Source organism: Trachypithecus francoisi, unplaced genomic scaffold (assembly GCF_009764315.1).
Source record: "Trachypithecus francoisi isolate TF-2019V2 unplaced genomic scaffold, Tfra_2.0 Lachesis_group11, whole genome shotgun sequence".
In the NCBI taxonomy this organism is placed as follows: domain Eukaryota; kingdom Metazoa; phylum Chordata; class Mammalia; order Primates; family Cercopithecidae; genus Trachypithecus; species Trachypithecus francoisi.
Window position 1 is genome coordinate 86022365 of NW_022681456.1, and position 72089 is coordinate 86094453.

The following is a 72089-nucleotide window of genomic DNA, read 5'->3' on the forward strand; positions in this document are numbered from 1 at the left end:
AATCATGTGGTTCTTGTCCTTGGTTCTGTTTATATGCTGGATTACGTTTATTGATTTGCGAATGTTGAACCAGCCTTGCATCCCAGGGATGAAGCCCACTTGATCATGGTGGATAAGCTTTTTGATGTGCTGCTGAATCCGGTTTGCCAGTATTTTATTGAGGATTTTCGCATCGATGTTCATCAGGGATATTGGTCTAAAATTCTCTTTTTTTGTTGTGTCTCTGCCAGGCTTTGGTATCAGGATGATGTTGGCCTCACAAAATGAGTTAGGGAGGATTCCCTCTTTTTCTATTGATTGGAATAGTTTCAGAAGGAATGGTACCAGCTCCTCCTTGTACCTCTGGTAGAATTCAGCTGTGAATCCATCTGGTCCTGGACTTTTTTTGGTTGGTAGGCTATTAATTATTGCCTCAATTTCAGAGCCTGCTATTGGCCTATTCAGGGATTCAACTTCTTCCTGCTTTAGTCTTGGAAGAGTGTAAGTGTCCAGGAAATTATCCATTTCTTCTAGATTTTCTAGTTGATTTGCGTAGAGGTGTTTATAGTATTCTCTGATGGTAGTTTGTATTTCTGTGGGGTCGGTGGTGATATCCCCTTTATCATTTTTTATTGCATCTATTTGATTCTTCTCTCCTTTCTTCTTTATTAGTCTTGTTAGCGGTCTGTCAATTTTGTTGATCTTTTCAAAAAACCAACTCCTGGATTCACTGATTTTTTGGAGGGTTTTTTGTGTCTCTATCTCCTCCAGTTCTGCTCTGATCTTAGTTATTTCTTGCCTTCTGCTAGCTTTTGAATGTGTTTGCTCTTGCCTCTCTAGTTCCTTTAATTGTGATGTTAGGGTGTCAATTTTAGGTCTTTCCTGCTTTCTCTTGTGGGCATTTAGTGCTATAATTGAAAGAGAAAGCAGGAAAGACCTAAAATTGACACCCTAACATCACAATTAAAGGAACTAGAGAGGCAAGAGCAAACACATTCAAAAGCTAGCAGAAGGCAAGAAATAACTAAGATCAGAGCAGAACTGGAGGAGATAGAGACACAAAAAACCCTCCAAAAAATCAGTGAATCCAGGAGTTGGTTTTTTGAAAAGATCAACAAAATTGACAGACCGCTAACAAGACTAATAAAGAAGAAAGGAGAGAAGAATCAAATAGATGCAATAAAAAATGATAAAGGGGATATCACCACCGACCCCACAGAAATACAAACTACCATCAGAGAATACTATAAACACCTCTACGCAAATCAACTAGAAAATCTAGAAGAAATGGATAAATTCCTGGACACATACACCCTCCCAAGACTAAAGCAGGAAGAAGTTGAATCTCTGAATAGGCCAATAACAGTTTCTGAAATGGAGGCAATAATTAATAGCCTACCAACCAAAAATGTCCAGGACCAGACGGATTCACAGCTGAATTCTACCAGAGGTATGAAGAAGAGCTGGTACCATCCCTTCTTAAACTATTCCAATCAATAGAAAAAGAGAGAATCCTCCCTAACCCATTTTCTGAGGCCAGCATCATCCTGATACCAAAACCTGGCAGAGACACAACAAAAAAAGAAAATTTCAGGCCACTATCCCTGATGAACATCGATGCAAAAATCCTCAATAAAATACTGGCAAACCAAATCCAGCAGCACATCAAAAAGCTTATCCACCACAATCAATTCACCTTCATTCCTGGGAGGCAAGGCTGGTTCAATATATGCAAATCAATAAACATAATCCATCAAATAAACAGAACCAATGACAAAAACCACATGATTATCTCAATAGATGCAGAAAAGGCCTTTGACAAAATTGAACAGCCCTTCATGCTAAAAACTCTCAATAAACTAGGTATTGACAGAACATATCTCAAAATAATAAGATGTATTTATGACATACCCATAGCCAATATCACACTGAATGGGCAAAAACTGGAAGCATTCCCTTTGAAAACCGGCACAAGATACCCTCTCTCACCGCTCCTATTCAACATAGTGTTGGATGTTCTGGGTAGGGCAATCAGGCAAGAGAAAGAAATAAGGGAAAAGAGGAAGTCAAATTGTCTCTGTTGCAGATGACATGATTGCATATTTATAAAACCCCATCATCCCAGCCCAAAATCTCCTTAGGCTGATAAGCAAATTCGGCAAAGTCTCAGAATATAAAAGCAATGTGCAAAAATCAAAAGCATTCCTATACACCAGTTAATAGACAGAGAGCCAATTCATGAGTGAACTCCCATTCACAATTACTACAAAGAGAATAAAGTACCTAGGAATCCAACTTACAAGGGATGTAAAGGACCTCTTGAAGCAGAACTACAAACCACTGATTAATCAAATAAAAGAGGACACAAACAAATGGAAGTACATTCTATGCTCATGGATAGGAAGAATCAATATTGTGAAAATGACCATACTACCCAAGGTAATTTATAGATTCAGTGCTATCCCCATCAAGCTACCAATGACTTTCTTCACAGAATTGGAAAAAACTACTTTAAAGTTCATATGGAACCAAAAAAGAGCCTGCAAAGCCAAGACAATCCTAAGCAAAAAGAATAAAGCTGGAGGCATCACCCTACCTGACTTCAATCTATACTACCAGACTGCAGTAACCAAAACAGCGTGTTACTGGTACCAAAACAGATATATAGACCAATGGAACAGAACAGAGTCCTCAGAAATAACACCACACATCTACAACCATCTGATCTTTGACAAACCTGACAAAAACAAGCAATGGGGAAAAGATTCCCTATTTAATAAATGGTGCTGGGAAAACTGGCTAGCCATATGTAGAAAACTGAAATTGGATCCCTTCCTTATGGCATATACAAAAATTAACTCAAGATGGATTAAAGACTTAAAGGTAAGATTTTACACCATGAAAACACTAGAAGAAAACCTAGGCAATACCATTCAGGACATAGACATGGGCAAAAACTTCATGACTAAAACACCAAAAGTAATGGCAACAAAAGCCAAAATAGAAAAATGGGATCTAATTAAACTAAAGAGCTTCTGCATAACAAGAGAAACTATCATCAGAGTGAAGAGGTAACCTACAGAATACGAAAAAATTTTTGCAATCTACCCATCTGACAAAGGGTTAATATCCAGAATCTACAAAGAACTTAAACAAATTTACAAGAAAAAACAAACAAACAACCCCATCAAAAAGTGGGTAAAGGATATGAACAGACACTTCTCAGTAGATGACATTTATGCAGCCAACAGACATGTGAAAAAATGCTCGTCATCACTGGTCATCAGAGAAATGCAAATCAAAACTACAATGTAATACCATCTCATGCCAATTAGAATGGCGATCATTAAAAAGTCAGGAAACAACAGATGCTGGAGAGGATGTAGAGAAATAGGAATGCTTTTACACTGTTGGTGGGAGTGTAAATTAGTTCAACCATTGTGGAAGACAGTGTGGTGATTCCTCAAGGATCTAGAACTAGAAACACCATTTGACCCAGCGATCTTATTACTGGGTGTATACCCAAAGGATTATAAATCATGCTACTATAAAGACACATGCACCGGTATGTTTATTGCAGCGCTATTCACAATAGCAAAGACTTGGAACCACCCAAATGTCCATCAGTGATAGACTAGATTAAGAAAATGTGGCACATATACACCATGGAGTACTATGCAACCATACAAAAGGATGAGTTCATGTCCTTTGCAGGGACATGGATGAAGCTGAAAAACATCATTCTAAGCAAACTATCACAAGGACAGAAAACCAAACACCGCATGTTCTCACTCATAGGTGGTAGTTGACGAATAAGAACACATGGACACAGGGTGGGGAACATCACACAACGGGCCCTGTTGGGGGTTGTGGGGCTTGGGGAGGGATAGCATTAGGAGAAATACCTAATGTAAATGACAAGTTGATGGGTGCAGCACCAACATGGCACATGTCTACCTATGTAACAAACCTGCACGTTGTGCACGTGTACCCTAGAACTTAAAGTATTAAAAAAAAAGAAAAACAGAAAAAAAGTTAATAAAAATAGATGAAGTTTTAGAGCTTGCATTCCAGTGTACGAGACAATTATAAATACATTATAAAATGTCAGGAAATAAGTGCTGTGGAGCCAAAGCAGGGCAATAAGACAGAGATTGACAGCAGGGGATGGAGACAGGCTGAGGGAGGATGGGAAGACCTTTCTTACATACTCAAAATGTTTTGCTTTGTTTTTGTTTTTACAATTACAATAAACATCATAAAAGAAAAACAAGTATAACAAAATAAAATTATAGTGTGCAGGATATAAAGGATTCCCTGAGGAGAAAATTCCCTGGGCTGAGGCCTGAGGTTTCTTAACAGGATAGGCATAAAAGAGGAACAGGGGGTGGGTCAGTTGGTGAGTGATGGAGCTGGCATGAAGGGTCACGGGGCACTTCCCCTCACTGGGCCTCAGTCTCCCCACCTAGGAAGACAGGGCATTGGGCTTCATGACCTCCAAGGCATCCTTCAGAACAGAATGACTTGGGTTCATGGTTGACATACTGAATCAGTGCAGGGATCCTTTGTGAGCCTCTCTTCCTCTCTTTCCTGTTAAATGCTTCTGTCACATGGAACTCTATCCCAAAGCGTCTTCTTTCTTGAGTGGGTTTTCTCTGAGTAAGCTTGTCAATGACTCTTTAACTCATATATTCAGCTCAAATATCTGTTCTGACTGTCAGGACCCTACATCCAAGTGCCTCCTAGGTATCCCCTCCTTATCCATGGGCTCATCAAAGGCAACATTTTCAAAACAGGTTATCATCTTCCTCACAAACGTGTTCATTTTCCTGGGCCATCTATTTTGGTAAACGGGGCCCCTCCATCACCAAAACCAGAAACCTGAGCATCATTTTTTATTCACTTCTCTTTATTCTAAATATCTAATTGGGGATGAAATCCTTTAGCATCCAATTCAATGACATTTCTCAAATCTGTCTCTTCTAGCTTGCCTTCAGTGCTACAGTCTCTGTTAGCCTACCTCTGACAAGAGTTACTGCTATACTCTCCAAATTCTTCTTCCACAGATGAGATGTTCTCATGGATTGTGACCTCACCTCCTTCAAATCTTGGTTCAAGGGATACTGTCTCATTTGTCCTTTCCTGACCACTCTATTTTACATTGCAAAACTCACTGCCTTCCTCTACCCTGTCCCCATTAACAGTCTCCCTTTTCCTGATCTGTTATTTTCCATAGCACTTTCTAACATATGATATTTATTTATTATATCTATTATTTATTTTCTGTCTTTCTGAATTAGAATGTAAGCTCTGCAAGGACAAACATTTTTGTCTGGTGTGTTCAATGACGTACACTAGGAGTCTAGACCTGTGCCTGGTACATAGTAGGTAGATACTCGACAATTATCTACTGAATGAATGAATGAAACTGCTCTAGCTATGTGCTCCATTGCCTCCAGCTTGTCTTCCACATGTCCAGGGCAAATGTTTCTAAACTACCAATCTTATCATGTGACCCCGTGCTTGGCATCATATGCCAGCTTGCATCACCTTGCATCCATCTATACCAGGCTAATGAAGTTCCTCAGAGAGATACTCTGATTTCATGCCTTCCTATATTTGATCACACTGTTTCCTCTTCCAGGAGTGCTGTCTTACCCAGGGAAAGTAAGTATCAGTCAAAATTAGCCTAAGCATCACCTCCTCTCTAAAGGTTTACCAGGTCATACAGTGATAACTGATTCACATTTGTGCTACCACCATATCCTGTCAGTTTATTATAGCATTTATTTTGTTTCTTTACATGTCTGTCCACCCCAATTAAATTATAAGTTCTTGGGGGGCAAGAATCATGTCTTATTCAATTTTGTATCTTCAGAGCCTGGTAGTGTCTGGCATTTAAATACTTGCTAAATATTTGTTGAATAAATAAATGGGTATCAAGAAAGCAGTCTAGGAGGAGGGACTTTGGAATGCTGAATTCATCCAGGATTGAAGTAATGATGGGGATGACGGGTGTGACCCAGAAACTCCTTGGTTTCATAGTTTGTTTGTATCCTTAAGCTGAAAGTAACATTTTTTACAGAAGAGGCAGTCCTGTGCATCTGGAATGACTCAACTCTGTTATATTTCTTCTTAGGGCTAGTATCTCTAATTATGAAAAGTATCATCATCATTACTGAGTTTGTCCTTATGGAATCATCTAGAAATCCTCAGATCCAGACCATGACCTGTATGCTCCTAGTGATTTATCTATTGTCACTGACGGAGAACCTGATGATGATCCCGGTGATCAGGACCAATTATCACCTTAAACCAACCATGTACTTCTTTCTGGGTCACCTGTTATTACTAGATCTCTGCCTTCCTTCAATCCCTATGCCCAAGATACTGCAGAACTTATTAACTCATAGGTAAACCATCTCTATGTGGTACTGTATAGCCCAGAGTTTCTTTCTCATATTCTCTGGGAGCACAGAAGCCTGCCTACTCCTTGCTGCAGCCTGTGATCACTCTGCTTCCATCTGTCACCCTTGGCTCAACAATGTGATTATGAATCAGCCTCTCTGTGTCAGGATGGTGATTGCAGCATGGGCAGTGGGATTACTAAACTCCTTGACAAAGAATCTTTTCATTTACAACTTACACTTCTGTGGCCCCAGTGTCATCCCTCACTTCTGCTGTGAGCTGCCTTCACTCTTCCCTTTGTCTTGTACTGATCCAGCTGCCAATGAGGTCCTTCTTGCTGGGTCATGTACATTGCTAGGATTTGTGACTTGTCATTGGTCCTCTTATTCTAACACCATCTCTGTCTCCTAGCCATTTGTTTTTTTTGAGGGTCAAGGCAAAGCCTTCTCCACCTGCTACTCCCACCTCACCGTGGTGCTTTTGTACTATGGTAAGGTTTTATTTAGGTACATGACCTCTCTCTTGGGTTCCATCTTGGAGCAAGTGGTCTGCATTCAGTACAGTGGAATGACATCCTCACTGAAGCCACTCATCTGCAGCCTCAAGAACCAGGAGGTGAAGGCAGGTCTGTGTAAAATGCTGAAGCAGTAAACATGCCCCTCCCTGTATGGAGGATTCATGTTACATTTGGTCTGAAGGCAATGAGAAAAAATACTCAAGAGGATGAAGTACATAAATGGTTAATTCCGTCACTTTAGAAAATTGCTGTTTGATGAACATAACCGCTAGTGTCTGGGTTCAAGTGTGAGAACCGCTAGGTTCAAGTGTGAGATGGCTTATTGTATTTGGTAAGAAAATAAACACTGAGAAATAGGCACTGGAATGGTATTGTGTGGGGAGACAGAGTCCAAACCTGCTTGTTTTGCTTAAGAGTTTTGAAAGTATAGAACTCCCAAGGGTTTTAAAAAATAAGAGTGTGAAATACTCCTCAGAGTGTAAACTAGTTACTGATTGAAGATGGTAATGAAGGAAGATTGCTTCATCCACCTGACTTGGGCGCCCCTAAAATGTTGATGTGTCTGATTAGAGTTGACTAACTTTCTGGTTGCCAGAAAGCAAAGACACAGATTGTCAAGAACTTGCCGTAACTTGTTCAAAGGAAAATAACTGTTTCAGGTGTGCTAATAACAACATTGTGAATGTCTTGCATAGAATCTGGTTGCTTGGTGACTAGAATGGGGACTTCCTTATGATCCAAGGTGATGAATGTCTGTGCTGTCTCAGAATGATGTTTCACTCAACCCTGGGGATACCAAGTCTATGAGTACACTCAGCATCTGCCAGGCCCATTTAGCCAAGCCTTTCCTGAACCCCTTGTCCAAGTGGCCTTGACACACACACTGTTTCGAGTGACATCATTGCCCTTTTGTGTGTGGGAACTATGTATTGGCCCCTCTTTCTCAGAGTGATGTGCATATGCATTTAATCAAACACATTTATTTCTTGTCCCAAAAGATATATGGGGTTGAGGGACAATAAGCTCAAAACCCAGTGTGAAGGCTGGCTCACATGTTCCCTTTAATGAAATACTTACCAGGTACCATTGTCTTTCTATCCTTAAGTATTAAACAAAACAAGATTTTCTTTTTATTTGGCATTTTCTTGATTTATTAAAACTTGAAGTAATAATCATTATTGGTTTGTTTTATATTTTTATTATAAACTTTTAATCTTAAATGCATAATAAATTCCATATAATTAGTGTATAATAAATTCTATAGAATTAGTGGGGGAATGGGTAGCAGATGAACAAGAGAAATATTTTACAATTTTTAAAGATGTGAGTATAAAAAACCCATTTTCTCAGAAAAAAGTATACTTCATCTCAAAGTATATTTCTACAATAAGTGTAATGATTATATATCAATAGAAATTACGATTTGGGTCAGTTATTCTAAAAACTGACAAGTCAGTTTTTTTTTTTTCAAGGGAAAGGGGGGTTTTATTCAAGAGAGTGTAGTCAATCATATACCTCAGGTGGAGCATCTGGTTCTCCTCTAAGTGATCCAATTTCAAGATAGAGTGAGGACTAACAGGACTTAGGAACTTTTTTAAATAGAGAAGAGTTAATAACAACATCATTAGGCCGGGCGCAGTGGCTCAAACCTGTAATCCCAGCACTTTGGGAGGCCGAGGTGGGCGGATCACGAGGTCAGGAGATCGAGACCATCTTGGCTAACATGGTGAAACCCCCGTCTCTACTAAAAAATACAAAAAACTAGCCGGGCGAGGTGGTGGGCACCTGTAGTCCCAGCTACTCGGGAGGCTGAGGCAGGAGAATGGCGTGAACCCGGGAGGCGGAGCTTGCAGTGAGCTGAGATCCGGCCACTGCACTCCAGCCCAGGCACAGAGCGAGACTCCGTCTCAAAAAAAAAAAAAAAAAAAAAAAACAACATCATTATACCCTTTCCCCCTTTCTTTGTATTTTTAAGATAAACTCTTAAAGTGGATCTGTTTAAATCCAGATTATGGGCATAGTGGAAAGGGTGGCCTTCCCCACACCAAACTCTAATACAGGATACAAATGAGGTCATATAAATTGTTGTTAACAATATATTGTCTGCATCTTACAAACACTCCCTTCCTCATCTGCATCCTTGAGGGATGGGTCCAACGACCAATCTATACACAATCTGTCCTCCCTTAGGAGACTAGGGAAGTTACTGGCACAAGCTGGCATGCATGCTTGTCACCTACTGCAGACCCTCATGCAGTAATTCTCCGTCGTGGGCCACCCCACCAGCCTTCCACGTATATCCTGGATGTATGAATTTTGTTGGTGAAAGCATGGCTTACATTCAAACTGCAACCCCTCATCTTCTCATTCTCATTGTCTCTTCTGTTGCTCTGTTATCAGTATTTTATGATCTTGATTTATATTGTTCTTGAGTTTGCATAAATATTTGTTTTAAATTACAGTCCAGCCGGGAGAATATTAGAGTCTAGAAATGCTACTTGCTAGGCCTAAAAATTGTTTTAAAATCATTTTTTAATATTTTTCAATTTGATAGGGATTAGATCTAATTCTTTCATTTGTTTGCATTTATTTTTCATCATAAATAACATTTAGTGCTTTCTGAAATGTTTATTAACATTTCCTATTTTATCATCAGCATACCATTTTCTATTTTCCTACTGAAGGCATTCCGTTAATTTTTTATTTGTATGAGGCATTTACTTATTTACCTTTTTTTATTGATACACAATATTTGTACATTTATGGGGTACATGTGATATTTTGTTACATAATGTAGAATGTGCAATGATCAAGTAGGGTATTTAGGATATTCATTACCTTGAGTATTTATCATTTGTATGTAATGGAAACATTTCAAGTCTATTCTACTTCTAGCCATTTTGAAATACATACACTTTGTTGTTAACTTTAGTCACCTTATGCTAGCATAGAACATCAGAACTTATTCCTTCTATCTAAATGAATCTTTGTACCCATTAGCTAACCTCTCTTCACCCTGCCACCCAGCCCTCCCAGCCTCTATTATCCCTCCCAGTAACTATTATTCTGCTATCTCCATGAGATTAACTTTTTAAGCTCCCACATTTGAATGAGAACATGTGATATTTGTCTTTTTGTGCGTGCCTTATTTCACTTAATGTAATGATCTCCAGTTCCATCCATGTTGCTGCAAATGACAGGATTTCATTCTTTCTTGTGGCTGAATAGTATTCCATTGTGTATGCATGCCATATTTTCTTATCTATTCATTCATCGGTGGACACTTAGGTTGATTCCATGTATTCGCTATTGTAAATGGTGCTGCAATAAGCATGGGGGTGCAGGTATCCCTTTGATATATTGATTGCCTCTCCTTTGGATAAATCTCCATTGGCAGGATTGTTGGATTGTATGGTAGTGCTATTTTCAGTTTTTTGAGGTGACCCCATAATGGCTGCGCTAATTGACATTCACATCAAAAAAAAATGTGTAAGAGTTCACTTTACTCTGCATCCTCACCAGCATTTGTTATTTTTTGTCTTTTTAATAATAGTCATTCTAACTGAAGTAAGATGATATCTCATTGTGGTTTTGATTTGTGTTTCCATGATGACTGGTGATGCTGGAAAGCCTCAAAGGATCATTCAAGCCCCTTTCTACATCTTTGCTAAACTAGACAGGACAAGATGGTGAGCTCTATAGTTCTTCACTTTAAGGCCCAAACCTAACTACAAAAGGCTTGGAACTAAATGTCTGAAACAATTTCATCTGAAGTATCCTGTTTGTTCATATATGTGTACTCTTAATGGCCAAATCTTGTCCCAGAGAGCGAGGACAGGCTGAGGCGACGGCAGACACAAGAGTCCACATGAGATGGGACTTCATGTGCAGGTGCTTTCCATTGAAAATTATCTGCTGCCTGACCTGGTGGCCTGCACTGTGCTGTCAGGAGCTCTGGAAGGTGACTTCTTGCTTCTATACATTTTGCCACAAGACTATTTTTCCCCCATTTTTTCTTGAGGACTCCAGTCCCCTCTCAATCTTTATTTTTAACTATAAATGCTATCATGTGTTACAATTTACAAAATTGTGTGTACAGTGCAAAGAATAAAAATACATCAATCAACTGTGTATTCATCCCGACTGAAGCAACAGAATACTTCCAGAGCCTTAGAAGCCCTGTGTGTGACCCCCATTATATTGCTGTCTCCCTCTCCCCAGAGGTGACCATTGTCCCACATTGCACAGTACTCATTTCCTTTCTTTTATTTATAGTTTATCACTTATTTGTTATCCCTAAATAAGATTGTTGAGCTTTTCTTATTTTTGAAATTCATATAACTAGAATCATATCATAAGTTTTCTACTATGATTTGCTTCTTTCACTGAACAGTATTTCTTCTTGTGTTTTGAGATGTCTTTGTAAGCAACATATGGCTGCATTTTGATTATGTTATCCAGTCTTAAAATTATTTTAAGAGGAGAGTTTCATCAATAATCATTATAATAATTATTAATGTATTCATGCTGGACACGGTGGCTCACACCTATAATCCCAGCACTTTGAGAGGCCGAGGAGGGTGGATCATCTGAGGTCAGGGGTTCGAGACCAGCCTGGCCAACATGGTGAAACCCCATCTCTACTAAAAACACAAAAATTAGCCAGGCGTGGTGGCATACACCTGTAATCCCAGCTACTCAGGAGGCTGAGGCAGGAGAATTGCTTGGACCTGGGAGGTGGAGGTTGCAGTGAGCTGAGATTGTACCACTGCACTCCCGCCTGGGTGACAGAGTGAGACTCCATCTCAAATAATAATGATAATAATAATTATTATTATGGGTGTATTCAGATCCATTTCTATTTTTCCCACATCTTCATCTTCCTTTTCTTTCTGGCTCTTTTTCCTATTCCATTTTTCTCTCTGCTTGTCTCTTCTTTTATTGGCTATGCTATCCTTTTTATCATACTAACATCACCTAACAAAGTCTAAAGTTAGCATCTTTATCCTCTTCCAAGCCAATATAAAGGCTGTAAGACACTTTAAATCAAAACGTCAATTTATATGCTATTTCAATCCAGTATTTTAGTTCTTTCCTTTTCCTCCACACATTAGACATTTTTATTAGTATTTTAGTTATACAGTCAGCTTTTGTTTAGGTTTACTCAAATGTTTACCATATCTTTGTTTACCTTTTTTCCTGAAAATAATGATTGTTTTTCTACAGCATTATGCACAGGATGCTTAAGAAATGTAACTTACCAAAAGTTATACATTCCCCTTTTAAATGAAAGGGGAATTTCATCATTTCCTCATGCAATTTTAATATAAAAATATGGATAGTACCTAACAGGTAGTTTTTTAAATCCCCTGCCCCTCTGCCCTCTAGCAGCCTACAGTGTCTGTCATTCCTATATTTATGTCCATATGCTCAATGTTTAGCTCCCACTTAGAAGTGAGAACATGTGACATGTGATTTTCTGTTCCTGCGTTAATTTGCTTAAGATTATGGCCTCCAGCTCCATCCATGTTGCTGCAAAGGACATGATTTCATTCCTTTTTATGGCTGCTTAGTGTTCCATGGTGTATATGCATTATATTTTCCTTATCCAATACCTAGGTGATAGGATCCATACTCCAAACCTCAGCATCATGAAATACTCTTATGTAACAAATCTGTACATTTACCCTCTGTAAGTAAAATAAAAATTGAAACAAAAAAAACTTCCCCATTCTCCTCTCTGTACAGCCCCTGGTAACCACCATTCTACCTCTGTCTCTATGAATTTGACTACTTTAAGAATCTCATATAAAAGGAGTCATGTAATTAAAAAAATACATTCAAACAAAATAAGATATAACTTCCTTGCCTTTATGACTTATAATACACTGTGAAACCAAACCAAACTTACAAATTAAACATACACAATATTACAAAACTCATAAAACTCAAATTAACTACATCAATGGGATGGATACCATCACTTTCTGTTACAAAAGTGTCTATGTTAGCTTTAATAATACAAGGCTGTATCTTCTTGCTTTATATTACATTGGTCAATTTTATTCATTTGATTCTAAGCATAACAGATGAACATTTGAGTCAGTGTCATTATTGTTTTTCTTTTTAACAACTGACTCTTTTTATATGCCATTTGCTGTTTTATAAAACAATTTAATGGCATTTTAGTAAAATACTGAAAATAATATTGTTTAATGAAAAGTCTTTCATTTGCATCTAATAATGCAGTTACTGCTAATTACCTTTATTTTTACACAGCACTTTGAAGTCTTTCAGTCTCCACCTAGCCCAAGAAATAATTAGGCTTCAACATTGGCTCTCATTTGCCATAACAATTAAAATGGCCTATTACTGTGGAAAGGTCTTTTAACTGTAAATATCACTGCAAAAGAGAGCCACTTTCTAACTAGTAACTGGTAACATAATTAAACATGAATAAAACAGTGCGAGAGGATGGCTGTAGTATTTCTACATTTGAACATGCCAAACTCATAGCAGCCAGGTAGCTGAAAACATCACATTTAACTTCCATTGCTATTTCTTCTCCGACCTGTAGGTTATTTGAATGTTTATTACTTATTTTCCAAACATTTAATGTTTTTCTAAGTATCCTTTTAAAACTGATTTCTACTAAAATTAGAGAACATCATGTTCCATATGATTTCAATCTTTTGAAATTTGTTGAGGTTTTTTATGTCCTGGTATATGGTGACTTTAGAAAATGTTTCATGTACATACGAAAAGAGTGAGTAGTTGAGGGGTGCAATGATTTATACAAGGAGGTCAAGATACTCATGCGTTTTTTTTTTTTTTTGAGACAGTTCTCACTCTGTTTATCAACCAAGCTGGAGTGGAGTGGTGGCATCTCGGTTCACTGCAACCTCCACCTCCCGGGTTCAAACGATTCTCATGCCTCAGCGTCCTGAGTAGCTGGGACTACAGGCACGTGGCATTACGCCCAGCTATTTTTTTATTTTTTATTTTTAGTAGAGATGGGGTTCCACCATGTTGGCCAGCTGGTCTCGAACTCCTGGCCTCAAGCAATTCACCCAAAGTGCTGGGATTACAGGCGTGAGCCACCGCGCCCAGCCATTGGTCTACTTTTTCTATCAGCTGGACTCAGTTCTTGATCATGGTCTGCTCCACATGTCTTTCAGGGCCTGGGCTGAAGGTGCAGTGCCTACCTGGGGCATATGCTTTTCGTCATGGAGGCTGGAAATTCTCAGAAAGATAAATGGAAACATGCAACACCTCTTAAAGCCTAGATTCAGAGCAGGCAGTCCATTACTTCTGCGTATATTCCACTAACCATGGTAAGTCACATGGCCAAGCCCAACTGCAATGAGATGGGAAGTGTATTTCTCCTGTGGGTCAGGGGAAGTAGTGGATATTTGCCAAACAATGATCTAATCTGTAACATGTGCTTACAAATTTAGAAGTGCTTATGTTCTTGTTGGATTGACTCTTTTATCATTATTAAATGTATCTTATTATCTATACTAATTTTTGAGTAAATCTATTTTGATATTAATATAGTTATAACAACTTTCTTTTTGTTAGTGTTTGCTTGGAATATATTTTACATTATTTTACTGCCAATATAAGTGTCTTCATTTTTTGGAGATTTATTTTGTCTTTTTTTTTCCTTCAACTTTTATTTTAAGTTCAGGGATACATGTGCAGGATGTGTAGCTGTGTTACATAGTTAAACATGTGCCATGGTGGTTTGCTGCACAAATCATCCTATCACATAGGTATTAAGTCTAGCATGCATTATTCTTCCTGATGCTCTCCCCACCCTACCGACCACTCCAACAGGCCCTAGTGCCCCACAATGTAGTGCCCCACATTGTAGTTCCCCACTATGTGTCCATGTGTTCTCATCATTCAGCTCCCACTTGTAAGTGAGGAAAGGCAGTGTTTGGTTTTCTGTTCCTGTGTTATTTTGCTGAGGATAATGGCTTCCAACTCCATCCATGTCCCTGCAAAGGACATGATCTCATTCTTTTTTATGGCTGCATAGTATTCCATGGTGTATATGTACCACATTTTCTTTATCCAGTCTTTATACAGTCACTAATGGACATTTAGGTTGATTCCATGTCTTTGCTGTTATGAACAGTGCTGCAGTGAACATACATGTACATGTGTCTTTAGAGCAGAATGATTTATATTCCTTTGGGTATATACCCAGTAATGGGATTGCTGGGTCAAATGGTATTTCTGCTTCTAGGTCTTTGAGGAACTGCCACATTGTGTTCCAAAATGATTAACTAATTTACATTCCCACCAACAGCGTAAAAGTGTTCCTTTTTCTCTGCAAACTTACCAGCATCTGTTGATTATTTGACTTTAATAACAGCCATTCTGACTGGCATGAGATGGTATCTCATTGTGGTTTTGATTTGCATTTCTCTAATTATCGGTGATATTGAGCATTTTTTCATACGTTTTTCGGCTGCATGTATGTCTTCTTTTGAGAAGTGTCTGCTCATGTCCTTTGCCTACTTTTTAATAGGGTTGTTTCTTTTTCTCTTGTAAGTTTGTTTAAGTTCCTTGTAGACTCTGGATATTAGACCTTTGTCAAATGGATAGACTGCAAAAATTTTCACCTATATGTAGGTTGTCTGTTCACTCTGATGATAGTTTCTTTTGCTGTGCAGAAGCTCTTTAGTTTAATTAGATTCCATTTGTCAATTTTTGCTTTAGTTGCAATTGCTTTTGCCATTTTTGTCAAGAAATCTTTGCCTGTGTCTATGTCCTGAATGTTACTGTCTAGATTTTCTTCTAGTTTTTATAGTTTTTGGTTTTACTTTTAAGCCTTTAATCTATCTTGAGTTAATTTTTGTACACAGTGTAAGAAATGGGTCCAGTTTCAATTTTCTGTGTACGACTAGCCAGTTGTCCCAGAATCATTTATTAAATAGGAAATCCATTCCTCATTAGTGGTTTTTGTTAGATTTGTCGAAGATCAGATGGTTGTAGATGTGCAGTCTTATTTCTGAGTTCTCTATTCTGTTCCTTTGGCCTATGTGTCCATTCTTGTACCAGTACCATGCTATTCTGGTTACTGTAGCCTTGCAGTATAGTTTGAAGTAAGATAGCATGATGCCTCCAGCTTTGTTCTTCTTGCTTAGGACTGTCTTGGCTATCTGAGCTCTTTTTGTTTCCATGTTAATTTTAAAATAGTTTTTTTCTAATTCTATGAAGAATGTCAATGGCAGTTTAACAGGAGAAGCATTGAACCTATACATTACTATGGGCAGTATAGCCATTTTCACAATATTGACTTTTCCTATTCATGAACATGAAATGTTTTTCCACTTGCTTGGGTCTTCTCTGATTTTCTTGAGCAATGGTTTGTAGTTCTCCTTGAAGAGGTCCTTCACTTCCCTTCCTGGCTGTATTCCTAGGTATTTTATTCTTTTTGTAGCAATTGTGAATGGGAGTTCATTCATGATTTGGCTCTCTGTTTGCCTGTTGTTCGTGTATAGGAATGCTATCAATTTTTGCACATTGATTTTGTATCCTGAGACTTTGTTAAAGTTGCTTATCAGCTTATGAAGCTTTTGGGCTGAGATAACTGGGTTTTCTAGATAAAAGATCATGTCATCTGCAAACAAAGATAGTTTGACTTCCTCTCTTCCTATTTGAGTATCCTTTATTTCTTTCTCTTGCCTGATTGCCCTGGCCAGAACTTCTAATACTATGTTTAATAGGAGTGGTGAGGGAGGGCAACATTGTCTTGTGCTGGTTTGCAAGGAGGGAATGCTTCCTGCTTTTGCCCATTCAGTATGATATTGGCTGTGGGTTTGTCATATATGGCTCTTATTATTTTGAGGTATGTTCCTTTAAAATCTAGGTTATTGAGTTTTCTTTTTAATATGAAGGGATGAATTTTATTAAAGGTTTTTTCTGCATCTATTGAGATAATCATGTGGTTCTTGTCTCTAGTTCTGATTATGTGATAGATCACATTTATTGATTTTTGCATGTTGAACTAACCTTGCATCCTGGGAATGAAGGTGACTTGATCGTGGTAGACAAGCTTTTTGATGTGCTAGTGGATTTGGTTTGCCAGTGTTTTGCTGAGAATTTTTGCATTGATATTCATCAAGAACATTGGCCTGAAGTTTTCATTTTCTTGTTGTATCTCTACCCAGTTTTGGTATCAGGATGATGCTGCCCTCATAGAATGAGTTAGGGAGGAGTCCCTTCTTTTCAATTGTTTGGAATAGTCTCAGTAGAAATGTCACTAGCTCTTCTTTATACCTCTGGTACAATTCAGCTGTAAATCTGTCTGGTACAGGGCTTTTTTTGTTGGTAGGCTATTTATTACTGCCTCAATTTCAGAACTTGTTATTGGTGTATTCACAGATTCAATTTTTTCCTGGTTCACTCTTGGGAGGGTGTATGTCTCCAGGAATTCACCAATTTTTTTCTAGACTTTCTAGTTTATGTGCATAGAGGTGTTTACAGTTTTCTCTGATGGTTGTTTGTACTTCTGTGGGGTCAGTGGGGACATTCCCCTTATCATTTCTGATTGTGTTTCTTTGATTCTTCCCTCTTTTCTTCTTTATTAGTCTAGCTAGAGTCTGTTTTATTAATGTTTTGAAAAAACCAGCTCCTGGATTCGTTGATATTTTGAAGGGCTTTTCTTGTCTCTGTCTCCTTCAGTCCAGCTCTGATCTTGGTTACTTCTTGTTTTCTGCTAGCTTTGGGGTTTGTTTGCTTTTGGTTCTCTAGTTCTTTTAGTTGACATGTTAGGTTGTTAACTTGAGATCTTTCTAGCTTTTTGATGTATTTAGTGCTGTAAATTTCCTTCTTAACACTGCTTTAGCTGTGTCTCAGAGATTCTAGTACATTGTCTCTTTGTTCTCATTAGTTTCAAATAACTTCTTGAATTCTACCTTAGTTTCATTACTTACTCAAGGGTTATTCAGGAGCAGGTTGTTCAATTTCCATGTAGTCGTGCAGTTTTGAGTGAATTTCTTAAGCTTGAGTTCTAATTTGATTGCACTGTGGCATGAGAGAATGTCATGATTTCAATTCTTTTGCATTTGTTAAGGAGCGTTTTACTTCCAATTATGTGATCAATTTTAGAGCAACTGTCATCTGGCAATGATAAGAATGTACATTCTGTTGTTTTGGGTGGAAAGTTCTGTAGCTATCTCTCAGGTTCACTTGACCCAGAGTTGAGTTCAGGTCCTGAATATCTTTGTTAATTTTCTGTTTCAATTATCTATCTACTATTGACAGTGGAGTGTTAAAGTCTGTCACTATTATTGTGTGGCAGTCTAAGTGTCTTTGTAGGTCTTTAAGAGCTTGCTTTATGAATCTGGATGGTCCCGTATTGGGTGCCCGTATATTTAGAATAGTTAGCTCTTCTTGTTGAATTGAACCCTTTACCATTATGTAATACCCTTGTCTTTTTTGATTTTTGTTGGTTAAAATCTGTTTCATCAGAAATTAAGATTCTAACCCTTACTTCTTTCTATTTTCCATTTGCTTGGTAAATTTTCCTCCATCCCTTTATTTTGAGTGTATGCATGTCTTTGCACTTGAGATGGTCTCTTGAAGGCAGCATACCAATGGGTCTTGGATCTTTATCCAGCTTGCCGTTCTGTGTCATTTAATTGGGGCATTTAGTCCATTTATATTTAAGGTTAGTATTATTATATGTAAATTTGATCCTGTCATCATGATGCTTGCTGGTTGTTTTGCAGACTTGTTAATGTAGTTGCTTCACAGCGTCACTGGTCTGTATACTTCAGAGTGTTTTTGTAGTGGCTGCAAATAATTTTTCCTTTCCATATTTAGTGCTTCCTTCAGGAGCTTTTGCAAGGCAGGCCTGGTTGGTGATGAATTCCCTCAGATTTGCTTGCCTGAAAAGGACTTTATTTCTCCTTCACTTATGAAGCTTAGTGTGGCCGGATATGAAATTCTGGGTTGGAAATTCTTTTCTTTAAGAATGTTGAGGCCGGGCACGGTGGCTCAAGCCTGTAATCCCAGCACTTTGGGAGGCCGAGACGGGCAGATCACGAGGTCAGGAGATCGAGACCATCCTGGCTAACACGGTGAAACCCCATCTCTACTAAAAATACAAAAACTAGCCGGGCGAGGTGGCGGGCGCCTGTAGTCCCAGCTACTCGGGAGGCTGAGGCAGGAGAATGGCGTAAACCCAGGAGGCGGAGCTTGCAGTGAGCTGAGATCTGGCCACTGCACTCCAGTCCGGGCGACAGAGTGAGACTCCGCCTCAAAAAAAAAAAAAAAAAAAAAAAGAATGTTGAATATTGGCCACTAATCTTTTCTGGCCTATAGGGTTTTCACTGAAAGGTCCACTGTTAGTCTGATGGGCTTCCCTGTGTAGGTGACCTGGCCTTTCTCTCTGACTGCCCTTAACATTTTTTTCTTTCATTTTGACCTTGGTGAATCTGATAATTATGTGTCTTGGGGTTTATCTTCTCATGGAGTATCTTATTCGGGTTCTCTGGATTTCTTGAATTTGAATGTTGGTCTGTCTTGCTAGGTTGGGGAAGTTCTCCTGGATGATATAGTGAAGTATATTTTCCAACTTGGTTCCATTCTCCTTGTCTCTCTCAGGTACCCTAATCAGTCACAAGCTCGGTCTTTTTACAACATGGTTCTCAAAGGTTTTGTTCACTTCTTTTCATTCTTTTTTCTCTATTCTTGTCTGCCTTATTTCAGCAACATAGTCTTCAAGCTCTGAGATTCTTTCCTCCATTTGATCTATTCTGCTATTAATACTTGCAACTGCATTGTGAATTTCTTGTGTTGTGTTTTTCAGCTCCATCAGGTCTTTTATTTTTTATTTTTTTTGAGATGGAGTTTCATTCCTTCACCCAGGCTGGAGTGCAGTGGCATGATCTCAGCTCACTGCAACTTCTGCCTTCTGGTTTCAAGTGATTCTCCTGCCTCAGCCTCTCGAGTAGTGGGGATTACAGGCACCCACCACCACATCTGGCTAAGTTTTGTATTTTTAGTAGAGATGGGGTTTCACCATGTTGGCCAGGCTGTTCTTGAACTTCTGACCTCATGATCTGCCCACCTTAGCCTCCCAATGTGCTGGGATTACAGGCATGAGCCACTGTGCCCGGCCCATCAGGTAATTTATATTCCCCTCCAAACTGGCTATTCTGGCTATTGTCTCCTGTATTGTTCTATCATGATTCTTAGCTTCTTTGTATTGGGTTAGAACATGCTCCTTTAGTTCAGCAGTTTGTTATTATTCTGAGGCCTACTTCTATCAATCCAACCATTTCTGCCTCAGCCCAGTTCTGTGCCCTTGCTGGAGAAGTGCTGCAATCATTTGGAGGAAAAGAGGCACTAGTTTTCAACTTTTTCCACTGATTCCTTCTTATCTTCATGGGCTTATGGGCTTATCTAACTTTGATCTTTGAGGTTGCTGACCTTTGAATGGGGTTTTTGTTAGGTCTTTTTTGGTGATGTTTTTGTTTTCTGTTCGTTTTTCTTTTACCAGTCAGACTACTTTACCATAGGGCTGCTGCAGTTTGCTGGAGGTCTGCTCCAGGCCCCAGTTGCCTTGTTTTTTCTTATACCTGGAGGTATCACTAGTGAAGTCTGTGAAACTTCAAAGATGGCAGCCTGCTCTTTTCTCTGGAAGCTCTGTTCCACGGTGAGTAGGGACCTGTTGCTGCTGCAGTGTGCCTGTAGGAGGTGTCTGGAGGCCCCTGTTGGGAGGTCTCACCCAGTCAGGAGGAACAGGATCAGGCAGCCGCTTAAAGAAGCAGTCTGGCTGCTTTTTGGTAGACCAGGTGTGCTGCCTTTGAGTGGGATCCCTTCCTCATCTGAACAATTTGTTTTCTCCAAAGCTGGCAGGCTGGAACTGCTGAGTCTACTGAACCACAGAGATCCAAACTCCCTTCCCCACCAGGAACTTGGACCTGTCTCAGGCAGATTCCAGCCCCTGCCATTGGCTGGCTGGAATTTTAACTGCTTTACTTCCTGGGTTCAGTCCCCTTCCTAGGGATATGTAGGGATGGATTTCTCACCTTGCCTGGAATCCTGGGGCTGGAATATGTAAAACTCCTGGGTCTCTGTGTGTGTCTGAGTGGTTGCCCAGCCAAGACTCCACACAGCTCTGTGTATCAGAGTTGAGGCCCTGGTGGCATAGACTCATGAGGGAATCTCCTGATCTGTGGGTTGCAAAGATACATGGGAGAAGCGAGGTTTCTCAGGCAGGGTTGCACTATCACTCAACATTTCCCTTGGCTGGGAGTGGGGGTCCCTTTGGCTCTGTGCTGCTCCTAGGTGGGCTGCCACTGCCCTCCCCTCCACTTTTCTTTGTTCTCCATTTGTTGAGTTGTTTGCCTAGTCAGTCTCAGTGCAAGAACCTGTATACTTCAGTTGAAGGTGCTGAATTCACTCTCCCCTTTTCATTCCTCTCTGTGAGTGCCACGGACCAGAGCTGCTTCTAATCAGCCATCTTAGATCCAGCTAAATATGTTTCCTATAAGTAACTTATAGTTGGGTTTTGTTTTTTAATGCAGTATGACAATATATAACTTTTAACTGAAATGTTTAGTCAATTTACACAATGCAATTATTCATATATTCTGATATAAATTTAGCATCTGACTATAAGTCCCATTTGTGCTATCTAGTTTTTTTCTCTCCTTTCTTGTCTTCTTCTGAATTTACTAAGAAATTTTATTATCCCATTTTTCTTCTACACTTAGTAAATATACTTTTTCCACTGTTTTTACTGGTGGTTCTAGAGCTTACAACACATCTTATTGTAGCCGAATATAAAGTCGTACTCTTGCTAACTTCCAAAGTGCAAGGACCTTACAAACGTTTAACTCCATTTCCCCTTCCAGCCTTTTGTGTTATGGCTGGCATATATTTAAATTATATATTGATATCTATGTATTTAATATATAGAGAGAATATATAATTTCATATATTTTAATAACATATTTAAATATATGTTAAATGCATTTTTAAATTAAAATATTGCATTTTAAAATAAATATTAAAAATATATTTAATTCTATATATATAGAATATATGTATTTAAAAATATATATATATATCTATTTCTGTTTTTTTTTTCAATGTTCAGTTTCCTTTAATGACCCCCATCTCCCTGAAGGGCAGGTGCAGGCAGCTAGGCAATGGCAAGAGATGTTCACTTGAAGATCTTGCCCTGATTGAAGACTTTGCCCACATGCTGGAAGGCCCTCTCCCAGGAAAAGTACTCTTGAACCAGCATCTGGGTCTCTTCACTGCAGGATCCAGTTTCTGCCCTGTGTATGACTCATAGTCCACCTGCCAATCTGGACTCAGCCGAAAGGCAAGCTCCTGGCCTCGGAAGACCCAGACTCCAGAAATGGAGCCGCTATTGTTAGTTCCAAAGAGGATGACACTGGTGAAGGCATTCTTCCTCAGCTTGTCCAGTCGCTGGAACATTCCAGTGATGAGACTGCAGCTCATGAAGGTCTGAGTGAGTTCTTCAGGGAAGCGATACTCTGAGTACCACAGGGACCAGCTGTTCTTATCAAAGTGCTCCTAGAAATATGGCAGTGCCACAGAGAGTGTGTCCTCATCGGAGTACTTGCGTTTAAATTCATCCAACACAAAGGTACTCTTGGGCAAGTGAGCGAAGGGGTTCTTGGCCTTGGGCTCAGCAGCCAGTGCCTGCTCACATTCATCCACTTCCTCCTCAGGAGCAGGAGCAGCCGCCTTTTTCTCCTCCTTCCCCTCAGCCTGGGACTTCTGCTTCTCTTCCTGTGAACCCTTCTCTTTCCGTGGTGTATCTCTTTTAGGCTGGGTCTCTGCAAACTTTTTAGCATCAAACTGGGCCATCTTCTCACACAGCTTCACTTCCCCCAAGACAGCCCGGAATTGGGGCTGATTAATGCAGGTGAGGAACCAGCGGTTGGTATTGGGAAAGGCCTGGCGGAAAGAAGGCTCTAGGACCTGCTTATAGAGACACAGCAGGGTGCAAACAACTGTGATGTCAGCCAATGTCACTCGTTCGCCCACCAGAAAAGTCCTTGTCTTCAAGTGAGCATCCAGCAGCCCCAGAATTCGCCTCACTTCCTCCTTTGCATTCTCAGTGGCCTGTTTGTTGTGGTGCACGATGCCCAAGGTGGGGAATACCCAGATACTGGCTGGGGGCACTATATCGGAATCAGCAAAGCTCACCCACTGCACCACCTCGGCTGCTGCCTCTGGAGTACTTCCCCACAGCTCCTCATTGCTTACATAGTAGGCAATGGCGTTGCTCTCAAACACACAGAATCCATCCTCACCTGGAACCTTGCTGGCAGGAAATTTGCGGAGAAATTCAGGGGTGCGGTTGGTTTGGCCAAAATGGAAGTGGGGTGGTGTGGAGAGCACGCAGACCTGAGCCCCGCTGTACTGAGCAGCGATGAGAGCCTTGAAGGCCCTCCAGTTTTCAGGGTAGGTATACAGGGTCCCAGCCGCCACGGTGATTCTGCAAAGAAAAAGTCAAAATATATATATATATATATTTCAAACATGCATGATGTTATTCCTGTTTAATACAGTTGTATTAGAATATATATCTATATATCTATATATAGATATATCTATATTCTTATATATATCTATATATAGATACCTATATATCTATATTCTTCTATATGTGCAAATGTGTGTGTGAAGATTTATTACAGGAAAGCCAAGAAGCCCCACAGTCTGCTGTCTACAAGGTGGAGAATCAGGAAAGCTGGTCATGTAATTCAGTTCAAGTTCAAAGGCCTGAGAACCAGGGGAGCTGGTATCATGAGTTCCAGTTCAAGTCCAAAGGCCTTGAGGACCACAATCCCTGAGGTCCAGTGGCAGGAGAGACAGATGTCCCTGTTCTAACAGAAACAAATTTGTTCCTCCTCCACCTTTTTGTTCTATTGAGGCCCTCAACAGATTGGATGATGCTCACCCACACTGGTGAGGACGGTTGTCTTTACTCAGTTTACCAATTCCAATACTAATCTCGTCCAGAAACACCCTTATATACACAGTCAGAAATAATGTTTTATCAGCTATCTGGGCGTCCTCTCATCCCACCAAATTGACACATAAAATCAGCCATCACAACAGTCAATATTAGTTTGGATTTACCCACATATTTACAGTTTTCTTATTGATCTTAATTTCTTCTTGTTTTTCTTCTTCCAAACTGAATCATTGTCCTTTTTCCTGAAGGACTCTCATTAAATCTGCTGGTGATAAATTATCTCATTTGTAGTCTAAAAGTTGTCTTGATTTAACCTTTGTTTTTAAAGAATATTTTTACTGGCTATAGAATTCTTGCCAGTTATTTTCTTCCTGAATTTTTGAAGCTCACATACCTTTTCTTTTAATTTCCATTGTTTTCATTGAGAAGTTAGAGGTTTTTAAAAAATTTTATTTCCATCATTTTGGGGAACAGGTGGTTTTTGGTTACATGGATAAGTTCTTTAGTGGTAGTTTACTAGATTTTGGTGGACCCATCACCAGAGCAGTGGACACTGTACCTGGTGTGTAGTCTTTTAAGTCTCACTCCCCCTTCCACCCTTCCTCTCAAGTCCTCAAAATCTATTATTCTTATGCTTTTGTATCCTCATAGTTTAGCTCTGACTTGTAAGTGAGAAAATGCAATATTTGATTTTCCATTCCCGAGTTACTTCTCTTAGAATAATGGTCTCCAGCTTCATCGAGGCTGCTGTGAATGCCATTATTTTTTCCTTTTTATGGCTGAGTAGTAGTCCATGGTGCATATATATATATATCTCACATTTTTTTATCTACTTGTTGGTTAACGGACATTTAGGCGGGTTCCATATTTTTGCAATATTTTGTTCCATACTTTTGCGAATTGTATTGTTATAAACAAACATGCATGTGCAAATGTCTTTTTCATACATGACTTATTTTCCTCTGGATAGTATTACTTTCAATATTACTGCTACCTAAAAGGTAATACATCTTTTCTTTCTTGCTGCTTTTATTATTTTTCTTTGTCACCTCTTTCACTATGATGTATCTTGGTTTGAGATTCTTTGTATATATCCTGTTTGGAACTTGGAGCTTGGAGCTATTCCTGAATCTTAGCTTGATGGTAACTTTTGTCAGTTTGAGAGAATTATCTTGGAATACTGCATCTGCCTAATTCTCTCCTACCTCTCCTTCTGTGGTTGGTTCCAATTATTTGTACATTATATGTTCTCACCATTCCCTCATATATTTTATATTCTTCTCTGTATCTTCTATCCTGTTTTCCTCAGTTCAGTCTAGATATTTTCTTCTAACCCACCCTCGTCGAGCCTCTTTCTTTTATGTTTAATATGCTATTATACACATCCATTACATTCTTTTGTATTGTTTTCTTTGTGAGACAGGGTCTCACTCTGTTGCCCAGGCTGGAGTTCAGTGGCATGAGCAATCCTTTGGCCTGAGCCACTTGAGCAGCTAGGACTACAGGCATGTGACATCACATCCAGCCAATTGTTAACTTTTTTTGAGAGAGATAGGGCGTCACTATGTTGTTCAGGCTGGTCTTGAACTCCTGGCCTCAAGCGATCTTCCCACCTCAGACTCCCAAACTGCTGGAATACACGCATAAGCCACCACGCCCAGCCCATTAAGTTCTTGAGTTATTGTAGTTTTAGTTATAAAACTAATATGTGATTCTTTTATATAGATTCCACTTCTCTGGAATCTATACTGTCATTTAATTTCTTAATATATTAATTATATGGGCCTGAATAGAACAAAATATTTTTAACATAAGCCAATCATTTCATAATCATAGCAAAAGAATGATAGTTTGAATAGGCATCCTTGTTTTGTTCCTGACTTTAATATAAATGCTTCTGGTAATTCACTGTTAGGTATAATATTAGATATAAGTTTATAGACAATTTTTTATTATGTTATAGATATCTATTTTTTAGATTTAAGGAGATACTATCAAAATAGATATTGATTTTTGTAAAGTAGATTTTCAGCATTTACTGAGATTATCACATATGTCTTCTTATTGGACCAGTTATAAATGTTTTTTTTTTTTTTGAGACGGAGTCTCGCTCTGTCGCCCAGGCTGGAGTACAGTGGCCGGATCTTAGCTCACTGCAAGCTCTGCCTCCTGGGTTTACGCCATTCTCCTGCCTCAGCCTTCCGAATAGCTGGGACTACAGGCGCCCGCCACCTCGCCTGGCTAGTTTTTTGTTTTTTAGTAGAGATGGGGTTTCACCGTGTTAGCCAGGATAGTCTTGATCTCCTGACCTCTTGATCCGCCCGTCTCGGCCTCCCAAAGTGCTGGGATTACAGGCTTGAGCTACTGTGCGCGGCCCAGTTATAAAGTTTTTAAATATTAAATGATCATTACATTCATGAGAAAACCCCTCATGGATGCATTTATTTATTTATTTATTTATTTATTTATTTTATTTTTTTTTGAGATGAAGTCTAGCTCTTGTCCCTCAGGCTGGAGTGCAATGGCATGATCTCAGCTTACTGCAACCTCTGCCTCCCAGGTTCAAGCGATTCTCCTGCCTCAGCCTCCCAAGTAGCTGTGATTACAGGTGCCTGCCAGCACATCCAGTTAATTTTTGTATTTTTAGTAGAGATGGGGTTTCACCATGTTGGCCAGGCTGATCTCAAACTCCTGACCTCAGGTAATCTGCTCACCTCAGCCTCCCAAAGTGCTGGGATTACAGGTGTGAGCCACCGCGCCTGACCTATGCATCTTCTTTTTACATACCATTACATTAAGTTTATTTGCATTTGGAGGTGTTCATATATATACACATATACAAACAATTAAAAACAGTGGTATCAATAGCAAAGACTTGGAATCAACCCAAATGTCCATCAGTGACAAACTGGATTAAGAAAATGTGGCACATATACACCATGGAATACTATGCAGCCATAAAAAGGATGAGTTTGTGTCCTTTGTAGGGACATGGATGCAGCTGGAAACCATCATTCTCAGCAAACTATCGCAAGAACAGAAAACCAAACACCGCATGTTCTCACTCATAGGTGGGAACTGAACAATGAGATCACTTGGACTCAGGAAAGGGGAACATCACACACCGGGGCCTATCATGGGGAGGGGGGAGGCGGGGGGGAGGGATTGCACTGGGAGTTATACCTGATGTAAATGACGAGTTGATGGGTGCAGCACACCAACATGGCACAAGTATACATACGTAACAAACCTGCACGTTATGAACATGTACCCTAGAACTTAAAGTATAATAATAATAAAAAAAAAAGCAAAAAAAAAAAAAAGCGGTGGCATTTAGGTTTTGATATTAAGTTTGTGTTATCTTACTATGCACTTAAATCTTAAATATTGTTGATTTTGACCCCATCTATCAAAGACAAAGAGTGGTATGGATAAGCTTGCTACAATTGTGGTTCTGGATATATTTCCTTGTATTTTCATGTTTTTGCTTCATTCATTCTGAAAGTGTGCTAAATAGCATAGAAGATGTATACTAAATAGCATACATCTTCATTGTGGATGATACCACTCCTCATTATAAAATGGAACTATTTTTTGGTTTAATGTTTTCTTCTTAAATTTCACTTGCTGTGATGTTAATATATCCATCTGTTCTTTCTTTTTATATGCTTTCACCTTATATATCTTTGTCCATCATTTTAGTTTTAACATTTCTTTATTATTTTGTTATATGCAGATTATCTTCAAGTGGCATATTATTAGTTTCTTAAAACTGTGCCTTTTAATAAGGAAACCTAAAACTTTGTATTTAATACTACCATGATTTTTATATTTATGGTCATAAATTATGCTTTACTTTATTCCTGTTGCTTTATTCAATAATTTTTTGTTATAAGCTTCCTTTCTCTACTTTTATTTTTTGCCATAAAAATAGACATAAGAGTTACCATTTATTGGCCAGATGTGGCGGCTCACACCTGTAATCCCAGCACTTTGGGAGGATGAGGCGGGTGGATCACGAGGTCAGGAGATCAAGACCACGGTGAAACCCCGTCTCTACCAAAAACACACAAAATCAGCCATGCGCGGTGGCGGGCATCTGTAGTCCCAGCTACTTGGGAGGCTGAGGCAGGAGAATGGCGTGAACCCGGGAGGTGGAATTTGCAGTGAGCTGAGATTGCACCATTGCACTCCAGCCTGGGTAACAGAGCAAGACTCCGTCTCAAAAAAAAAAAAAAAAAAAAAAAGAGAGTTACCATTTATCACATAATCAACCAGCACACTGTTCTATATACATTATCTTTTTAACAGATTTATTGAGACATAATTGATACAAAAAGAACACTTTATACAAATGTGTACAATTTGATGAGTTTGGACATATGCAAACACCCATGATACTATCAACACAATCAGGGTAACAGACATATCCGACACCTCGCAAAGTTTCCGTATGTCTCTTTTGTTTAAATTTTTTGTTTGTGTATGTGTGTAAGAGCACTTAATGTGAGGTCTACCCTCTTAACAAATGTTGAAGTGTGTGATATCATATTGCTGCCTATAGGTACTATGTTGTAGAGTAGATATCTAGAGTTTACTCATCTAGCATAACCAAAACTTTATACCCATTGAACGACAACTCACCACTTCCCCCACCCACTGGCACCCTGTTAACCACTATTGTATTCTCTGCTTCTACGTGTTTGACTATTGCAGATACTTCATATAAGCGGAACTATGCAGTATTTGTCCTTCTGTGACTGGCTTATTTCACTTAGTATAATGTCCTCCAGGTTCATCCATGTTGACACAAATGGTAAGATTTCCTTCTTTTTAGGGCTGAGTAATATTCCATTCTATGCATATTTTCTTTATCCATTCATCAGTCAATTGACACTAAAAGCTTCTGTACAGCTAAGAAAATAATCAACAGAATGAACCTATGCAATGGGAGATAGTATTTGCAAGCTATATATCAAATAAAGGGTTAATTTCCTAAATATATAAGGAATTCCTACAACTCAATAGCAAAGAAACTAATAACCCATTTATAAACTGGGCAAAGCAGTTGAACATACATTTCTACAAAGAAGGCATGCAAATGGGCCAGGTACATGAAAGATTCTCAACATCATTAACTATCAGGGAAATGAAAATAAAAACTACAGTGAGCTACCATCTCACAGCTACTATAGAAAAAAAAGATAAGTTGCTGAGAACGTGGAGAAAAGGAACTCTCATACACTGTTGTTAAAAATGCAAAATGGTACAGCCACTATGGAAAACTGTATGAAAGTTCCTCAAAAGATTAGAAATAGAACTACCATATGACCCAGCAATCCCACTTCTGGGTATACAGCCAAATGACATGAAATTAGGATCTCAAAGAGATATTCACACTTGGCCAGGTGCTGGTGGCTCATGTCTGTAATCCCAGGACTTTGGGAGGCTGAGGTGAGAGGATCGCTTGAGCCAGGAATTTGACACTAGCCTGGGCAACAGAGTGAGACCTCTCTCTCTCTCTATATATATATATACACACACATGCATACATACACACACACACATATACACACATATATACACACATACATATATATGAGATATCAACACTCCTATGTTCATTGCAGCATCATTCACAATAGTTAAGATATGCTCTGTACACTTTAAAATAATCTTAATTATTCATTACAACAATCTTGCAAGGTAGGCAGTATAAATGAAATCTTGAAAGGTAGGCAGTATCCCTTTATATAAATGAAAAACTTAAGGGTTGCAGAGACCATTAATTTGCCTAAGGACACTAACCCAGTAAGTGGCAGAGTTGGGACTAATACCTAGGACTTCTACACTTTACAAAGTCTTTAATGACTATTTTGTTTCTCTCTTGCTCACTCTCACTCTCTCACCCTCAAAGCATTTGTTTTATCATCTGATCATCTGCAGTTACTGGAAAAAATACATTTAGAGTTTCTGATTTTAAAATGGTATACTGGGCCAGGTGTGGTGGCTCACGCCTGTAATCCTAGCACTTTGGGAGGCTGGGGCGGGCGGATCACTTGAGGTCAGGAGTTCGAGACCATCCTGGGCAACATGGTGAAACCCCATGTCTACTAAAACACAAAAAATTTAGCCAGGCATGGTGGTGCATGCCTGTAGTCCCAGATAATCAGGAGGCTGAGGCAGAAGAATTGCTTGAACCATGGACGCAGAGTTTGAGGGAGCCAAGATGACGCCTCTGCACTCCAGTCTGGGCAACAGAGTGAGACTCTGTCTCAAAAAAATAAAATAAATAAAATGGTATACTGAGCACACGATGTAGTGCTTAGATGTACAGAGATAGATTAATTGACAGAAGTAGGCTTCAGAAGGTGGATAATAACAAACTTCGCTGAATTAAAGAAGTATGTTCTAACCCAATGCAAAGAAGCTAACAATGAAAAAACATTAAAGGAGCAGTGAACCAGAATAACCAGTTTAAAGAAGAACATAAATGACTTAATGCAGCTGAAAAATATGACATGAGAACTTCACAATGCACCCACAATTTCAATAGCTGAATAGACCAAGTAGAGGAAAGGATCTTAGAGCCTGAAGACTATCTTTTTTTTCTTTTCTTTCTTTCTTTTTCTTTTTCTTTTTTTTTTTGAGACGGAGTCTTGCTCTGTCGCCCAGGCTGGAGTGCAGTGGCGCAATCTTGGCTCACTGCAGCCTCCTCCTCCTGGGTTCAAGCGATTCTCCTGCCTCAGCCTCCTGAGTAGCTGGGATTATAGGTGTCTGCTACCACACCTGGATAATTTTTGTATTTTTAGTAGAGATGGGGTTTTGCCTTGTTGGCCAGGCTGGTCTTGAACTCCTGACCTCAGGTGATCCTCCTGCCTCAGCTTCCCATAGTGCTGGGACTACAGGCATAAGCCAGTGCACCCAGCTTGAAGACTATCTTGCTGACAGGCAGACAAGAATAGAGAAAAAGAGAATGAAAAGAAATGAACAAAACCTCCGAGAATTATGGAATTATGTAAAAAGACCAAACCTATGACTGATTGGGGTACCTGAAAGAGACAGGGAGAATGAAACCAAGTTGGAAAACACAGTTCACTATATCATCCAGGAGAACTTCCCCAACCTAGCAAGACAGGCCAATGTTCAAACTCAGGAAATCCAGAGAACCCCAGTAAGACACTCCATGAGAAGATCACCCCCAAGACACATAATTTTCAGATTCTCCAAGGTCAAAATTAAGAGAAAAATGTTAAGAGCAGCCAGAAAGAAAGGCCAGATCACCTACAAAGGGAAGCCTATTAGATTAACAGCAGGCCTTTCAGGACAAACCCTACAGGCCAGAAGAGATTGGAGGTCAATAATCAACATTCTTGAAGAATGTCCAACACAGAATTTCATATCTGGCCAAACTAAGCTTCGTAAGTGAAGGAGGAATAAAATCCTCTTCAGACAAGTAAATGCTGAGAGAATTTGTCACCACCAGGTCTGCCTTGCAAGAGCTCCTGAAGGAAGCACTAAATATGGAAAGGAAAAACTGTTACCAGCCACTACAAAAACCCACTGAAGTACACAGACCAAAGACACCATTAAGCAACTACATTAACAAGTCTGCAAAATAACCAGCCAGTATCATGATGACAGGATCAAATTCACACAAAATAATACTAACCTTAAATGTAAATGGGCTAAATGCCCCAATTAAAAGACACAGGATGGCAAGCTGGATAGAAAGACAAGACCCATTTGGTGTGCTGTATTCGAGACTCTTCTTGTATGCAAAGACATACATAGGCTCAAAATGAAGGGATGGAGGAAAATTTACCAAGCAAATGGGAAGTAGAAAAAGCAGGGGTTGCAATCCTAGTTTCTGATGAAACAGACTGTAAACCAACAAAGATCAAAAAAGACAAAGAAGGGCATTACATAATGGCAAAGGGTTCAATTCAATACGAAGAGCTAACTCTCCTAAATATATATGTACCCAATACAGGAGCACCCAGTTTTGTAAAACAAGTTCTTAGATACCTACAAAGAAACTTGGACTCTCACACAATAATAATGGGAAACTTTAACACCCCACTGTCAATATTAGACAGATCACTGAGACAAAAAATTAACAAAGATACTCAGGATGTGAAATCAGCTCTGGATCAAGTGGACCTGATAGATAGCTACAGAACTCTCCACACAAAACCAACAGAGTATACATTCTATTCAGTATCACATGGCACTTACTCTAAAATCAATCACGTAATTGGAAGTAAACCACTCCTCAGCAAATGCAAAAGAACTGAAATTATAACAGACAGTCTCATACCACAATGCAATCAAATTAGAACTCAACATTAAGAGACTTACTCAAAACCACACAACTACATGGAAATTGAACAACCTGCTCCTAAATGACTCCTGGGTAAATAATGAAATTAAGGAAGAAATCAAGAAGTTCTTTGAAACCAGTGAGAACAAAGAGACAATGTACCAGAATCTTGGGATGCAGCTAAAGCAGTGTTAAGAGGAAAAGTTATGGCACTACGTGCCCACATCAAAAAGCTAGAAATATCTCAAATTGACATTCTAACATCACAACTAAAAGAACTAGAGAACCGAGAGCAAACCAAGAGAAAAGCAAAGATAGCAGGAGACAAGAAACAGCCAGCATCACAGTGGAACTAAAGGAGGTAGAGACACAAAAAAAAAACCCTTCAAAAAATCAATGAATCCAGGAGGTGTTTTTTTGAAAAAATCAACAAAATAGATGTACCACTAGCTAGATTAATAAAGAAGAAAAGAGAGAAGAATCAAATAAACACAACAAAAAATGATAAAGGGGCTATCACCACTGACCCCAAAGAAATACAAACAAGTATCAGAGAATACTATGAACACCTCTATGCACATAAACTAGAAAGTCTAGAAGAAATGGATAAATTCCTGAACACATACACCCACCCAAGACTGAACCAGGAAGAAGTTGAATCCCTGAATACACCAATAATGAGTTCTGAAATTCAGGCAGTAATAAATAGCCTACCAAACAAAAAATAGCCCAGGGCCGGAAGGATTTACAGCTGAATTCTACCAGAGGTACAAAGAGGAGCTGGTACCATTTCTTCTGAAACTATTCCAAACAATTGAAAAGGAGGGACTCCTCCCAAACTTATTTTATGAGGTGAGCATCATCCTGATACCAAAACCTGGCAGAGATGCAACAACAACAAGAAACTTCAGGCCAGTATCCCTAATGAATATCAATGCAAAAATCCTCAATAAAATATGGTAAACTGAATTCAGGAGCACTTCAAAAAGCTTACCTACCATGATCAAGTCAGCTTCATCCCAGGAATGCAAGGCTGGTTAAACATATGCAAATCAGTAAACATAATTCATGATGTAAATAGAACTAAAGACCAAAACTGCTATCTCAATAGATGCAGAAAAGGCCTTCAATAAAATTCAACATCCCTTCATGTTAAAAACTCTCAGTAACTGAAACGAGGCATTGAAGGAACATACCTCAAAATAAAGAGAGTCATATATGACAAACCCACAGTCAATATCATACTGAACAGGGAAAAGCTAGAAGCATTCCTTTTGAAACTAGTATAAGACAAGCTTGCCCTTCCTCACCACTCCTATTAAACATAGCATTAGAAATTCTGCCCAGGGCAAAGAGGCAAGAGAAAGAAATAAAGGATACTCAAATAGGAAGAGAGGAAGTCAAATTGACTTTGTTTGCAGATGACATGATCCTATATCTAGAAAGCCCCATCATCTTAGCCCAAAAGCCTCTTAAGCTGATGAGCAACGTCTGCAGTCTCAGGATACAAAATCAGTGTGCAAAAGTCACAAGCATTCCTATACACCAACAACAGACAAGCAGAGAGCCAAATCATGAATGAACTCCCATTCACAATTGCTACAAAGAGAATAAAATACCTAGAAATTCAGCTAACAAGGGAAGTGAAGGACCTCTTCAAGGAGAACTGCAAACCAAATCAGAGAAGACACAAACAAATGGAAAAGCATTCCATGCTCATGGATAGGAAGAATCAGCATCGTGAAAATGGCCATACTGCCCAAAGCAATTTATAGATTCAATGCTATTCCCATTAAACTACCATTGACATTCTTCACAGAACTAGGAAAAACTATTTTAAAATTCACATGGGACCAAAAAAGAGCCTTTATAGCCAAGACAATCCTAAGCAAAAAGAACGAAGCTGGAGGCATCATGCTACCTGACTTCAAACTACATTACAAGGTTACAGTAACCAAAACAGCATGGTACTGGTACAAAAACAGGCACATAGACCAATGGAACAGAAGGAGAACTCAGAAATAAGTTCTACAACCATCTCATCTTCAGTAAACCTGACAAAAACAAGCAATGGGGAAAGAAAATCCTTTAAATGGTGCTGGGAGAACTGGCTAGCCATATGCAGAAAATTGAAACTGGACCCCCTCCTTACACCATATACAAAAATTAACTCAATATAGATTAAAGAGTTAAATGTAAAATCCAAAACTATAAAAACCCTAGAAGAAAATCTAGGTGATACTATACAGGACATAGGCATGGGCAAAGATTACTTGACAAAAATGGCAAAAGCAATTGCAAAAGTGAAAATCGACAAATGGAGTCTAATTAAACTAAAGAGTTTCTGCACAGCAAAAGAAACTATCATCAGAGTAAACAGACAACCTACAGAATGAGAGAAAAAATTTGCAATCTATCCATCTGACAAAGGTCTAGTATCCAGAGTCTACAAGGAACTTAAACAAATTTACAAGAAAAAACAAATCCCATTAAAAAGTGGGCAAAGAAATGAACAGACATTTCTCAAAAGAAGACATTTATGCAGCCAACAAACATACAAAAAAAAGCTCAACATCACTGATAATTAGATAAATGCAAATCAAAACCACAATGAGATATCATTTCATTCCAGTCAGAATGGCAAGTATTACAAAGTCAAGAAACAACAGATGCTGGCGAGGCTGTGGAGAGATAAGAACGCTTTTACATTGTTGGTGGTAATGTAAATTAGTTAAACCATTGTGGAAGACAGTGTGGCCATTCCTCAAAAACCTAGAACTGGAAATACCATTTGACCCAGCAATCCTCTCACTGGGTATATACCCAAAAGAATATAAATCATTCTATTATAAAAATATATGCATATGTATGATTGTTGTAGCACTATTCACAATAGCAAAGGCATGGAATCAACCCAAATGCCCATCAATGATATGAAGAATTTTCTTCTGGGTGAAGGAAATGTGGTACATATACACCATGGGATATTATGCAGCCATTAAAAGGAATGACATTATGTCCTTTGCAGGGACATGGATGGAGCTGGAAGCTGTTATCCTCAGCAAATTAATGCAAGAACAGAAAGTCAAATAATGCATGTTGAACAGTGAGAACACATGGACGCAGGGAGGGGAACAACACACGCTGGGGCCTGTCAGCAGGGGTGGGTGGGGGATGTGGGTGGCAGGGTGAGGGAGAACATCAGGAAAAACAGCTAATGCATGCTGGGCTTAATACTTAGATAATGGGTTGAAGGTGCAGCAAACCACCATGGGCACATATTTTCGTATTAAACAAACCTGCACATCTTGCACATATACCCAAGAACTTAAAATAAAATAAAATAAAAAATTTAAAAAGACAGAATAGTGCTATTGCAAGAGCAGACAGATCAAGAAATGTAATAAGAAACATAGAAATAAAAAACATTAATATAAGCATTTAGAACAAGTTTATAAACCCTCATCTCTAATTCTAAACTCTCCAAAACGCTCTAAAAACCAAACTTTTTTTTTTTCCAAAACTAATTTGGAGGAAAATTGGAAGTTAACTGACTTGAGGTTATTTGTAGCCTTTTATCCCACCTAGAAGTACTCAGACATTTCACTATAGATAGTAATGTGTTTGATTATGGGCATGTTACATAATATGTGGTATATTACATATGTCTATTTTCTGAAGGATTGGGACAATCTCAGAAATGAATTAAAATACAGATGAGTGAAAGTTAAATTTTCACTAACTTGTACTTTCCTCGTTCTCTTCAACAGAAATATCTAAATCTTAGTATTTTCATATGTAGAGGCCTTTAAAGTCAATTTATTATTCATGGAAGGTTTTCAAACTTGATTATATTTTTAGGGCTTCTTCTGGAGGAAAGGGGGTTACTAAGTGCTCCTGCTCTGTTTTTAAATGGAGAAACATAAGTAGTTTCTACAAATAAGCTGAGTAGAAAGTCTTGATGGAAAGGTGGATACAAGAGAAGAAAAAGAACACGGCTGGTTCCGGGAGATGCTCAAGGAGAATGGTGCTATCTCTGGGTACTTACTCAACATCCCACCTGGCGCAATATTACCAACAAATTGAAGAAGAAATAGAGACAGGTCACACAAACTAGACATGAGCTTTCTGCAGGACTGAAGGAGACAAAAAAGTAAAATAAGAAGTACCAGATTCTCTTAGCTGGGACCAAAAGACTCAGGACAACCTCCACTGAATGCCACAGTACCTTAGCCTCTACCGAGAAGTGACCTTGAAGGGAACTGCTCTGAGTTTGAGCATGACTTCAGACCTAGCATTGACTGTTAGCTAAGCGGGCTTTGTGGGAAATGCAATTGGAGCCCTCTGTGGAAGACAACTACTGCTGGAGAGAGTTTTCTTGCACACGTTGCATCCCTGCTGTGGAGGCAGCTGACAGCCTAGCTCAAAATGCAGTGTGCGTTTTGGAGCCGGGACAGCCCTGTTCACTGAGGAGGTAAGGGAGCCAGACCTACATCGAATTGGGGGGGATCTGAATGGGACTTGGTTATAAATTTCTTTTTTAAAATAAACTTATTATAATTAGAAACGGTACCAAGGATGGTAAGATTGTTGCTCAAAGTCACAAAATCAAGTAGTGACTGTCCTCTAAGTTTGATCTGTCTACCCACTTGCCCACTGGGGTTTTCTATTTTGTTTTTTCATGTATCAGGATCCGGACAAAAACAAACAAACAAATAAAAAAGCTTTCTTTGAGATGAAAGATGAGTGGAGTGGTGAATAGAGAGACCAGAGAAAGAGTCTTTCTCCTTACTTCTGATCAAAGATTCCTTAAGTGACTCATTTTAAAAGTTGCTTTATTAGCTAAATAATTTGTTCATTAAAATAAAACCCACTGCAAAAGTCACATACATAAACAAATAAATGAAGAGCCATGGTGATTACAGTACATGAGGCGGGGTAGGCAGAGACCGACACACGGGACTAGCCTCTCAGCGCTTGTGGCGGCCCCTGCAGCTCGCGGGCAGCATATTTGTGCTCCACGGAACACACTTGGAAAGTTCACTAGAGTCTGGGATCCTGGGGGTTTCTAGAGTTCAGTTGAGGTCAATGCTGTGCCTCCAGATGTGTTTCTAATATAGCACAGTAGCTATATTAGAAAGAGTATGATAAAGAGAAAGATCAAAAATGAAAAGTTAAATTTGCTACTGCCATTTTTAGGAAAGGGACAAGAAGAAGACTGTTCTTTGTATGAATAAATCCCAGTCCTTCCCGTGTTACTTGATGCATCACCACCAGATGTTTCAGGTAGGAAAACAAGTGAAGGAAAACTAGAAGTGCCCCCTCTGACACCCCATTTTCCCCATCCCTGTTGAGTTCTACTTCTTTAAGCCTGAATTGCTTTCAATCCTCCATCTGGCTTTACCTTAGTCTTCTCTTTCTGGAATTTTCCGTGACCCAGAAGTCCCTATCTTTCTTCCAAGAGGTCAGACTCCTCATGCCCATATATTTGTGAGCATTGGGACAATTTGAGGAAGAAGTTCCAGGCATGGTCAATGGCTCAAACGCCCAGGGCCACTTCACATTCCTGCCTGGACTCCTAAGTCTCCTCAAGAAAATGCATAATCTCAAAACCAAGAAAGGTTTTCCCATAAGCATACTTTTGCAGTATTGCAAAGCAGTAAAAACATAGGATTTGAAGTCAAAGGGCCTTGGGCATGAGTCTCAATTCCACCACTTTGTAAGCTGTGTGACTGAGTGTGCCACTTAACCTTCCTGACCCACAGAAATGGGGTCAGAAATATCTGTATTATCAGTTTTTGTGAGAATTAAATGAGATCAACAGTATTCTGTTATGGTGTCTGAAATATATTATGCATAAAATAAATGCTAATTATCATATGAGTATGTAAGTAGGTGGGAACAGCAATAAGAATAAGGAAATGAGGTTTGAAGGAGGTAAGGAAAGAAAAAGTGTTTGTTTGTTTTTTGATGGGATTACAATATAAAATACAAGGGTGAGTCAGCATGTCTTGGCAAGAAAGAGGAGAGTGAATGTCCGGAGAGAATAGATAATGAAGAAGGCTTGGAAGTCCAGCTGAGAGGAACTGTGAGCCAGAAAGCACTTTTCCTATCTAAAAAAATGCATTTACTGAAAACAGAATTTTACAGTACAGGTGAAATATTTCATGGGGAAAGTTGTGCACAATCTACACACCAAAAGATCTCAAATTTTTCTTTTACCCATATTCTATTTCAGTCTTATACATATTTTTTAAAACTTTTATTAAAAGTATGTCATATCTTATGAAGATTTTAATCACATTTGCTCCAATTTTATACCCATTTTGCATTGGGGAAGGTTATGTCTTGAAAAATTTTCACAGACTTTTCAAGGTAATCAGCAAGGGCTTCCTAACTCTGAGTCTAGTGCTCACTTTATCACCATAGTAGCTGCTGTAGAACCTTAAGGCATGTTGCAAAGGACTAAGGTATATTACGGTCACTCCTGTCCAGCCCAGTCTACACCTGGCTCAATGCAAAACTGCTTAAATCCACAAATATCTATTGCCCATGTGTGGAGCATCAAAAAGAGAACTGGATGAGAAATCAGAACACTTTGCTTGGTCTTGGCTCTGAAACCATCTAGCTATGTGACCTTGTGCAAGTCATGTCATTTCCCTGTTCCACACTGTAATTATGTGAAAATACAGAGGTCAGATAACATGCCTCTGAATGTTCCTTTCAGATGAAATGTGCTAAGAATTTAAGCTCCAATTGTTCGGAAAAATGGTCTCCCACAAAAGAGTTTCTCTCACTTTGGCATCTTTCTACTCATTTCAACTCTAGGACTCACCTAATCTTGGATGTTACCAGCTGAAAGGCTGGGGAAGAGTATAAGAGGATAGAGACTGGGCGAGGTGTCTTGCTTCTAAGCAGACAGCTGGTAGCATGAGGGTTAGGGGAAGACATTACAGCTGAGGAGGCATTCGTTCTTTCATTCGGCAAATACTGAGGGCCTTCTAATTGGGTCTACTGCGTTTCTAGGACTGACACTTCCCTGATCATCTTCTCTTACTCAAAAGTTTTTTAAGACAGTGACAATTATTGGCATTGGGGAGTGCATCAGTGTTATGCTGAACCCCTATCAACTCCAATGGGGGTGGCACCCGGTTCAAGAGGCCAAAGAGACTCAGAGCCAGCAAATGAGACATGGAGTTTTATTGGGGGCTTACCTACAGGGGAGAGAGTCCAGTGGGGATGGGCTAGATAACTGCACTGTCCAATGGCAGCAGGCTGGGCAGGAGAACCATCTTAGGTACAATACAGCAATGATGGACTGGGCAGAAGAACTGCAACTGCTTGCAAAAGGCCTGCAGTTTATATAGCAATGTCACTTAGCAACCCCCGCCCCCATCTCCCCCACCTCCCTGCGCCGCCACCGCAAAAGAGTCTACATCTGGCAACCTTCACTTAACCCGAAACAAAGACCTTGATCCCCTGTATGGCCCACATTCTACTGGACGAGCTGGAGGCTCACCTGTTCCTCATGGACAAGAACAAATCTCTGGGCTGGCCACTTCCGGATTCCCTAGCTTGGAACACACATTCAGGTGTGTCTGCCGTACAGGGTCATTCTCAGGGTATGCTTAAGTTACTGCTATCAGGTGCGTTTACCATACACTCCCCAGAGGAAAAAAAAAGACAAATTTCCCTGCCTGTGTATAATATAGTATAATATAAATTCTAGAAGGCAGAGATAATTATTTAATGTACTAAGTCAAGTATCTGTTAGAAAGCATCAAGTGTTATTCAGAAGATGAGCTGAATATGGGGCTTAGGAGAGCTTGGCAAGAGAAGGAAAGCTGCAGTATTCCTTTGTCCTCAGATTTAATATCCGGATTGAAGCTAAAAGGTGATTCTTTTTTTTGAGCCAGAGTCTCGCTCTGTCGCCCAGGCTGGAGTGCAGTGGCACGATCTTGGCTTACTGCAAACTCCACCTCCCGGGTTCACGCCATTCTCCTGCCTCAGCCTCCCGAGTAGCTGGGACTACAGTCACCCGCCACCACACCTGGCTAATTTTTTTGTATTTTTAGTAGAGACGGGATTTCACTATGTTAGCCAGAATGGTCTCGATCTCCTGACCTCATGATCCGCCCACCTCGGCCTCCCAAAGTGATAGGATTACAGGTGTGAGCCACCGTGCTCCGCCAAGGTGAATTCTTTATAGGTTAAAATCACTGAGAAGGACTCAGATCATTGTCCTACCAGATGAAATATGAATATTTCTTTCTAGGGATAGTATCTCTAAGAAATCATCAAAAGCATTATTGATGAATTAATTTGTGTTTCTGGGGCTGTCCAGTGGCCCCCAGATACAGACCCCACTCTTTGTGCTGTTCCTGGTGATTTATCTCCTGACCCTGATAGGGAATCTGATGATGCCATTGGTAATCAATGCTGATTCTTGCCTCCCTACCCCTAAGTAATTCTTCCTTGGGAATTTTTTCTTCCTAGATATATGTTACTCCTCAGTCATTGCCCAAGATGCTGCAGAATTTCCTGTTTCATAAAAAACTATCTTGGTGTGGGGCTGTATCACCCAGAGTTTCTTTTTCATTTTTTCTTGGGGCACCACGGGCTGCTTGCTCTCTGCCATCACCTATGCCTGCTATGCTGCCATCTGCCACCCTCTGCTCTCTACCACGGTCATGAACCAACCTCTCTGCACTGCAACAGTCAATGCAACAAACAAGATGGGGTTTCTGAACTCACAAGTGAACAATCTTTGTATCCAAACTTGCAGTTCTGTGGTCCCAATATCATTCTCCACTTCAGTTGTGAACGGCCTTCATGCTTCCCTCTGTCCTGCACTGATTCCATGCTAACACCATTCTGCTAGCTGATCTATTGCATTTCTCAAGACTTGTGACATTTCCTCTGATCCTCTTTGCTTACTCAAAAATTATGTTTGCCATTCTAGGTATTTCTTCCTCTGGGGCCAAGGCAAAACCTGCTCCTCCCACCTCACCATGGTGTTTCTGTTCTATGGGACAGCTCTATTCAAGCACATCAGTCCACCTTTAGGATCAGTTCTGGAGCAAGCGGTCTCTATACAGTATGCACAATCTCATACTTGCATACTGTATGGAGGTGTGATCACCTCCTTGCTGAACCCCCTCAACTATAGCCTCAAGAAACAGGAAGTGAAGGCTGCTCACTTTGAACATAGGCAACAAATGGTATACGTGCCTGCAAATGGTCAAGGAATAGTGAAAACAAAGAATGAACATATTAAATGTCCATTGACAGATGAATGGATAAAGAAAATGTAGTATTGGGTCAGCTGTGGCGGCTCACATCTGTAATCCAAGCACTTCTGGAGGCTGAGGTGAGAGGATCACTTGAGCCCAGGAGTTCAAGACCAGCTTGGGCAACATAGTGAGATCCCAGCTCTACAAAAATGAAAAACTAGAAAATTAGCTGGGCATGGTGGCATGCACCTTTAGTCACAGCTACACAGGAAGCTGAGACAAAAGGATCACTTAAGCCCAGGGAGTCGAGGCAGCAGTAAGCCATGATTGTCCTGCTGTACTCCAGCGTGGGTGACAGAGTGAGACTCTGTCTCTAAATAAATAAATAAGAAAAAGAAAAGGAAAGAAAAGAAAATACAACGTATATACATACAATGTAGTATTATTTAGTCTTAAAAAAGAAGAAAATCCTGTCAAGTGCTACAACATGGAGGAACCGTGAGGATATTATGCTAAGTAAAATAAGTTAATCACAAAAATACAAATTCTGTGTGATTCCAATTATACAATGTATGTAAAACAGGCAAACTGATAGAAGCAGAATGTAGAATGAAAATGGTAGTTACTGTTCAACAGGTACAGAGTTTCAGACATGCAGAACAGAAAAGATAACTATTGGGTACTGCACTTAATAGCTGGGTAATGAAATAATCTGTACAACAAACCCGCGTGACACAAATTCACCTATGGAACAAACCTTCACGTGTACTCCCAAACCTGAAATAAAAGTTAAAAAGAATAAATTAATAAATTTAAAATCAGGACATGAAATTGTGCAAACCTGAAGAGCTAAACTTTCTTTAAAAGGTATATGTGGGCCGGGCGCAGTGGCTCACACCTGTAATCCCAACACTTTGGGAGGCCGAGGAGTGCAGCTCACGAGGTCAGGAGTTCACGACCACCCTGGCCAACATCATGAACCCCAATCCCTACTAACAGTACAAAAATTAGCTGGGCGTGGTGGTGCACGCCTGTAATCTCAGCTACTCTGGAGGCTGAGGCAGGAGAATCGCTTGAACCTGGGAGGCAGAGGCTGCAGTGAGCTGAGATCGCGCCACTGCACTCCAGCCTTGGAGACAGAGAGAGACTCAGTCTCAAAAAAAAACCCCCAAACCAAAAACAATGTATCTAAAATAGGCAACATGATAGAAGCAGAACATAGAATGGAAATGGTAGTTGCTGTTCATGGGTATAGTTTCAGTCACGCAGAACAGAAAAGATAACTATTGGGTACTGGGCTTAATACCTGGATAATGAAATAATCTGTACAACAAACCCGCGTGACACAAATTCACCTATGGAACAAACCTTCACATGTACTCCCAAACCTAAAACAAAAGTAAAAAAATTAGACTAATAAATAAATTTAAAATCAGGACATGAAATTGTGCAAACTCGAAAAGCTAAACTTTCTTTAAAAGGTATGTGCGGGCTGCATGTGGTGGCTCATGCCTGTAATCCCAGCACTTTGGGAGGCTGAGGAGTGAGGATAACCTGAGGTCAGGAGTTCAAGACCAGCCTGGCCAACATGGTGAAACCCTGCCTCTACTAAAAATACAACAAAATTAGCTGGGCATGGTGGTGGGCAACTGTAATTCCAGCTACTCGGGAGGCTGAGGCAGGAGAATCACTTGAACCTGGGAGGTGGAGGTTGCAGTGAGCCGAGATTGCGCCATTGCACTGCAGCCTGGGCAACAAGAGCAAAACTCCATCTCAATAGAAAAAAAACAAAAAAGGTATATGCACCCCCCAAAAGGCTTGAAATAAAAGTATGCCAAAATACAAAAAAAGAGTTTCAATTATGCAAGGTTAAAATAATAAATATCATTAAATACAATGATAAAATGGGCAAAGAAATACACACATTTTTACCACAATTTATATTAGTTATTTGACCACAACTTATTTGACTACGAGTTATTTGACCACAATTTATATTAGTTAAATTATCTCAGAAACCAATCTAGGTATATGTAATAAGAACCATAAAACAGTCATACACATTTTAAAACCTTATCCTTCTTATAAGTGAAGTTTTTACCCTTTCCCTAAAATTAAAAGTTGTACCAGTCCCAACAGTCATTGTATCCACTGCTGTTGTATTAATTACTCCTCATATTCTATCGTAGTCCCACTGAATACCTGTTCCTTAAAGATTAAACTATAGTGCTAAACTCCAAAATGAAGAAAGCCTCCAATAAATATGGGATTATGTGAAAAGATCAAATCTACATTTGATTGGTGTACCTGAAAGTGATGGGGAGAATGGAACTGAGTTGGAAAACACTCTCTAGGATATTATCCAGGAGAACTTCCCCAACCTAGCAAGACAGGCCAACATTCAATTTCAGGAAATACAGAGAACACCACAAAGATATTCCTTGAGAAGAGCAACCCCAAGACACATAATCATCAGATTCACCAAGGTTGAAATGAAGCAAAAATGTTAAGGGCAGCCAGAGAGAAAGGTCGGGTTACCCAGAAAGGCAAGCCCATTAGACTAACAGTGGATCTCTCTGCAGAAACCCTACAAGCCGAAGAGAGTGGGGGCCAATATTCAACATTCTTAAAGAAAAGAATTTTCAACCCAGAATTTCATATTCAGCCAAACTAAGCTTCATAAGTGAAGGAGAAATAAAGTCCTTTTCAGAGAAGCAAATGCTGAGAGATTTTGCTGCCTTACAAGAGCTCCCAAAGGAAGCACTAAACATGGAAAGGAAAAACTGGTACCAGCCACTGCAAAAATATACCAAATTGCAAAGATCACCGACACTATAAACAAACTGCATCAACTAATGGGCAAAATAACCAGCTAGCATCATAATGACAGGATAAAATTGACACATAACAATATTACCCTTACATGTAAATGGGCTAAATGCCCCAATTAAAAGACACAGACTGGCAAATTGGATAAAGAGTCAAGACCCATCAGTGTGCTGTATTCAGAAGACCCATCTCACATGTAAAGATACACATAGGCATAAAATAAAGGGATGGAGGAATATTTACTAAGCAAATGGAAAGGAGAAATAAAAAAAGCAGAAGTTGCAATCCTAGTCTCTGATAAAACAGACTTTAAACAAACAAAGATCAAAAAAGACACAGAAGGGCATTAGATAATGGTAAAGGGATAAATGCAACAAGAAGAGCTAATTATCCTAAATATATATGAACCCAGTACAGGAGCACCCAGATTCATAAAGCGAGTCCTTAGAGACCTAGGAAGATACTTAGACTCCCACACAATAATAGTGGGAGACTTTAACACCCCACTGTCAATATTAGACAGATCGACGAGACATAAAATTAACAAGAATAGGACTTGAACTCTGCTCTGGTCCAAGCAGACCTAATAGACATCTACAGAACTCTCCACCCCAAATCAACAGAATATACATTCTTCTCAGTACCACATCGCACTTATTCTAAAATTGACCACATAATTGGAAGTAAAACACTCCTCAGCAAATGCAAAAGAATGGAAACCATAACAAACAGTCTCTCAGAATACAGTGCAATCAAATTAGAACTAAGGATTAAGAACTCATTAAAAACCGCACAACTATATGGAAACTGAACAACCTGCTCCCGAGTGACTACTGGGTAAGTAACAAAATGAAGGCAGAAATAAATAAGTTATTTGAAACCAGTGAGAACAAAGACACAACGTACCAGAATCTCTGGGACACAGCTAAAGCAGTGTTTAGAGGGAAATTTTATAGCACCACATGCCCACAGGAGAAAGTGGAAAAGATCTAAAATCGACACCCAAACATCACAATTAAAAGAACTAGAGAAGCAACAGCAAATTCAAAAGCTAGCAGAAGACAAGAAATAACTAAGATCAGAGCAGAACTGAAGGAGATAGAGACACAAGAAATCCTTTAAAAAAAATCAATGAATCCAGGAGCTGCTTTTTTGAAAAGATTAACAGAATAGATAAATCATTAGCCAGACTAATAAAGAAGAAAAGAGAGAAGAATCAAGTAGACAATAAAAAATGATAAAGGGGATATCACCACTGACATCACAGAAATACAAACTACTGTCAGAGAATACTATAAACACCTCTGCAAATAAACTAGAAAATCTAGAAGAAATGAATAAATTCCTGGACACATACACCCTCCCAAGACTAAACCAGGAAGAAGTAGAATCCCTGAATAGACAAGAAGTTCTGAAATTGAGGCACTAATTAATAGCCTACCAACCAAAAAAGGCCCAGGACCAGATGGATTCACAGCTGCATTCTACCAGAGGTACAAAGAGGAGCTGGTACCATTTCTTCTGAAATTATTCCAAATAATAGAAAAAGAAGGACTCCTCCCTAACTAATTTTATGAGGCCAGCATCATCCTGACACAAAAACCTGGCAGAGACACAACAATAAAAGAAAACTTCAGGCCAATATCCCTGATGAACATCGACGTGACAATCCTTTATAAAATACTGGCAAACCGAATCCAGCAGCACATCAAAAAGCTTATCCACCATGATCAAGTTGGCTTCATCCCTGGGATGCAAGGCTGGTCCAACACATGCATATCATAAACATAATCCATCACATAAACAGAACCAATGACAAAAACCACACCATTATCTCAATAGATGCAGAAAAGGCCTTCAATAAAATTCAACACCGCTTCATGCTAAAAACTCTCAGTAAACTAGGTATTGATGGAACGCAGCTCAAAATAATAAGAGCTATTTATGACAACTTATATACAAAATAAAAAACAGAAGAGAGAAAAAGAAGGAAAATTTGTTAGCATATACAAATAAATATATACATCCAGAAGCAAAGAGGAAATATGCAAACTTACTACAGTCCTCGTTTCTCTAATTGGTCATGAAGCCATAATTGATGTCGATGGCTTTCTTCTTCATTACTCATTTCATATTTCCCCTTCCCTCAGCCAGAATCTGGCCAGAATTATTTATCTGTGAAGTATCCCAAATCTTCATTCCTGAAGTGTGTGAGTCCTCAACTGTTCTGCCTTTGATTAGGAGGGGAGCATGTATAGTTTTCTGTTAACCTTTACTACTGGGCATGGATGGACTAAGAGGAACTCCATAGGATACCCAGAGTTCCAGGTGTAGTCATACTTGCCCTCACTTGGTGGCAACCACCTGATTTCCCCTTGATAATCAGGATTAGTCACACCAGCCATTTGAATAACCCCCAGTTTTTTTTGTCTGTTGATTCAGAGGCATGAAGAATCCAAAATGGCCAGGTGGCTGTCTCATCTTCCAATTCACTGGAACCACTGATATGTCTCTGGTTGAAGCACTTCCTCTTGGGGAATAAGACCTCCAACCTCAAGTTTGCTGGAATGGGTTATTGGTAATGGTAGTTAGAGAACAACTCACTCTTTCTCCCCTTGATTCTCAGGCCGATATATGGGAGAGATAATAACATATAATAGTTTGATTCAAATAATGTCTTGCATCCTCTAACACAGGACCCTATATTTTGGGGTGCAGTTTCCCAACTGGTATCATAACTGAGTCTTCAGGAAGCCCATTCAACCTTTCAGTTAGTTCAGTTGCCTCTGGTTGATGGGGTATGTGGTAAGTCCAGTTATATCCATGGGCAAGAGCTCATTGTTGCACTTCCTTTTCTGGGTAAGGAATTCCTCGACAGGAAGCAATCTCTATTAAAAAGCTATGAATCAAATAATCAATTTTTTGATGTCTGACTGCTAACAGCTTTTTATTATTGTTTTTTTTAATATACTTTAAGTTCTACGGTACATGTGCACAAAGTGCAGGTTTGTTACATATGTATACATGTGCCATGTTGGTGTGCTGCACCCATTAACTCGTCATTTACATTAGGTATATCTCCTAATGCTATACCTCCCCCAGACCCCTCCCCACAATAGGACCCAGTGTGTGATGTTCCCTTTCCTGTGTCCAAGTGATAACATTGTTCAGTTCCCACCTATGAGAACATGCGGTGTGTGGTTTTCTGTTCTTGCAATAGTTTGCTGAGAATGATGGTTTCCAGCTGCATCCATGTTCCTACAAAGGACATGAACCCATCCTTTTTTATGGTTGCATAGTATTCCATGGTGTATATGTGCCACATTTTCTTAATCCAATCTGTCACTGATGGACATTTGGGTTGATTCCAAGTCTTTGCTATTGTGAATAGTGCCGCAATAAACATACATGTGCATGTCTCTTTATAGCAGCATGACTTATAATCCTTTGGGTATATACCCAGTAATGGGATGGCTGGGTCAAATGGTATTTCTAGTTCTAGATCCTTGAGGAATCGCCACACTGTTTTCCACAATGGTTGAACTAGTTTACAGTCCCACCAACAGTGTAAAAGTGTTCCTATTTCTCCACATCCTCTCCAGCACCTGTTGTTTCCTGATTTTTTAATGATTGCCATTCTAACTGGTGTGCGATGGTATCTCATTGTGGTTTTGATTTGCATTTCTCTGATGGCGAGTGATGATGAGCATTTTTTCATGTGTCTCTTGGCTGTATGAATGTCTTCTTTTGAGAAATGTCTGTTCATATCCTTTGCCCACTTTTTGATGGGATTGATTTTTTCTTGAAATTTGACTGAGTTCTTTGTAGGTTCTGGATATATTAGCCCTTTGTCAGATGAGTAGATTGCAAAAAATTTCTCCCATTCTGTAGGTTGCCTGTTCACTCTGATAGTAGTTTCTTTTGCTGTGCAGAAGCTCTTTAGTTTAAATAGATCCCATTTGTCAATTTTGGCTTTTGTTGCCGTTGCTTTTGGTGTTTTAGACATGAAGTCCTTGCCCATGCCTATGTCTTGAATGGTATTACCAAGGTTTTCTTCTAGGGTTTTTATGGTATTAGGTCTAACATTTAAGTCTCTAATCCATCTTGAATTAATTTTCATATAAGGAGTAAGAAAAGGATCCAGTTTCAGCTTTCTACTTATGGCTAGCCAATTTTCCCAGCACCATTTATTAAATACGGAATCCTTTCCCCATTTCTTGTTTTTCTCAGGTTTGTCGAAGATCAGATGGCTGTAGATGTGTGGTATTATTTCTGAGGGCTCTGCTCTGTTCCATTGGTCTATATCTCTGTTTTGGTACCAGTACCATGCTGTTTTGGTTACTGTAGCCTTGTAGTATAGTTTGAAGTCAGGTAGTGTGATGCCTCCAGCTTTGTTCTTTTGATTTAGGATTGTCTTGGGAATGCGGGCTCTTTTTTGGTTCCATATGAACTTTAAAGCAGTTTTTTCCAATTCTGTGAAGAAAGTCATTGGTAGCTTAATGGGGATGGCATTGAATCTATAAATTACCTTGGGCAGTATGGCCATTTTCACAATATTGATTCTTCCTATCCATCAGCATGGAATGTTCTTCCATTTGTTTGTGTCCTCTTTTATTTCACTGAGCAGTGGTTTGTAGTTCTCCTTGGAGAGGTCCTTTACATCCCTTGTAAGTTGGATTCCTAGGTATTTTATTCTCTTTGAAGCTATTGTGAATGGGAGTTCATTCATGATTTGGCTCATAGGTGGGAACTGAACAATGAGGTGGGAACTTGGACTCGGAAAGGTGAACATCACACACCGGGGCCTATCACGGGGAGGGGGGAGGGGGGAGGGATTGCATTGGGAGTTATACCTGATGTAAATGACGAGTTGATGGGTGCAGCACACCAACATGGCACAAGTATACATATGTAACAAACCTGCACGTTATGCACATGTACCCTAGAACTTAAAGTATAATAATAATTAAAAAAAAAAAGATCGAGCCATATTTAAAGAAATAAGAATCTACCACTTGCAGGTGATGGAAATGTTCATTATTTTGATTGCATTGATGGTTTCATGGGTACATATATCTGTCAAAACCCATCAAATTACACACTTTTAATATATGCAGTCTATTGTACAATAATTATATCTCAATAAAGCTATAAAGAAAAAAATTCATATGGAGTAAAAACAGAGAAAAACAAACTAGGATTAAAAGCACTTAGAGTTCCGAGTTAGAAACAAGATAGATAAACATAAAAAATAAAGAAAACCACTTAAACGCTTAAAATGAATCTTGAGGACTTCTTAGACAAATAAGATACTCCTAAAAGTTTCTAAAAATGTTTGTAGAGATGAAGAACTGCCTATTAAGGAAAAAATATCACATTGAAATCAGACTTTTCAAAGGTAACATCAGATACAGAGAGTAATGTAAAATTTCCAAAGCCTTGAAGAAAATAAATTTAAAACTATGAATATGTATCCAGTGACACTCTCTCTTAAAAGTTAGGGCCCAGTATTTTAAATGATAGAAAACCTCAGAAAATTTACCAAACTGCCACCTTATTTGAAAACTTCTATTGCGAAGGTATCCTAGCAAGAAGCAAATAAATCAAGGAGGCTATATTTCACATTGGGGACTGTATGATCCAGAGTTTTGTTGATCTCTTCAAGGTACCCTGAAGCCTGACTATTCACTGCTATGGCCTGTGACAGATAAACTGTCAAGTGTCACTCTTGTTCTATTTCTCAGTCAAAAGCAGTTTATTTGCATTTCTCTGGAGAAGGAGAGGGGACAGAAAGTGGAAAGTAAGTTCTGACCTCCTTGCTGACCAATAATTTCATTAATAACATGGAAGATTGTATTACTGTTCAAAATATTTGCTAACCCTCCTGGGGAAGAATTATGCTTTCTCCCTACCCCATTGATCTCAGGTTTTACCATGTAATCTCAACGCACCTCCCTGTAAGAGAATGATTTATCTCTGTCGTGATTGACTCAAATGTGGCCATGTGTCATACTTTGGAAAAAAAGTCACAAGTATCGCTTCTGAGCACAAGTTTTAAAAACCAGTTTATAGTTCACCATTCCTCTCTTTTCATAAGTCCAAACACCAGCCATATCCCAGTTTAAAGGCTGCTCTCTAAGTCTAGGTCCTGAGGTAAAGACTATGTAGTAACAAAGCCACAGCTGTCTCAATGACATGTAGCATGATAATTAAATGTTTATTGTTGTTAGCCATTGAAATTTTGGGTCACTTGTTACCACAGCATAACTTGGCCTAAGTTGATGGATACATTCAACTTACGCTTCTGTAAGCCCTATAACCTCTCTTTGACTCTGAGCTGCCTCTACTTCTCCTTCATCCAACACAGATCTTATTGCCAACAGGTAATTTTGGTGAGATAACTTCCATTTCTGGCTGTGTTCATTCATTTGCATGGCTATAAAGAAATATCTGAGACTGGGTAATTTAGAAGAAAAGAAGTTTATTTGGCTCACGGTTCTGCAGGCTGTACCTGAAGTACGGAGCAGGTATCTCCTTCTAGGAGGGTCTCAGAAGGCATACAATGATGGTGGAAGGTGAAGGGGAGCCAGTGTGTCACATGGTGAGAGTGAGCAAGAGAGAAAGAAAGGAGATGTCAGGCTCCTTTAAACAATCAGATCTTATGTGAACTTGTAGAATGAGAACTCACTCATTACCACTAGGATAGCACCAAGATATTCATAAGGAATCTGCCCCCATGACCCAAACAACGCCTTCTAGGCCCACTTCCAGCACTGGAGGTCACATTTCAACACGAGATTTGGAGAAGACAAAACATCTAAACCATATCACAGGGAATCATAAAGTATCCCAAATCTTTTCTTCCTACTCCAGAATTGACTGGGGCATCTGCTCTTCTGGGGGCCAAGGCAAAGCCTTCTCCACCTGAGTCCAGCAATGCTTACCAATCAACTGCAGTCTTTATGTATATCTTGGTGTTCTGAATATAGTAAGTGAATTGTCTCTAGGGGCGATAGAGGTAGCAGAAAAAAAGAGATGATAATGGACTGAGAAGTGAAGGAGGAGATTGTGGCATAGACTATCCTTCCAAAAAAAAAAAAAAAAAAAAACTGGCTATAAAGAGAAGCAAAGACAAGGAAGTAGTTGGGGGATCAAACAGCCTGGAGTTGGATAGCCTTTATTTTTATTTTTATGCATTTATTTTCGAGACAGGGTCCCGCTCTGTCACCCAGGCTGGAGTGTAATGACTGTAATGACTTGGCTCACTGCAACCTCTGCCTCCTAGGTTCAAGTGAGTCTCCTGCCTCAGCCTCCTGAGTAGCTGGGATTACAGGCACCTGCCACCACACCTGGCTAATTTTTGTATTTTTAGTAGATATGGGGGTTTCACCATGTTGGCCAGGCTGGTCTCGAACTCCTGACCTCAGGTGATCTGCCCGCCTTGGCCTCCAAAAGTGCTGGAATTATAGATGTGAGCTACTGTGCCTGGCCTAGGCTTTCTTTTATACTCCAAATGCTTAGCTTCCCTTTAGTCCTGTTACAGAAGAGTAATTCCCAGTCTACAGAGGTAAGCCAAAGTTTTGGTTTCATCTTTCTTGTGTCTGTACTTACCACGTTTCTTTAGCACAGCTGGTATTCCCCTGCCATTCCCAGGACAACCAAGGCTGGTTTGAGGGAAGCCAACTCTCTCCAGAGGAGGAAGGGCTACTAATTGTGCCCACTTCATTTTCAAATAGGAAAAACTTGAGCAATAACAGTGGTAAAGCCCAACATATAGAGGGAGATATAATAAAACTGAAGTAGAGAAAGGAAGATTATCTCTGTGAAATAGGAGGTAAGAGCCCAAGCTGAGAGCTGGAGAAGCAAGAGTAGTTAAAAAGTAAATGGCATCATAGGAGTAATGAAACTTTTCAACAGTGTTTACCTAGGTATATGTATGCATGGGCATACACACACTCATGTTCAGAATCAGAGCTATCAGAGACAAGACTAATCCTTTCCAGAGCTTCTTGATCCCTTGATTCTTAATTAGTAGAATTTGTGGCTAGGAGCTTTCTACACTCCTGTGTCCTTAGCCAGACCTCTCTTGGTAACAGCCATGTCAGTAGCCACTCTGTCCCAGGACTAGAGGCCCCTTTGCTCTGGCTAATGCCACCTCATCCATGAGCACTGAGCAATTCCTGACTCTCTGGGGCCCCTTCTTACCACCCCACACCAGGGCCTGCCTGGCACAAGATCCCAGGGATTTGACGAAAGAAGAAATAGAAGTCACACAAACTGATCAGTTTTCCTCAGGACTGAGGGAGTAAAAGGTGATAAAACAAGAGAAAATCCTAAGTCTTAAGAGAGCCATCTCCAAAAAGAGCCATGCCTGTGCCAGCAGATACCCGAACACTTTGGCTTTAAGTCGCTGCCTGTCTGTACTTGTCTCTGGTCATATCACTCACTGGAAAGCAAAGTCCACTTTTCCTGGGGTCTGTCTGGAGGCCTCTCAACTCCAGCTGCAGGAACCAAGTCTCCTTCCAGCAGCAGTGCCCTATGGCAGGCAGCCCAGCTCAGAAGTCAGAAGACGCATCAGACCCACAGCACCTCTGCTCAGCAAGGTTGGTGAGAGAAACCCGGAGGCATACAGACATATGTAACGGGAGGGATCTGCAAAAACAACAGGTCCAAGCCCCATATCCTACATAGGAGGAAACTGGACACAGATTAGGGATGTGTTTCTCAAAGTCAAACACTGCTACCTCAGTCAACCAAGTAATGGCTGAGCCAGAAGGTTGAGGCTTCTGCCCTTCCTCCATCTGGAATCTTTCTATTCTGTTTCTTTATGTATCAAGTTCTGGACCCCCAGAAAAGTTAGCCTTTAATTTTAAAATGTGTTACTAGCTGCAGCAGCCAGATGAAGAGTAGGAGGGAGATTTCCTGGAGGATCAAAAATGAAGAGAGTGGAGAATAGGGATAGAGATTTTTATTTCTTCCGGCCATTAAAGTTCTAGTTTTAGAAAGGGATTATAGTCATGGAATCCTTGCTTCAATGAAATCCTACTACACATATCAAGTATTATTAAACAGATAAAAGGAGCAACAAATGGATTGGGGTGGCTATGAGGGCAGAGAGGCACCCTCTAACTCCTCACCCCCTCAACACATATGGTGGCCCCTGAAGTGCTATCACAGAGCATACAGGATTCTGTTTAATTGACTTTGTAAACACTGTTGGGGCAGTGTTCTGGGATCCCAGGTCTGGGGCATTTCAAGAGGGCATCTGGTCCAGTCACATGTACCCAAGTGGAATCAAACTACCGAGATGTCCAATGATGATGGGGGAAGAGACTACGAGACAAATTTTTCTTTAGAAGCTCAGCTTCCTTTGCCCTAGCACTTTTCTCTCACTTCAATTCAGGTTTCTCCTTTGCCTTTTATCTCTGGAGAAAACAAAACTAGGCTGGGTATTTCCTGAAAATCTCCAAGTCCTTTTTACTGCACACATGCATGCAAATATATATATATATATGTTCAATGAAAAAATAATTTTACAACATCAGAGAAATAACCATGGAGACTCAGAAGGGTAGGAGGGTGGGAGGGGGCTAAAGGATGAGAAATTACTTAAGGGGTAAAATGTACACTATTCAGGTGATGGCTACACTAAAAGCCCAGGCTTCCCCACTACACAATATATATCCATGTAACAAAACTTCACTGTACCCTCTAAATATATATAAATTAAAAGAAAGAAAAAGAAAAATGTCCATCAGCCTAATACCCAGTAGAGAAATCTATTTTTCAAAATTCAATGTCAGTCTTTGTTCATACATATATAAATTTTATTTTTGTACAGCAGATCATAGGCTATATGGTTTACAAGGGTATTTATTTCATTTACTCAGTTTTACAAATAAATAAGTTAAGGCTTAAAAAAGTAAACTCTTCCCAGATGATCCCACTAGAATGTGTGGGCCAGGACAAACTAAGCCCCTTACTCTAAGACTAGTGCTCTTTCCACTTCAGTAGCAGTTGACACAGAACTATAGAGACCATTGGTTGGGTGTCAGAGCCAAGGAATACTGGCATATATTATAATTTAAGTGAACTCCTTACTAAGCCAGGCGTGGTGGCTTATGCCTGTAAGTCCAGCAATTTGGGAGACCATAGCAGGTGGATGGCTTAAGCCCAAGAGTTCAAGACCACCGTGGGCAACATAGCAAGACCCTGTCTCTACAGAAAATAAAAATGAAAAAAAAGTGTCTGGGCATGGTGGTACATACCTGTAGTCCCAGCTACTCAGGAGGCTGAGGTAGCAAGATCACTCAAGCCCAGGAAGTCAAGGCTGCAGTGAGCCATGATTGCACCACTGCACTCCAGCCTGGGCAACATGGTGAGACTCTGTCTAAAAAAAAAAAAAAAAAAGTAAACAGAGCCAGAGTCCAGGACCCTTCTAAATCAGGATACTTTGCGGCTATACAGATGGGACATTCATGGAGCCAGACTTACCCTTTCAAAGTATCTCCTCACAAAATATTTAGATGTGTGGGGAGCTGAAGGAAAAAAATTTTTAAGAGGCGAACTCCCTACTAGCAAAGTTGCACATGATCCGCTAACCACACAAGACTCAGCTCTAACAATTCAAAACCACCAAGTATGATGCACTTGGACGCATACAAGACTAGCTAAAACATCTGGTTCTAGTTTCAACCTTGACTGGTTTTAGTCCCAACCTAGTCCTCACTTTGCTATGAGACCATAGGCAATGCATTCTCTTCATTTGTCAAATGAAGGGATTAAAGTATAATATGTAAATATCCTTACATAGTGTGAGTCTATGATCTTACCATTCTGAAAAGGAATCATTTTCCCATAGGCCTCCCAATGCTTACCCAGAGAAGATTTTCTAGGCTTTGCCACTGGGGCAGTTTGTCTCATTTTGACTCCAGGACCTACCTGATTCGTATGCACTTGGTACCTTTACTAAAGAGTGATGGAGGTATAGAGTGAAGGCTTCAAGATCATGCAGAGACAGTGCTAGAAGGTAGGAAAGAAGGGCAAGTGAGGAGACTGTATTTAAGATGACACTTCCTTATCCCAAGTTTCCCATTTTGGGCCATAGGTAAGAGGTATACTCATCTGTTGAGTAGAAAACTCCTGTTCAGTGAGAATGACTCAGATGAATGCCCTGCCAAGTAGAGAACCATTCATTTCTTTTGAGGGAAGCAACCATAATAAATGTCAATATTAGTCCTGAGTTTGTCCTTCTGGAATTTTCCAGTGATGCAGAGATCCAGACCATGCTCTTTGTGCTAATCCTGGTGATTCATCTCCTGACTTTGACAGGGAAGCTGGTAATGATCCTGGAGATCAGGGCTGATTCTCACCTGCTTAGACCCATGTACTTCTTTCTTGGACATCTGTCCTTTCTGGATCTCAGCTACTCCTAGTTACTGTGCCCAAGATGCTACAAAACTTCCTCTCAAAAGAAAAACATTTCAATGTGGGGCTGCCTCACCGAGTTTCTTTTTCACTATCTCTGGGGGAACAGAAGCTTGTCTGCTCTCTGCCATGGCCTGTGATCACTACGCTACCATCTGCCACCCTGTGGTCTATACCATGGTCATGAACAGACCTCTCTGTACGGTGATTGTGAGCATTGCTTGGGTAGCGGGATTTCTGATTTCCTTGATGTACAGTCTTTTCATCCACAAGTTACATTTCTGTAGGTCTGACATCATCCCCATTTTAGCTGTAAGCTGCCTCCATTCTTCCCTCTGTCCTACACTGGTCCCACTGTCAATGAGATTCTTCTAGCTATGTCATGGGCATTCTGGGGGCTACTGACACTTTCCCTAACCTTCTTCTCTTACTCTAGAATCACATCTGTCATACTGAGCATCTGCTCCTCTGAGGGCCAAGGCAAAAAGCCTTTTCCGCACGCCCTTGCCATCTCACTGTGGTTCTCTCATTCTATGGGACAGCTTTTTTCAGACACCCAGCCTCTACTTCAGGCTCAGTGTTGGGGCAAGTGGTCTGTGTTCAGTACAGTGTGATCACGTCCTTGGTGAACCCTCTCATCTATAGTCTGAAGAACCAGGAAGTAAAAACAGCTCTGCAGAGGATGCTGAGGCCAAAAGAAAAAGAAAAAAAAAAAAAGAAGGAAAAGTATGTCTTAGGGAAAGAAAAAGATACGTGATTCTGCTGCTTGGGAAATAGAGAAATAATCTCTAAAGAAGAAAGATTTTTGCTCTTGAGGAGATGTATAGCCAGTAAGAAGCACAGGTCAAAACTTGGAGCTTTCAATTGGCATCTAAAGTGGTCAGTCTTACGGGACTGAGCCCTTAAGCTGTGGGATCTGATGTTATCTCCTGGAAGATTGTGCCAGCATTGCTAACACAAATTAGGGGATGACCACTGGTATACACTTGAGAAATGCTTGGTGTGTAGGGAAAAAACCTACAAATCTGGTGTCAGAAGTATTGCATTGAGTGACTGAGAGTAGAGAGTAGGGAAAATCACTTTGGTTTTTCCTATCTCAACTAGAGAACATCTTAAAATTACTACCACAGCTCTACAGTAAGAAAATAACCCTAAACGGATATGGAAAACAACTTTGAGACTATCATTCCAACCATTATATGCAATAAGTATTTATGATCTCATAATTTTAACCCACCTTCTAACTCTTTCTGCCACTGGGTCCTAGACAGTACCAGGTATTTGTCTATAATGACGCAACAATATGGCCTACTTAAAATATTTTTAAGTCATAGATGACAGAATTAAAGAGTACGTTTTCTGTAGCATACTAAAATGTAGTGTTCAACAAAATGCTTATATGAAAATATAAGATGAAGCAAATAAGTCTGCTTAGAGCAAGTTTTTGTGCTATTTTAAAAAATGATAATTTGAAATTACACCACTTAGAAGCTGTCCTAGTATAACATATTTCACAAGTGCTGTCTTGACCCAGTCTTGATGTCATGAACTCTCAGTTACTCTTGAGAACAGTGTAGCAAGCTCCTAGCCCAACTACTTCCCTTATCAGGCTCTAACACTCCTAAGTTAAAATATACAATACCCATCTGCCAGAGGTCCCCAGATTCTTAACACCCAAGACCAGCCCCCTCTTTCTTTTTTTTTTTTCTTTTGAGATAGAGTCTTGCTCTGTTGCCCAGGCTGGAGTGCAGTGGTGCAATCTCAGCTCACTGCAAGCTCCGCCTCCCGGGTTCACACCATTCTCCTGCCTCAGCCTCCCAAGTAGCTGGGACTACAGGCACCCACCACCGCACCCAGCTAATTTTTTGTATTTTTAGTAGAGACGGGGTTTCACCATGTTAGCCAGGATGGTCTCATTCTCCTGACCTCGTGATCTGCCCACCTTGGGCTCCCAAAGTGCTGGTGCTGGGATTACAGGCATGAGCCACTGTGCCCAGCCCAGCCCCCTCTTTCTTTAGGCCACAGAATTATTCAAAATATCCAATCACTGGGAAACCCAAGATACCTTGCTAACGCCATCCTGTTTGCCATACATAAGCCTCCTGCAGCTCCAGCATGAAGTTTCTTTGTCCTTGGGTGCAACCCTCTACGTGGCCCTGCATGGCAAGCTTCTCTGCTTTGGAGCTATACATAACAAAGAGATCTGCCTTTAATCTATCCAAGTGTCTCTGTGTTGTGTCCCACCATCAAAAGAATCTTTAAATCCTGTCACTGACAGCTGCCTAGGGTTCACTATCTACACTGACGACAAATTATTTCTACCAAGTAATGCCCATTGCCAACATCTTACATTTGAATTGGGCTTTATAAACTCATATCACATGCCTATACTTTTTCTTTTTTCTTTCTTTCTTTCTTTTTTTTTTGAAACAGAGTCTTGCTCTGTCACCCAGGCTGGAGTGCAGTGGCACCATCTCAGCTCACTGTAACATCTCGCCTCCTGGGTTCAAGTGATTCTCCTGCCTCAGCTTGCAAGTAGCTGGGATTACAGGCACTTGCCACCAAGCCCAGATAATTGTTTAATTTTTAGCAGAGACAGGGTTTCGTTATGTTGGCCAGGCTGGTCTCGAACTCCTGACCTCAGGTGATCCGCCTGCCCTGGCCTCCCAAAATGCTGGGATCATAGGTGTGAGCCACCATACCCGGCCTATTTTTTCTTAATTTGGTCATCATAACAGCTTTTAAGGAAAAGAAGAATGACATATCTATTTGATAGATGAGGTTAAGGATCTAATCTGTCACCCAGAGACATAGCTAAGATCAAAAACAGTCTTTGGTTCTTAACTTAGTGCTACTTCTTTTCTTTTCTTTTTTGTGAGATGTAGTTTTGCTCTTGTTGCCCAGGCTGGCGTGCAACGGCACGATCTTGGCTCACCGCAACCTCTGCCTCCAAGGTTCAAGCGATTCTCCTGCCTCAGCCTCCCGAGTAGCTGGGATTACAGGCATGCACCACCATGCCCGGCTAAGTTTGTATTTTTAGTAGAGATGGAGTTTCTCCACGTTGGTCAGGTTGGTCTCGAACTCCTGAACTTTCTACCACAACTCCTGCCTACTTCTTAATTTAGTGCTGCTTTTTTTAATTAAAATTTTCTTTTTTTTTTTTGAGGCGGAGTCTCGCTCTGTCACCCGGACTGGAGTGCAGTGGCCGGGTCTCAGCTCACTGCAAGCTCCGCCTCCCGGGTTTACGCCATTCTCCTGCCTCAGCCTCCCTAGTAGCTGGGACTACAGGCGCCTGCCACCTCGCCCGGCTAGTTTTTTTTTTTTTGTATTTTTAGTAGAGACGGGGTTTCACCGTGTTAGCCAGGATGGTCTCGATCTCCTGACCTCGTGATTCGCCCATCTCGGCCTCCCAAAGTGCTGGGATTACAGGCTTGAGCCACCGCGCCCGGCCAAAATTTTCCTACATAAAGAGTCCACAAGAAACGGTTACCCTCTGGTAAGGCCACTCATTCCCTCTCCCTTAATATCAAGAACAGTAGCAATTAAAAGGGTAGGCCACAGAACTTCTTAAGCCTTGATACCACTCCCACTACCAACTCCATTGCCAAGTATGATGTAAGGTACCCTCAGAGCTCTGGTACTTCTGAAATATACCCCTTCTGTAGCACTAACCTGTCCACAACAGGATTGAAAGAGGGCTGACAGAGCTCAGCACACTTGCAGTGACACCTTCATTCTATGACCCATACAACTTCTACTCAGCCCAATCAACCACTGCACCTCACCTCAGCACTGATTAGCTGACCGAGAGAGCAGTCTATAATTAGAACTAATTATCCACCTCACTAGATGACTACTAATCCCATCATGCCCTAGATCTTTGCTTCCCATACTCACACAAGAAGCCTTGCCCTCCAGATCATTCCTCATCATATAAATTCTTACCCTATTACAGTCACCTACGTTGCCTAACATGAATCAGGCTCCAACCCCAGCACAACCCCTTACTCCTTCCACTGTAACCTATGTAATTCAGGGTCAGTCATCCATAAAATTCCCTATATCCTTCAACTTTTATGATGGATGTTTCTTTTACCCCCTTTATCTAACTGAAACCTGGCTCTCTCTTATGGAAATAGCATGCTTCCCTTTCAGCCCTCAAAAGAGGTGGCAATTTTTAAATCCTACAATCTACATAACAAAGGCTTTTCAAATGGTGGATTACAACCCACTAGTGAGTTGTGAAATCAATTTAGTGGATAGTTAACAGAAAACTTTAAATCAAGTAACAATAGAAAACTTCAGCATATACTGTATGCAGTTAAACATTGTTTTATGAAAATTTTGTTTCAATTAAATAAATGATGGGTGTGCTGGATCATAATCTAAATGTATTTTTTGGCCGGGCGTGGTGGCTCACACCTGTAATCCCAGCACTTTGGGAGGATGAGGCGGGTGGATCATCTGAGGTCAGGAGTTTGAGACCAGCCTGACCAACATTGTCAACCCTGTCTCTATTAAAAATAGAAAATTAGCTGGGCATGGTGGCACGCGCCTGTAATCCCAGCTACTTCGGAGGCTGAGGCAGGAGAATCACTTGAACCTGGGAGGCAGAGGTTGCAGTGAGCCAAGTTCACGCCACTGCACTCCAGTCCAGCCTGGGCAACAAGAGCGAAACTCTGTCTCAATAAAATAAAATAAAATAAATGTATTTTTTGCTGTATATCACAATATATATTTTGAACACACATATATATGCACATGTATTTGTGGGTTTTAAAAATTATTTATTTTTAGACACGAGGTCTTGCTCAGCTGCTCAGGCTGGAATGCAATGGTGCGATCATAGCTTATTCTAGCCTTGAACTCCTGAGCTCAAGTGATCCTCTCACCTCAGCTGCCCAAGTAATTAGAACTGCAGGTGCACACCATTAAGTCCAGCTAATTTGCTTTCGAGGTGGAGTCTCGCTATGTTGCTCAGGCTGGTCTCAAGCTCCTAGCCCCAAGCTATCCTCCTGCCTCAGCCTTCCAAATAAGTAGGATTTCAGGCATGAACCACTGCACCCAGCTATATACATATATTTGAAAGCCATTGCTTAATATCACCGAGAGTTACAATGCAGTAAATGTTCTCTTTTCTCTTCATTGCTGCTTCAAGTACCATTTTCATCCTTCCTCTCTAAATAATGTCCAGCTGCATTGAAGCACACGCCATCAAACTATTCCACACACACTCCTCCTTGTTATTATTACCTACAATACTCCTGGTTACTCACCTTTCATTTAAGACTCCATCAACTGGCTTACTATCCCTCTCTCCATAATGCCTTCATTATTCCTAGTGACTTCAACACCCATGTGGACAATGCATCTCCTGCATATGAGTATGTGCAAGTATAATTGTATTCCTTGCTAAAACACTGAAATATTTTCATAGCCACTGTCAATCGTCTTCAATGTCATGCCTTAATGCTCTAGCCCCTCATCAGGATTCAACAGATCTCTTCACAATTCAGAAACAAAAAGTAATCATCTAACACAACAAGGTGCCTGCAGGACCCTGCACCAGCATTATGGGCTACCTCTATTTTGATGGGTCCATGCCATGCTAGTAGTGGTAGTTAAATATTTTGAACCCCATCCCTGCTAGCACTCTAGTCTCTCAGTTCCTTGGCTTTATTTTACCTTAAATGATTGTGTTCACCACTGCAGCCACTCACTCTCACAGTCATACCCTATATCTACTTGTGACCAACAGCTGCAGGAAGAATGCTGCTATGTCCCAAGGAACTCTGGATTCCACACATTGGAATCCACCTGTGTGCCCAACTCATTCCAGTTACCAGAATTCCATCAAGAGAGCAGCCCAGGACCACCAAGTCTCCTTACAAAGATATAATTAGGACCATCAGGTGTATCACTTCCTTTCAAACACAAATATAACGACTCCCTATCACCTGATATAGCAAATAAAAAATTATTCATCACTACCTTCATCCACTATTCTATCAATTTCCGTTTCTTCTCTACTCTAGACCGACACCCCCACATATGTGTGTTCTTCATTCCACAACATGCCACAGCATGTCCATTTCTGCCTTCTGATGCTATATAGGATGCCCTTCCTACATTTCACCTTCAAAGCTGATCTCGAAACTCCTCCATCAGAAAGTCTGAAAAAGATGGAATCATCTGCCTGCTACTCAATGCATATTTAATTAATCTCTGCTGTAACATTGCATAGGAGTTTGTACTTGTCCCTATAATTTCTGTAAAAGGTAAGGTACCACTCTGGTGAAAGGTGCACCCGGTGAGAAGTCAGACTAGGGCTCAATTCCTGATTGTGCCTGTTGGCTCACTTAATGTCCCTGAACCCATGCAGATCTACACCTTGCAGAGTTTGTTAATTGATAACTAAAGAGATGGCACACCAAAGCATAATACAAAGATATTTTGCATTTATTCCTTGTGATGTTTAAGACAAGGTCTGTACAAGTACTGACAACCAAAGCAAAAATGGACAAACGGGGTCACATCAAGTTAAAAAGCTTCTGCACAGCAAAAGAAGCAATCAACAAATTTAAAAGACAACATACAGAATGGGAGAAAATATTTGCAAACTACTCATCTGATAAGGGATTAATAACCAGAATATATAAGGATCTCAAGCAACTCTATAGGAAAAAAACCTAATACTCTGGTTAAAAAATAGGCAAAAGATTTGAATAGACATTTCTCAAAAGAATACATACAAATGAAAAACAGACGTATGAGAAGGTGTTCAATATTACTGATCATCAGAGAAATGCAAATCAAAACTCCAGTGAAATATCACCTCACTCCAGTTAAAAAGGCTTATATTCAAAAGACAGGCAATAACAAACGCTGGTAAGGATGTAGAAAAAAGGGAACCCTCATACACTGCTAGTGGGAATGTAAATTAGTATAACTACTAGGGAGAACAGTTTGGAGGTTCCTCAAGAAAACTAAATATTGAGCTCCCATATGATCCAGCAATCCCACTGCTGGGTATATACCTAAAAGAAAGGAAATCAGTTTATCAAAGAGATATCTGCATTCCCATGTTTGTTGCAGCTCTATTCACCATAGCCAAGATTTGGAAGCAATTTAAGTGTCCATCAACAGATGAATGAATAAAGAATAAGTGGTACTTATACACAATGGAGCACTATTCAGCCATAAAAAAAGAATGAGATTTAGTCATTTGCCACAACATGGATGGAACTGGAAGTCATTATGTTAAGTGAAATAAGCCAGACACAGAAAGACAAACATCACAAGTTCTCACTTATTTGGAGGATCTAAAAATCAAAACAATTGAACCCCTGGAGATAGAAAGTGGAAGGATGCTTACCAGGAGCTGGGAAGGGTAATGGGGGAATGGGGACAGTGAGGATGGTTAATGGGCACAAAAAATAGTTTGAATGAATCAATAAGACCTAGAATTTAATAGAACAACAGGGTGACCATAGTCAATAATACCTGTACATTTTAAAGTAACTAAAAGAGTATAATTGGATTGTTTGTAACACAAAGGATAAACGCTTGAGGGGATGGATACCTGATTTCCATGATGTGATTATCATGCATCGCATACCTGCATCAAAATATCTCGTGTACCCCATAAAGACATTCAACTATTATGTAATTACACAAATTTAAAATTACAAGTTATTTTTAAAAAGAAAAGATTCTGATATAAAGAAATGGTGTACATTTAGCCTCTTTTTTTTTTTGAGACAAAGTCTCACTCTGCTGCCCAAGCTGGAGTACAGTGGCACGATTTCAGCTCACTGCAACTTCCACCTCCTGGGTTCAAGCGATTCTCCTGCCTCAGCCTCCCGAGTAGCAGGGACTACAGGCACGCACCACCATGCCCAGCTAATTTTTGTATTTTTAGTAGAGATGGGGTTTCACTATGTTGGCCAGGCTGGTTTTGAACTCCTGACCTCGCGATCTGCCCGCCACGACCTCCCAAAGTGCTGGGATTACAAGTGTGAGCTACTGCGCCTGGCCTTTTTTTTGTTTTGTTTTTTTGTTTTTTTTTTAAGGAAACAATCTCACACTGATTTGTTTCCCAAAACAGTCGAGGAGAGTTTGAGCTATTATAATGTCTATCAGTTCTTTCCAAACATTCTTTTCAGGTAAAGTCAGGTTTAGGTACTTGGTTATGTTCAATTTAACTCTGTGTGACAGAGGCAATGCTGTGTCCACCAGCCCCCATTCCCTTTTCTAGGAGGCACGCATACTTTACTTCCCAGCCAAGCTGCTGGGTGGGGCCATGTAACCATGTGCATAAATTCCAGCTAAGGCATTGGGGTGAAAATGATACACAGCACTTCCAGGACTGGCCCCTAATATCTTGACAAGTTAACCACAGCTAGCCTCCCTTATCTCAGGGCCACAGATTTGGCTACATTACCAAGGCCTCAGGGCATGGTAGAACCACCAAATGCAAGAAGCCTGGTCCTTCAATGAATGCTAGAAGTACAGACCCCACCCTCTGGCCCCAACCAACTTGTTACCACACTGTGACTTGTATGAACATAAGTCTTTATGGAGTCAAGGTCCGAGATACTGGTTTTGCTAGCCTACCCCAATTAACACGCCTTATATTTATCACCAGTGGTAGCATTAGTGAAAAGAACCCCTGGACTTAGTTCCAGACCTGGGATAAAAATTCTGGCCCTACTACTCCCCACACGCCCCCATGATCTGCTCCTAGAATATGCTCTATACCCTTCCCAACTGCGTGTCTACTGCATTTTCCTCTTTTTCACTACAGAGCCCTCCCAACTCCTCTCTGCCTCACGATTTCTGTCAGAGGGAGGCCTTGTCTGACCTCCGTCGCATACATGTCACTTCTCTTTGCTCCAAGTGCAGCGTACATTCCTCTGTTTTAGCATCTACTATGTTTTATTGCAAATATTTGTTGACGTGTGGTTCCCCAAACTGTGAATCCTTTCTTTAATTTCCCGCATTTAGTTACAGTGTCTGGCGCATGTAGAAAATAAGTATGTATTAAATGAATGGTTGTCACATATGACCTTAAGTGAGTCACTTATTTTTTAAGTCTACTAAATAAAATTTTTCAAAATTGTTGTAATGATGAAATAAGGAATGTGAATGTGACTTGTAGGTTATAAACAGATTCTAACAGTAATGGGTTTACTCACTGTTTGTAGGCCCTTCTCATCTTTTCCAGTCAAATCCATCTTAATGCTCCAAGGTAGCACTATCCAACAGAAATATAATGCAAGCCATATTTGTAATTTTAAAACTATTTGTAGCCACATTTAAAAAGTTAAAACCAAGTGAAATTAATTTTAATATATTTAACCCAATATACCAAAATATCAGTTTTTAAATTAAATCTTCGAATACATCTCTGTTCAGACCAGTCACATTTGGGGAGCTCAAGTGTCACCTGCGGCTACGCCTCCCGTAAATTGGACAGCAGCCGCAAGGCCTACTTCATATAGCAACCTGACTTCCCCTTAGGCAGAATGAGTGACTCCTCTTCAGTGTCTCTCAAGCCCTTTATCCTATTGTGAAAACTGGAGAGTAAGCTCCTTGAGGAATTCCAGACTCTTGTCTGGAGAAACCACTCTCGGCCTCGGTCTGGCTTGTATCTGGCCGTTATGAAATTCCAGGTAACTGATGAACCCCTGAGGACACAACTCCGTGGGAGGCCCCGTAGCCAGAGCGGAAAATGGTCAGTCTGGCAAGAGTGCGGGCAAGTGGCCACGGCAGGCTGCGATCCCTGTGCCCGCCACCCTCCAAGCGCCTCGGGCCGTACCCTCCCCCAGGCAGCGGGCGCAGAGGTCCCGGGTTCGGCGAGTTCAGGGGCGCCTCAGCCGCAGCCCCGCACCCCTCCCACGCCTCCCCCTCCCACGCCTCCTCCTCCCACTCCCCGCGCCTCCGCCGCCGCCGAGCCCCGGAAGCGGGCGGGGATTTCCTGTGCCCGCCCCGCCCGCGCCCGCCCGGCCGCCGTCTCCGCCTGTCTCTGGCTCCGCCGGCCGCCGGCTCCCAGACGCCAGCGGAGGGCGGAGGGGAGGGGCAGGCGGCGCCCGGGAGGGAGGCACCGGGCCGTGGGCCAAGCCGACCGGGGGTGAGTGGAGCCGGGCTGGAGGGAGCTGCGGCTGGAGGGAGGGACTCCTGGCTTCCCGGGGCGGCGGGTGGGGGCTCGGTCACCCATGGGGGCGGGGAGGAGGATCGGTGCGGCTTCCGGGTTGCTGCCTTTCCCGGGGGTCTGCCCCGCTGACATTCTGTGCCCGCCCCTCGCCCTGTCTCCCCGTGCCCATCGCAGCTGTCAGGCCCTGCGGGCTTCCGCCGCTGTCACTCGCGCACAGGTTACCCCGTGGCTCCCTTTCTCCTCACTTGCCCCAGCTAATGGGAAACCTGTTTTCTGACCTCACTTCCCCTGCTCCACTTCTGCCTTGCTCGGATTCTCTGAAATCTGACCCTTTCCAGGGGCACTGTGACAAGAAGGAGGGAAGAAGCAACCTTGCCCCTGAGCAGGCTCCCGTCCCGCCCATGCCCCGCCCGTGGCAGGGGCCAGGGTTCTCTTGATGGACGGAGCACAACTCGTCCGTGTGCCCTTGGGCTACTCATTTTTATAACATGGCCCGTTTTCTGTTCATCAGTACTGGCTGCAAAAACTTCCTTTTGCAGGTCCCTTGCTACCCATATGTGTGAAGAAAAGGGGGAAATGAAAGCCCTAGAACGCAGACTCCAGTGGGCATGGGATCATCCTGGAACCAGGAGAAAGGAGGTTAGGGCTACCACCTTAACCGCCCAGGTGCTGGCTCTGCGTGAACATCTTAGGAAATGCAGGCTGAGGACAGGTACCCATCCCATCCTTTGCTGAGATTTTTGCTAGCACTTCCACGGATTTCTATCAGTGGTATAGAAAGGCTAACAGCTGGCCCAGTGGGCTCTGCAGAAAGAGGCTTCCCATTAAGAGACTCTGCTACCAGGGGGAGATGGAGAAAGGGTTTGAGACAAGTGTCCAGATATGTAGCTAGAGGTAAAACCTTCAGGGAGGATTTACACAGGAGCTAGAGAACCAGAAAGATGGGACGAAGAGGGGGAATTAGTGCCCTGTGTATTAAAAGTGGATACAGAGCTGGAATTCAGAGAAGAGAGCTAAAATGGAAGTTTCCCTTCATTGCTTTAGCAAAAATTTTCCTTTCTCATGAAAAGTCTCTGAAAAGGAAACCTCCAGGGTGCTCCCATGAGGCCCTGAGCCATCTTTGGACTTTTGAGATGAAAGGGGAATTTGTTTTTCCTGTATTGGCTTAGGGTTCCCACCTACCTCTTTTGTCAAAGACAAATAGGCAGGAAAATAGATGACTTGACATCTGTCATTACCTACCTTGGCCTTCAAGGTTCTTCCAAATGTTATTAAAAGGATGTAAGTAAGCCAGGATAGTTACCAAGTGTCTGACTGCTCTTGGAAGTCTTTCACGGACTCTTGAGTGTTTGGTTATTGAATAAGAATACCCAAAATATGTTGCCAAGCAGAAAGAGATTCTCAGATCTCAGATTATTTCTCTGCCATAAAGCCCTATCACAACAGAAGTGTGACCCCCCCCCCCATCCTGCTCTTAAGATGTCCAGAGAAAAAGAAGAGCCCACTATCTGGTTTTGTACACTGCAGGATTATTAATAATTAAAACATAATAATAACCTAAATCTCTTTTCTTGCAATCAAGACCCATTTTTTTCTGTTTGACCTATATAGAGATAGAAGGGACCTCTGTTTTTATTCATTAGTAGCATCATTCATCAGCCTTCTCCAGACAGAGAAAGCTACATCTGACATTTTTAACTTTCCCAGCGGCTGTATTTCCCATCCCTTTCTTGACTTTCATGTCTTCTGATGAACACACCCTGGGTTCTCCATATGCTTCTTTCAAACTGAATATATTTTTCTAACGAGATCTGACTGGTGCCTGACAAACAGGTTTGTTCATCTGGGTCATGTTAGCCGTACTTCTTCCCCCTTTCCAGCTCTGGTTCAGACTCTTTCTGTTCCTTGTTACTTTTCCTGATTAAACTTCAGCTCCTCACTGACCAACAAGTTCTCTTACCTGTTAGGGTTACTTTGGAGTCTTACACCTGCTTTCCAAGTTATTAGTTTTTCTACCGTATTTACTACCAGTTCTCATTGGATGGTAGACCAAGTGCCTTTTTGTTGAGGCTCCAAGTGAGGTACCTTTTGGCTCAGCCTCATGAAAGAGGTGTGTGCTCATGATACAAATACACCCCTTGGTTGGGACTTCTACCTATAGTAATCATTTCATTCTAAACTGATGAGACTGTGATTTGTGGCAGAAAATCTGTGTGATTACATCCATCTTGTTGAGTGCAGGTCTATGTGTATTTCTTCCTGTATGTTTCCAAATTGCTTACTTTCCTGTACTTCATGTGCTTGAAATTAAATGGATAGCCTTTGAATTTCTGGGACAGTTCTTTTTTTAAAAATGAACTTCTTCTAATCTTCAGGTATATTCTGTTTCCATCATGAGGTCCACAAAATACCAGTTAGTGGCTTTGCTACATAGCACTGCCAATTTCTTAGTTCCTCCAGGAAGCTTGGTGCAGGCTCAGTTGCTCGGAACACATCAAGCTTTTAAAGTTCATCTTCCAGCAAGCTTCTCCTGTCTAGTTTCATCTATTATCCCTGGGCCTGTTCTTCATAACTCCCTTAGGAATATCACTCCTTTCCCATTTTCATGGGCATTGCTGATATGAATTTGTTCCAGGTCACAATTTGGGTCTGCAGCAAAAATGCTTTCAGAACAGACAGCAGCTCTGGGGACAGGATGGGAATCAATCAATGTACAGCTGGATGGAGCAGAGCCCCAGGTGGAAAGGGGAAGCAAGGAAGAGGGGCCATGGAGAACAGCACCAGGGCCTCTGGAGCACCTGTGCTGTGACCTTGAAGAGGAGCCACAGTCCCTTCAGGAGAAGGGTGAGAGCCCACAGAGTGTGTGGGAAGCACAGTGCGTAGTCTCCTAATATTTGTTCTAAAAGTAGGGCTAAAGTAGGGCTAAAAGTCTCCAAATTGCCATGGACTAAATAGCATAAACTATACCAGGACCAGCCTATTCTTTCTGAGACCTGGTCACAGGTACATAATAGGCTTCTGAATTCAGCAAACCATGCAACTGGGCTTCTCTTGTTTCTTCATAATTACTCCTTCCACATACAAATGCGTAATTAGTGATACTGAATGAGGGAGATGAAGGAAATGACAGCAACCTGATTGCTGTTGGATAACTCATTCAGTAAGATGCACTTTACTAGATGAAAATTACGTTCAAGTACGGTAAATTCAAACTATAGCTAGTCTAACTAAAAGCCATCTGATACCCTTTCAGAACATTTTGAGTGATGGCCTTCTCATCTACATTTACGCCTTTGAGTTTTACCAGCGGGCATAGATACGGAAGCTGTGGTCCTTAAGCCTCTCTAAAATGGGGCCCAGACCCTATTGAGAAAGGGTAGATAGTTATTCTCTAATGTTTCTTCTCTCTCCTCGTCAGCTCAGTCTGCTCCCTGGGTTCCTGCAATTCCCCAGGAGGGGGACAATGGAGACTGGGAGATGGCAGCTGCACTTCTTGCAGCTGGATCACAGGTGAGCTCTGCTTCCCTCGGCCTCTCCTGTGGTCCCATCACTGCTGCCTTTGTATTGCTTTCGCATCAGCCCACTGATGAGTTGGCTCACATGATCATCAATGGTATGTTCATTTTATAACTGAATAGAATCTATCCCTTTCCAAGGGGTCAGAAGACCCTCGGAAAATTAAATGGAGCCACAAGAAAGGGAATTCTTGAGGTTAGGGTTTTTTGGGGTCTTGTTTGCTTTGTTTTTTATTTTTTAGACAGAATCTCACTGTGTCGCCCAGGCTGGAGTGCAGTGGTACGATCTTGGCTCATTGCAACCTCCAACTCCTGGGTTCAAGCAATTCTCCTGCTTCAGCCTCCCATGCAGCTGGGACTACTGGCCCATGCCACCACACCCAGCTAATTTTTGTGTTTTTAGTAGAGACAGGGTTTTGTCACGTTGGCCAGGCTGGTCTTGAACTGCTGACCTCAGGTGATCTGCCCACCTCAGCCTCCCAAAGTGCTGGGATCACAGGTATGAGCCACTGTGCCTAGCCAAGGTTAGGGTTTTTAATGGATGGCTGTGTTTGTTATCCACAGGAGGATTTTAAGAATAATTACCTTCCCTTAGGAAATATATCTGGAAAGATTAGGAAAAGAGGACCTGAAGAAAGCTTAGAAGAACCCAAAGTGGAAGGATTGGGTAGATGATGGAACATTTACGGAAAAGAAGAGGAAGAAGGATATAAAGAGGGGCAGAACCTGGGAGGAAAATAGGTTTAGATTCAGAAGGCAATAGGAGAGCTGTGGAAAGCTAATAATAATAGTGTTAGTACTAATAGGAGTACACCCCCAGAGTGCTTATCATGTTTGCCATTTTCTGGGTGCTTTATGTATATTCACTCATTTAATTCTGAGAACAACTCAAGTTATCCAATTTTACACATGAGAAAATGGGGCAGGAAGAGATTAAGGCACTTGTGTAGGGTCATGCTGTGAGAAAGTGGCAAAGCTGAGTCACTTGGCTCCAGATTCTGAGCTCCTAACCACCATACTGTGCTGCCTAAAAATATAAAGATATGGCCAGGCACGGTAGCTCATGCCTGTAATCCCAGCACCTTGGGAGGCTGAGGCGGGCGAATCACGAGGTCAGGAGTTCGAGACCAGCCTGGCAACATGGTGAAATCCCGTCTCTACTAACAATACAAAAAAATAGCTGGGTGTAGTGGTGGGTGCCTGTAATTCCAGCTACTCAGGAGGCTGAGGCAGGAGAATGGCTTGAACCTGGGAGGTGGAGGTTGCAGTGAGCCGAGATAGCGCTACTGCACTCCAGCCTGGGTGACAGAGTGAGACTCCGTCTCTAAATAAATAAATAAATAAATAAAGATATGCTGTGGCAAGGGAGGCAAGAAAGAATGTTTCATCTGTAGCGTTTTGTGCTGATAGAAAAGGCAAGGTCCAGTGGAAGAAGGAGGAAATGGTACACAATTTCTTCTTCAAAAGAGTAAGGCCAGGGAGAAGTGACTGAGTAGACACCTGTCAACAGAGAGGGTGATGAGTTTGTGGTGCCTCCAGCTTCTCATGGCCCCACTTGGGAAATTCCTCCAGTAACATTACATTCACTCACTCCTTGACCATCTACCTTCACTCCTCTCCTCATTTCCCCTTTACCAAAACTGTGTGCCCTACCCAGGGACTTCTGGGCAGCTCTTTTCTCAGATCATTTCTCACCCTCTCTCCTCTACTAAATTAGCCTTTCATACTGAATCACATTTTCCTTGAAAAACAGCTGCTGACAGAAGATGCTACATTTTGTTTCAGGGCCTGGTAACCATCAAGGATGTGTCACTGTGCTTCTCTCAGGAGGAGTGGCGGAGCCTGGACCCCTCTCAGACAGACTTTTATGGAGAATATGTCATGCAAGAAAACTGTGGGATAGTAGTCTCTCTGAGTAAGCATGACCTTCTCCAGCCACTAGAAGATTATACTCTGGGAGGACAGAGCCATCTGCTTCAGGGCTATTGGATAGTGTCTGTCTAGAACTCCTTCTGTGGCAGGGAATCTGTCTATGCTTCTGCCAGAGAAAGAACACTAGGACCAATCCCAAGAGAATGAGAGAGTAAAGCATCATTAAAAAAAATAAATAAAAAAGCAATTGATGTTGAATTGTGGAGTAAAGAACTTGAGGTTTTTCTTGGTTGGGAATTAGGAGGTTCTCACAAAGCAGAGAGAACTGGAACTGGGTCCTTGTAAACTTGGGAACCATATAGAGGAAGACAGGGATGCAGGGGGTAGGACTGTTGGAGGAGGACTAAAGTGAAGTTATGCGCAGAAAGGCCAGTTGGGCTGGAAAATCTGAGTGGAAGAAAACAGGTTCATTGGGAAGGAGAGTGATTTTCTAGGCAGAGAAGAGGGACTTAACAGAGATGGGTGGGGGAAGAGGTTGGGGTGGGGAGATGTTTCTTTCTTGACCTTCTTTTGTCTAGAGTTGCAAACAATAGGTAACAGTTTTTTGTTTGATTGTTTCAGAAATATAGAATTGCTATTGAACTAATTGACAGCTCTGTTTTCCTTCCCCACGAGCAGGATTTCCAATTCCCAAACTGGACATGCTTTCTCAACTAGAAGGAGGAGAAGAACAATGGATCCCTGACTCCCAGGACTTAGAGGAGAGGGACATTCTGAGGGTCACATATACAGGTAAGAACCTAGAATAGGCTTTCAGCCATTTCCTTCACAGTTCAGGGTGTC

The 72089-nt window shown here is 40.8% G+C and overlaps 2 protein-coding genes across 2 annotated transcripts in view; one reads left to right on the forward strand and one right to left on the reverse strand.

Annotated features, from left to right (window-relative positions):
* Positions 1-22005: 22005 nt before the first annotated feature.
* LOC117090203 (elongation factor 1-gamma-like) lies at positions 22006-23413 on the reverse strand (the record flags this gene model as incomplete). Its single annotated transcript, XM_033222255.1, is given in 2 exon segments — positions 22006-22198; positions 22201-23413. Coding segments are annotated over 2 exon segments (1314 nt in total), but the record flags the coding sequence as incomplete, so codon positions are not given.
* Positions 23414-65679: 42266 nt separating this feature from the next.
* The window catches only part of ZNF641 (zinc finger protein 641), a 10871-nt gene continuing 4461 nt past the window's right edge, over positions 65680-72089 (forward strand). The window contains exons 1-5 of the mRNA XM_033222256.1: positions 65680-65835; positions 68495-68703; positions 69278-69369; positions 71160-71289; positions 71925-72038. Of these exons, the coding sequence (XP_033078147.1) occupies positions 68520-68703; positions 69278-69369; positions 71160-71289; positions 71925-72038 (520 nt within the window). The 5' untranslated portion in view covers positions 65680-65835; positions 68495-68519. The remainder of the gene's footprint in view (positions 65836-68494; positions 68704-69277; positions 69370-71159; positions 71290-71924; positions 72039-72089) is intronic.